Raw genomic sequence first — 71,611 nt, 5'->3', positions numbered from 1 at the left:
TATATATATATATATATATATTATATTATATATATGTAAAATTCTGTAAAATTAATATAGTACATTGTGCCTTATTTTTACAGATTTTTTTTTAGAGTGCAGAATTCCTCATCTGAATGCAAATCAGATCGTTTCAGTCTTGTTAAAAACTTTCACCCCATTATACATGCTTACCCATGGGTTAAGAGTCCAGAGTGGTTTCAGATATAACTGTAATTAGTTTCCAAAACAAATTTTAACTTTGCATCCACAAGGGATACAGACACTCCTAATTAAGAAATGCACAAAATTTCACTGCGATTCTGTCAAAAAGGGTTGGCCTCCTGCAAGTCACTTAGGGAGCCAATGGTGCCTTTATTAATTTGTCAAAACACTGTCAGCATGAAAGGAACTGGGTAGAGAGTGCTACAGTCCCTTGATGGGAACAGCGAGAGAGTTTTATATCAGGAGTTCTAGTAGTAAAAGAAAATTAAGGGCTTATTTGGGAATTCCTACTCTAGATTGAAATGGTTGATTGTATTTTTTCTTTGACAAGTGCATTACGAGAGAGATGCCAAATTACTTCTTCAAATTGAACTTTTCAACTTGGTTATGAAACTGACTTTGCATGTGCAAGCAATTTTATGCTCTAATAAAGTGAGATAAATAGTATAGTCAGTCAGAGTAGACACTGCTGCATGGCTTGAGAAACCAGAAAATGTGGCCTAAAGTGAACCAAGCAGACTGAAGTCTATTGCATATTTAATGTGAAGTTGCAACTTTTCCAAGATAAAACAGCCTGATTAACTAAATGGAATATTTTGCCAAAATTTGCAATGCTTTCTTGTCTAAAAGTCAAAAAAATCTTTAAAATGTTTGGAAAATGCACTACAGAGATGTTTCATATATATATATATATATAAAGCACACAGTGAACAGTATCTGTTTTTGACAGAAATAGTTCCAAGGATTTACATTCTTGGAGACAACTGAAGGGGCTTTTAGAAGAAAGGCAACCTGTTCATTTTAACATTGAAGGTTTTTTGGATAGATAAAAGAGATTGGACATATTAAGCACTGTTTTATTTCATTAGAAATGACTTGTGGTTAATGGACACTGATTTGAGGTGACAGCTTTGTGTTGTTTTGATTAATAAATCTTGAAGATTGACAGGTCTGATTGTGACGCAGCAGAGTGACAAGACAGAAGTTAATTATAGGTTATTTTGAAGAATTTGAATGCAACGGGGGGATGGGCAAAAAAAAAAAAAAGACATTATTTTTGGGGGGGTGGGCATGTTCATCTTCCTGTAAAATACAGCCCAAAAAAAAGGACACTAGGCATGAGATCTTAAAATGCCCTTAAACATCGTAAAATCATTGTAATGCACAGCCTTAAGTGGTTTACATTTATAAAACGATTGCAAATGCAATACTAAAACACAAAGAAGTTCAATTAAATACATTAATTATTGGAATAACCAATTCTTCCATTGAGTAATATAGTTCATTAGCCTAATTATAGCAACATATTAGATGCCTAGTCACAAAATGTAGGCCAAACCCTCACAAAGCAGCTGTTTAGTCCATCAATAAATATCTTTGTGGTGTAATATCTTTGTTCAACAGAAAGGTCCTTTCATGTAGTGCGGTAGCAGCAAGAGGCTCTTTAATTAATGCTTCAGTCTGAATACTAAAAACTCTGGCACGGCATCTTCAGTCCCTGGGCTCAAACCTATCGACTGAACAATTTGCCATAGAATTGCAGAGTACTCTCTGTGGTGCTCATATAAGGTAATTACCTCTGGGATGCTAAGGGAAAAATGCCTGTGAGAGTGCTGCTGGAAAAATGTAGTGCCATGGTATCATCAAACAGCAGGGGTTAGACGTCGCTGCATAGATTAAAGAAGAATGATGTGACAGCCGTGTCGTCTGCAGCAAAATCTTCTGCTGCTATATGTTAAACAATGCAGCACTTTAAAAGCCCGTTGTGAATGTGCGCAATTCAACTGAAGAAACTCGGGATGTGAAGTAACAGCTGTAAGGCTCGAGGGATAGTTAAGCTAAAGACACATTTGATCTGATAAAATACCAAGAAAAACTATATACAAATCATGCAACTGCTCTACACAACTTAGTTAAAATTGGGATCTTGAGGTCTTCTCCATGCTCTTTAAAACACCCATGTAGCCCAAGATGCTGATAAACAGCAACACTAAATGCAATAGCGAATCAGACGCACCAATATTAAAATCTGTATAAGTCAATCTCTTTTCATATTATGGCAAATAACCAATAAATGGGCATTGTTTAAAATGTGTATTACTAAAGGAAAAAAATAAATAAAACAAAAATCAATACTTTACAATATTACTAAATTTAGGCATCACAGAACACAGAGAATGAAACATTAGTTGTAAGAAATTATAATAAATTATAATATTAAATATATATAACTAGATGATAATCAAGATATTAAAGATTTACTAGTTTAAAAAGTACAAAATTAAAAAATACAGACTACATCTGACAAACTCAAATGCTGTGCAGTGTTTGGTGTAACGCATTACTAAGTAATTACTGTAATATAATTACTTGTCCCTTCAAACAGTAAAGTAAGGTATTACTCTTATTTTTTTCTGTAATTTAATTACAGTTGCTTCTGATGTAATCGCATTAAATACCGTATACACTAAAGAATTCTATATAAAACAATACTGCATTTAAAGGGTTAGTTCACCGAAAAATGAAAATTCTGTCATTAATTATTCACCATCATGTCGTTCCAAACCCATAAGACTTTCGTTCATCTTCGGAACACAAATTAAGATCTTTTTGATGAAATCTTAGAGCTCCCTGACTTCTCTATAGACAGCAATATAATCAACACTGTCAAGGTCCAGAAAGATATTAAAGACATGGTTAAAACACTCCACGTGACTACAGTGGTTCAACCTTAAAGGGTTAGTTCACCCAAAAATGAAAACAATATCTAGTGATGGGCGATTTCAAAACACTACTTCATGAAGCTTCGAAGCTTTATGAATCTTTTGTTTTGAATCAGTGGTTCAGAGCATGTATCAAACTGCCAAAATCACGTCAACCACTGAAATTTCGAAACACTCATGACGTAACGAAGCCTTGTTTACTGAAATCATGTGACTTTGGCAGTTTGAGATTGTTTGATACACGCTCTGAACCACTGATTCGAAACAAAAGGTTTGTAAAGCTTCATGAAGCAGTGTTTTGATATTGCCCTTCACTAGATATTGTTGAATGAAGTCATTATTTTTTGCCGCACAAAAAGTATTCTTGTCACTTCATAACATTAAGGTTTAACCACTGTAGTCACATGAACTGTTTTAAATATGTCTTTAGTAGCTTTCTGGGCATTTGAAAGTCTAAATTAACTTGCTGGCAATGGAGGCCGCATTGAGCCATCTTTTTTTAATTTTTTTTTTTAAATATCTTAATCGGTGTTCCGAAGATGAACGAAGATCTTACGGGTGTAGAACGACATGAGGGTGAGTACTTAATGACATAATTTTCATTTTTGGGTGAACTAACCCTTTATGTTATGAATGTTATGAAGTGACAAGAATACTTTTTGTGCAACAATCAACAATCTCTTCTCTTCCATGTCAGTTTCTTACGCAGTTGACGTAGTGAACGCAGTGCAGCGCTTCCGTGTTCTACGTCAGAACGCCAACTCATTATTTTGACACTGTCTTTAGTACCTTTTTTGGCCTTGACAGTGGTAATTAAATTGCTGTCTATGCAGGAGCTCACGGATTTCATCAGATCTCAATTTGTGTTCCGAAGATGAACGAATGTCTTACGGGTGTGGAACGACACGAGAGTGAGTAATTGATGACAGAATTTTCATTTTTGGGTGAACTAACCCTTCAACATCAAGATGTAACCTTCTGCCTTTAAACACTTTGGTCAGTTCAAGAATAATTTATGCAATTTTATATTATTTATTTGAAAGAATTAAAGGAGCGGTTTCATGTCTATACTGTATTGTTGAATTGGTCGAGGTTGATATGGATTGAGAAAGTAATTAGTAATAAGTAATGCAATAGGTTTTAGAAAAAGTAATTAGTAATTTAATTACACTGTTGAATAGGTAATTAGTAGCTAGAAAATAATTACTTTTTTTTAGAGTAATTTACCCAACACTGATGCTGTGTATGCTAATGCTCACTGATACTGCCACTAAAGCCACTTTTTCTAATGATTTTGTTTGCCACAATAATATAATGTCTTGTCATTTGTGGGATTCTCTCAACAAATACTGCAATATTAACTGAGCTAATTACACTGTATATGTAATTAATTAAAATGCACTTACAGCACTATATAAAATAAATGGAATCACATTACAAGCCAAGGGAGTACAAGATAATCTAACTGTTAATAGCATTCAGGTCGGATGAATGTGCTCTCGCCGACACGCGTTGTCATTCAAGGAAGGTGACAATGAGCCGGTGTCAGAATGTGCTGAGGAAAGCGGTTTTGTGTGCCAAATCGCAGCAGGCCATTTATGTACCTCGACACCTCGCCTGAGGTTACCCCGAGGACAAAAATGGAAACCGAGGGCATGAAAGGGATGAAATATCCCCATAAAATTGCATCTACAGTCAATAAGTCGGCATCTAAGCATAGCTTAAGGAAAAGGTGTTTGTGAATCTAGAATACGGCATCGCACCCCACAGAACACCGTATCACATCAGCTTCGAACTCACACACAGCAACATCTAAAGGGGAAAAAAAAAAAATCGAGAAGTGGGGGATAAAAAGAGCTCCTGGTGCACAAGCACTATTTCAGGCACACTAAAAACCCAATTCTCCCAAGACTCATCCGTCTCCTCTTCAAAAAATGCCCGACAGCTAAGAAATCCCAGCAGGCCATAGATCTGATGTATACTTTGAAGGCTTTTCCCTGTTCTTACCCTCTCAGAATCTCTGTTCTTCTCAAAGCCTCCAAGAACAATCACATTTCACTATGTTTTTCCTTCACTGCCTGTTTATAGTTGTCAGAAAACAACGGGAAAAACTCCTAGCTAGGTCAACAAACAAGAACCGTTTTGATGGTTGGCCTGATTCGCTCTATTCTTTCACACAGACGTGCACATTTCCGCACCACCCCACTACTGAATTTAATGTGCTTGTCTCATTTGTGAACTTGGGAAGGGTAAGCGTTTCTGCCACACACCGCTGGAAAACGTTTTCATGGTACGCAAAGGGCTGTTAAGAGTCCTCGGCAACAATCCACCCCCTCTTCTCAAGGAGCAAGAATGGCGCTCACCTTCAGCTAAAAGCGCACCAGTGTAGGTGGTAGTGCCTTCAGGACGAGCGCTCACGTTCACATCAGACTCAAGTGGTCGTAAGTTAGTTTTCTAACTTCACCAATGACCAAGTCTGGAGTAAACAGTGGGTTCTTCCCAACACTTAAATTGATGTTTCCTCGTTTCTTTGCTCCTCGTCCTCCAGCCGGAAACTGATAGCCATCTTGAAGGACATCTCAATTCTCTGATTGCACCTCGAGGAGGCGAGGAACAAGGAAGCTTCCAGACGAGCTATGAGCGAGGAAGCACATATGGTGCAAGTATAAATTCTCCTCCCTTTCACATTTGTCACAATAACTTTAATATATGCTTTACCTTTGCAGTTTAAATAAACAATACATCTCATATTTCAACAGGGCTTTGTGCTTTATTATGAATTTCTTAAATAACCAAACTTTAACAACATAACACCGCTGATGATGCTTTGAAGTGACCCTCAAGTGGTCAAGAACATTCCGATATACAAATAAGATTCCCTTTGATTTCTTTGTCCTCATTTTTTTCCTTGCATCCTAAGGGGGGTGGAGCTGAGACGAGAAGAAAGGAGACAAGGAAAAGAAAACAAGGATGCACATAAGAAATGAGCAGCACCTTTTAAAATACCTTTACCTATGACGTCAACACACAAAATTGCTTTCTTCTGGGAAAACTGGTTTCTTTCAATTAATGCTTGAAAGATTGAGGCCATTTTAAGAACAGTAAATAAATGGTGTGCAAAATATGCATTACTCCATGAAAATAAGTTTCAGAATGGAACAAATCCTATCATATTGCACATTTAATTCAACAAATGGTGTATAGTTATCTTTAAAATAATTATTTTAAAGAAAACTGAAAGATACAAGCATTATTTTAACTTTTTAAAAACAATTTTATGTAAAAGTGCAGCCAAAAACATTCAAATAGCCCATATTCTGGCTATTCATATCAAAATTATAAAAATTTTAAATTATAAAGTTACATAATTTCTCTCAATATATCTATATATAAAAAAAATTAAATATTTTTATGTCTATATATAAAAATTGCACATATTTCACAAACATATTACACACTCTGCATATGCATATATACAAAATGAACGTCTATATTTTACATATTCTTTATGGAATAATAAAAATGTTATAAAAAAAATAATTCATATAAATATACAAATGCATTGTGTGCGCACACATGAATATTTAAATTCACTCTTGGCATGGAGCATACATAATTGCATTTTATATATGCACAGGTGCATATATGCGTGTTAATTTTACATTTATTTTCTCTATGGAATAAGTTAAAATATTTTAAGTGGCAAAAAACATTTTAAGTGTATTTAAGTGTTTCCCATAGAGTAGGGAGAAGAAGAAAAAAAAAAAAAAGGTATGCAGTATTTAAAACCTACAACATACCTATTGCATATTTCATTAACCTTTACTTGGGGGGGGGGGGGGGGGGGGGCGACACCCTTATTAGAGTTGGTATATCAAGACTGTATCAAAGTAAGTGAGCATCTGCCACCCACTGGGCAAACTATGTATTACACTTTAAACCAAACAAGATGTTAGTACTACAAACACTTTTATTTGGAAACTTAACACTGAAAACACAAAAATATACAAAATTAACTGAACACAAGCAACAAATTGGGAAGCCATTAAATGAGTACATCAAAAAAAGACAAAGCCAGAGAACAAACAATGAACATTCTGCAACTGTTGCAATATTCTTGATTTGCATACTAGTATTAGTACACACTGCCATCATTAGGCCTCAGGAGGAACTACCTGAAACAAGAAACACAGGTGACTTGGAATATAGAGTTCAGAAAAATTAAAAACAGCAAAAAGGTGGTGAAGAGTGAGGAGAACTGTACCGTCTCCAAGTCTTTGATGATCACGACACCCTTCTCTATTTCCAAGTCACTCTCAGTGTCATTGTGTGACCGGTATTCCTCACTGTCCGTCTCAACTGCAGTGGGCTGCAGGAGAAGATTAGTATCCCAAAATTTGGCAGTGACAAGATATATACCAACAGGGAAAAAAAAAAAAAAAAAAAAAAAAGCAAACCTCATAATCTGGATCAGCTACATGGTCTTCCTCGGCCAGTTCCTGATTGAGCGCCTCTACCCAGGACTGCTGCTCTACCTCCTCTTCCTCATCCAGGTCATCCTGCTTTCTCTTGCTGCCTTTTCCACAAGGCTTGGTAGGGGAACAACGCACCTCTAAAACAGAAATAACCCCTGCTGCACTTCAAGTCTTATATCTGATAGTGTTTTTTATCTGAAGTAGTTTACCTGGGGACACAGCACAGCCAATGCTGGTGCAGACCGGATAACCCAGAGCGCTCTGGATGCGCCGGGGCAGGATGGCCAACAGTAGCCGTGTGGCCCTGTGAAGACGCTTCCGGACTGTTCTGCACTGTCTGTCTTTAGGGGAGCCACCTTTTTCATCAACGGCTGGAGAGATGGCCTTCACTGGCGTGGAGAACCCAAACAGCCACCACAAGCCACGGAAAGCCCGCATCTTAAGAAAAGGCATGCAGGATCAAAGCATCAATTTACAGTATTTTTTAAAAACAGATCAAAAGTTAAAAGCAAAAACCACACATGAAACCCTTAAAGATTGTTTACTACTACTACTACTAATTTATATAATGCATAAATTAAAAAGGAAATTACACCAATGAATCCAGCCTAAACTGGTTTGTTGTCTTGGCCAGTGTGGTGCTCAATGATTTAGCTAGTTTTCTAGCATGGCCACCTGAAAAGTGTCCACGGAGAACAGCAGACCAGCTTAGGCTAGTTTTAGGTGTTTTTTTTAGCAGCTGTATTGATAAATAATGCCAGTGTTTAAGGTTGTTTGTCTAATAGCCTGACATTTTAAATGAGTAAACAGACTACTAACCAAACCTAACAAGAACTCAGTGCCAGGATGCAGCTTGTAATAAATCATTACCACAGTCAAGGAAACAAACTTACCCAAATAAGTGAAAATAAAAGTAAATCCAGCTTAAACTGCTTTGGTCTCAGTTGGTTTATGGTGTTCTTGGGCAGCCAGGTGCTCAATGGTTTAGCTGGTGTCCCAGCCTAGACACCTGAAGTGTTCACTGATACTAGCAGATCAACTAGTTGTTTTTTTCAGCAATATATAAAAAGTGTTTGAGGCATTTTGTTTATAGCCTGACTTTTTAAATGACTAAACAGACCACTAAGCAAACAGGTACTCAGTACCAGAGTGCAGCTTGTAATCGCTTATTTACCACAGTTAGTTCACTTGCACTTAAGACTTACAGTCAAACTGACTGGCCAAAACTGTGAAATCCGACAGAGGATGGCTGAAACGACTCCACCTCTCTTCGCCACAGCTTTCTTCTGTTGAGAGCAACAGTTTTATTTTTACAAACGCTAATTTTTGTCTTGAACGTCTCGTGTAAACAATAAACACTGTCTAGTGATGAAAAAGAAATCGAATAAACTTGCCTCTTGGCCCTCAGTGTTTTCAGACTCAACGGTGTAGTTGCACTGGTTAGTCATCTCGATGCTCACTCTGAATTAATCCACCGACTGTCTAAAAGCGATTCCCCGCCAATTTACAAGCAACCATGCACGTGCTAATTAAAACAGGTGAGTTTTTCCAGCCCACCGCGGTTTGTGCGCGTGTCCGCATGCGTGGAGACCTTGGCTGTGTACCATTTGAAATACTAGCGTACTGTATGCTGCGCAGTATATTTTACTGTTTATTAAGTATGGGAAAATCTTGGTAAAAAATAAAAAATAAAAATAAAAAAGCCCGACAAAGATATGAACATGAAAATATGAACATTCAAATAATATAAATTAATAATATAATATAAATATACTATATGATTTATTATTTTTTTAACGAAATATTAAAAATATAAGTTACATTTCCAGTTTCGTTTAAATTAATTAATTCCAGTGTAGCCTACCTATAAATTGCCTCACAATGATTGTGGATCAAGAAATCATAAACAAAATATTATTATTAATATATATCCTTATACATTTATACAAATTTTAACCTAAAATCCTGTTGTTCTGTGCACACTATTCTATTGTATTCTATTGAAGTACCTTGAAGTACAAATACAATGCACATAAATATGATAATTATTGCTACCATAGTATTCATCAAAGTAAGTTACTATGCAATAATAATAATTGCAATGGCATTATTATATCTATTACAAATTATAGTATCTATCCATATATTAGACAAATGAAAAGTATCTCTTTTCAAAGAGTTTTTATAAACTTTCTGCCATGTTGTTTTTAATTGTGTTTCAAAAATCATTCTATTAACTGCAGTAACTATGGTTACCAAACTACATTTTCGTGAGGATTCGTTTCTGTCATTAACGTCACGGAGGAGACCCGTCAGGCGGGAGAGATCCTCATTTGGGCATGTTTCCGCACACGGCTCCCTCGTCACATTTACGCACGTCTGAAACAAACAGAGTGGGGCAGATTTGAAGGGTCTGGAGGACTATAAATCTCTGAGGATGCTCTTTCAGTCACAACTTTCCACAAACAGGTAATAAACAATATATTTGACTACTTTTATATATAGTAAGACAGAGCACAGCATGGCAGCAACGCACAAGAACATGACGGTGACGCGCACCATCAGTGTTGGAAACTGCACGGGGCCGAGTGCCGACAGCGAGTCAGAAAGCGCGGGTTTCCCGTTCGCGCGCAGGCACAGCTCTGCGGGAATACTCGCGCTCAAATGGGCCACCGCGAGAAGTTGTTCGTTCGGAAGTTCGCTGGGGTTAGAAAGCCGCGGGAGTAAAGACAGTATACGCAGTATCGTCGTGACCCCGGACAGTATCCCACAATTCACCATTCCAAAACTCGCCCTGGAGGATGGCTATAGATCCAGAGCGATTGAGAAAGAACGACAGGGTGAAGAAGAGATGGACTGGGGGAGCAATGAAGACATTAGCGGATCCTACCATGCCCAGCTTTCTCTTTCTTCATCAGTGTCGTCGTCATCATCATCCTCTGGGTTCAGCGTATCTCCCGTACCTGGAAGAAAAGCTGTCTCAGATCTCAAACATTGCTCTGACTCTGCTAGCCAAGCGGCTCTCTCCTTACCTCACCTTCCCAAGGTCACCACCCCATACGGCTTTGTAACTTTGAGCAAAAGCCCACAAATGGCCAACGAAGAGGCGCTCTTCTCCCAGGGACATAGGCGTTGGGGTCACGATGAAGAGGTCAACACATCTAGGCATCCTAAGCTGGAAACGAAAAGAAGCATCACTGTCAGGACATCCCCCATTCAGATACATGCCAGCACCCCTCCACATCAGTCTCCTGTCGCTCATCGTTTCTTCAGAAGCCACAGCGTTACAGGAATCGAGATCCAGAAGCAACTGGCTCAGAACTGTGAGTCAATAAGACAAGCACCGGTCAGCAAAAGCAAGCGAAGCCTTTGGGGAATTCTTCGCAAACAAGAAAGAAAGTCTTTCGACTTCAATTTAAACCATAAATGAACAAACCCGGAGCAGTGTTTCTCAATATCATGACAATCAAGCACCTTCTATTGTAAATGAATAAGTTTTTGATGCTGATGCGTGTTGTTGTGTGAGAATTTATTTATTTTAAGCATGAATTTCAGATTTCATGTTCAGATGTTCAGATAGATGTTATTCATGACCTTACGATGAAAATAAAAGTTTTTGAAAATACAAATGGTTTCAAAAGCATCAGTCTTCTGACATACAGTGACCCCAAAAATCCTATAAAACCAATTAAAATATAAAATATCAATCCAACTGACATTTGTTTTTTAAGAAATATAATACAAACACACATTTTTAGCAAAACACTTAATGGAAATATATTTTAATTATATTGTACAAAATTACGACAAACTTCAAACTTTTGAATTTAGCTGGTAAAATCATTGCAGCAAAAAACAAATCAAAACAAAGAAAAAGGCAAAAAAGCGCTTAAACATGAAGTTCTGAGAAAATAAATATATAGCATAATTTGATATTTTGTGTCTAATGCAATATAAATTTATAAGTTATACATACATGTGTGACCTGATAGTCCAAATACTTTTTCCAGCCACTGCATTTAGAACATAAAAATAATATAGCCTATAAATATACAATATATTATATATATACAGTTGAGCTCAAAGGTTTACATACCCCTTGCAGAATCTGCAAAAATGTTAATCATTTTAACAAAATAAGGATCATTAAAATTGCATGTTATTTTTTATTTAGTTCTGTCCTGAATAAGCTATTTCACATAACAGATGTTTACATAAAGTCCACAAGACAAAATAATAGCTGAATTTATAAAAATGACGCAGTTCAAAAGTTCACATACACTTGATTCTTGTCATTACCTGGATGATCCACGACTGTTTGTTTGTTTTGTGATGGTTGTTCCTGAGTTCCTTGTTTGTTCTGAGCAGTTCAACTGAGCTCTGTTCTTCAGAAAAATCCTCCATGTCCAGCACATTCTTAGGTTTTCCAGCATCTTCTGCATATTTAAACCCTTTCCAACAAAGACATTCATCTTTTCACACTGAGGACAACTGAGGGACTGACAACTATTACAAAAGCTGCAAACTTTCACTGATGCTCCAAAAGGAAACACGATGCATTAAGATGAAGAACAGAGCTCAGTTGAACTGCTCAGAACAAACAAGGGACTCATGAACAACCATCACAAAACAAAAAAACAGTCGTGAATCATCCAGGTAACCACACACAATATTAAGAATCAAGGGTATGTAAACTTTTGAACTGCGTCATTTTTATAAATTCAGCTATTTTTTTGTCTTGTGGACTTTATGTAAACATCTGTTATGTGAAATAGTTTATTCAGGACAGAACTAAATAAAATATAACATGCAATTTTTATCATCCTTATTTAGTGGGTGGGATATATTAGGCAGCAAGTGAACATTTTTTCCTCAAAGTTGTTGTGTTAGAAGCAGGAAAAATAAGCAAGCATAAGGATTTGAGCAAGTTTGACAAGGGCCAAATTGCTACTAGCTACTTAGCTAGTGTACAAAAGTGGTCCAAGGAAGGAACAGTGGTGAACCGGCGACAGGGTCATGGGCGGCCAAGGCTCATTGGTGCACGTGGGGAGCGAAGGCTGACCCGTGTGGTCCGATCCAACAGACGAGCTACTGTAGATCAAATTGCTCAAGAAGTTAATGCTGGTTCTGATAGAAAGGTGTCAGAATACACAGTGCATCGCAGTTTGTTGTTTCAGCAGGATAATGCACCACAAAGCAAAAAATGGTTCAGGAATGGTTTGAGGAGCACAACAACGAGTTTGAGGTGTTGACTTGGCCTCCAAATTCCCCAGATCTCGATCTAATCGAGCATCTGTGGGATGTGCTGAACAAACACGTCCAATCCATGGAGGCCCCATCTCGCAACTTACAGGATCTGCTGCTAACATCTTGGTGCCAGATACCACAGAAAACCTTCAGGGGTCTAGTGGAGTCCATGCCTCGACAGGTCAGGGCTGTTTTGGCAGCAAAAGGGGGACCAACACAATATTAGGAAGGTGGTCATAATGTTCTGCCTGATCTGTGTGTGTGTGTGTGTGTGTGTATATATATATATATATATATATTATTGGTTTATAAGTTGCTTGCATTTTGACTGACTTCATAAATTTAATGATTCAAGTAGTCAGGAATAGTATTTTAGCATTTAGTTAAATACGATTGTTACTTTTATTTCTTATGCATCTGTTGTGATTATTTTAATTCCTTTTCTATGTAAAGCACTTTGAATTACCATTGTGTATGAAATGTGACATATAAATAAACTTGCCTTGCCTTACATGACAAGGCTACTGACGTAAATCTTTGGCAAAATCTGTGCGTAAGGAAGCCCCAGCACTCACAGCATGTGAAGAGTCTCTTTACTGAGGGCAGCATATGAGCTTAATGATGATCCACTTCAGGGTCTCTTCAGTGCTTGTGTTGTTATTGTCCCCTCCTCACCCTTGCTTTCTTTCCTTCTTTTTTATTTTGATGAGAGCTTCTTCCCTGCACTCATGTCTTAAATTAGAACTGGGCAATTTATCCTTTGATCTGCACTTCATGGACATGATGGACTTGTAAGAAATGCTCGGTTTGCGCATCAAAACATGCAAATCCTACATCTGCATTCTATTAGATTTTATTACAGCAAGAGTAGAGTAGACTGATCTGCAACAGTTTGGTTTTAAAAATTGAATACATAAATTGCATTGAAGCAAAGTTTACATTGCACTATTGCATGATAAAGTTGATTGTATTATAATTTATATTTTCTTTATCATAGTTTTGAATCTTTTCTATTATTGAGGAAAAAAAGCCAGTTTTGTGCGAGCAAAAATGTAGTAAAAAAAATATGGGGGAGAAAAAACCCTTAAAAATGACACATTTTTATTTCGCAAATTGTTTTTGGCACCTTACATTTGACCCCTTTGTCAACTGTGCTTCTTGTGTCATCACAGCTAGTATTTCATAACTGTTTTCACCTTTTACGGAAATCTATGCAATCTGTTTAGTCATAGATCTTCTATGGGTGTTTTCAAGTACTCTGAGCCAGATTCAGCTATACATAATGAGGACAAAAGAGCGAGAAAATAAGCCGTCTCTGAGTCACTCTCACTCTCATCTGTATCTCCAGATTTTTAAATTCATCTGTATCTCCGGCTTTTTAAATTCAGTCTGACAACATTTTTCTTGTAGATATATTTGTTATTTTTGCTGAACGATCCAGCGCCACCTAAAGGTCTGTTTAATACATTGTTTTTACTTTGAAATTTAAACACATCACATATGAACATAAAAACTTTCATTCAGGCCATCTTATGCATGCAATTAGTGCACTTTGTAAAACGTATAGTTTAAATGAAATGCTTGCACATGTTTCAGATAAATTATTTGCCCATTTTATAATTTTAAGAGCATTCCCGCCAAAAAAATCTTAACTATTAAAACAACTACTATAAAAATGTAATGAAATATTACCGATATATATGTGGTTTGCTAAAAAGAAAATGTTTTCAGAATGCATGGCATCTAATTTTGAATGGCTTTGAATAGAGAAAGATAATTTATGAAGATAATTTATGTAGTTACTGCATCTACCAGCAGGGGTATAAAATATTCAAATACATATAACCACACTGTCATCATTATTCAACATTCAGAAGTGAACAAAATTTAAAAATAGACTCACTTGACAACTTTTTATCTGGCTCTACCTTCTGGGTTGGGTTTTGGTTCCTACTAAGTTTTTATTAGACTCTGGGAGGTTTTCGTTCCTGCTTTTGCCACTTGTAAAGCTGCTTTGTGATACTGTGCATTGTTAAAAGTGCTGTGTAAAAGGTGCAGTTCAACTGAACCGAGTCATCTGAAGCTCACTTTATCTGAACCGAATCCAATCTTTATCAGGCCCATTCCAAAATCAGGCACACAAGGGCTGCATCCGAAACCGCATACTCTCTCGAGTAGGTAGTTATTTTGAATAGGTAATTACTTCGTGACCGTTAAAAAAGAATGAATGTGAGTAGTATGAATGCAATCCAGACATACTACGTTCGCCATGTTGTCATTATCACGTGACCAGGGTTTGAAATTAACACCCGCCATTTGTTTGAATAAGAAATGAATATATGAAATCCAAATTTTATATATATATATATATATATATATATATATATATATATATATATACACACACAAGCTGTGATGTAGTTAATCTGGTTTATCTGGTTTATTTATTTTTTTATTTTTAGCTGGTAGAAGTTCTGAATGGCCAGTAAATTAAAAATTTAGTAGCCAAATTGGCCGGAGAGTGAAAAAGTTCATTTCAAACCCTGCACGTGACCTACCACATCAGTTGTTTCGCTTCAATGCCATTCACAAATCCTCTCCTGTGGCCTCATGGGATAGTAAAGTGTCCATTGTATGCAAACTTAAAATCTCGCCGGAAGTAGTAGGTCATCCGGGTACTTTTTGCCCACTCTTTTATGTGACTTGCTTCTTTTGTCACCTACTGCATAGTAAGGAAGTATGCGATTTCGGATGCAGCCTATGGCGCTGTCCCAAATGGCACATTTCATATGCACTTACAGTCTTGTGGACTTACAATGGTGATAGTGAAGTCCACAAGACCATAGGTTGTCCCATTTGTCATTTTAGGTTTCAGAAGGGTGCTCGCAAGCGCCTCCTTTTGCGGTCGATATGCGCCCTCGATGCACACTTTTGCTGAGACCGCACTGGTGCGAGTTCTGCAGCAAACTTCTTCACGACAGCCAAAGCGGCATTATGTCACAAAAGTGCGGACTTGTAGGAAGACCGTGAGTGTTTAGATTGCCATTTGGGCCTATGTCTCAAGTCATGTTTGAGGTTGCTTATTATGTATAAAGGAACAACAGCATCCTCTAGTGACTGAAAGATGACAGAGTATGATGACAGCTCTATCACTGGTATCTTGCAAAGTGTTTGTCTCCAAGTACTTTCCAACTTCATTGTTGCAAAAAGTTTGTAACTGGTGTGCTTTAAGTTGCTTAGTTTCATGTTCTGTAGAAAACACAAATAAAAAATATCAACCTTTTTAAAATATTTGTCCAATTTATAAAAATGCTCAGTATAATGAAAAAAAAAAAATGCTTAGATTCATGTTTGACACAAATTTAGCTCAGTGCATGAGCAAAGTGCAAATAAGCATATCATCCCATGCCATGACAGTAAGAGGTACTAGTCTAGAAAAAACTGGTTCCTTATTTTCAAATTTCCTTATTTGAAAGTACAGTGAACAGATGTGCACAAAATGCACTCAGCTTTTCCGCTGCCAACCTCAGATGGTAGATATGCTGTGGCAATGTCTGAGAGAGCGACAGAGAGAGTAAGTGAGATAACTGCGTGTGTGCTAATGCACTAGAAGAAAACTACAGGAACTAACATTTGTAGGAGGGTGAAGCACATTGACGGACGGTCACACTGTCACACGCTAATCTACAATGGATCAAGCAACAGTCTACACTCTCATGGGAGCATCAGGAGGGGCATCGCCACCTGCACTGCCCATCAAACAGCGCAGGTAAGAAATGCTAGTGCTATGACTTGACACATGCAAGCTGTGATACAGGAAACCTCATACCACGAAAGTTACTTGTTGCTCAGTATAATAAAATACAAATGAAGGAGGTCTAGCGCAGTAACTCTTTCTGTTGTTTCTGTATCTCTGTATGCTCACATGTGCACATGGTTAGGAGCACGTCTTCTTCGAGCTCCATCCATGATCTAGATCTGAAGGTGGAAGATCTACTTTTGTCAGGACCACAGACCCCTGTGTCTCCATTTGCTGAAGTGTTCACTCCTACCTACTGCAATGCAGCCCACTGTCCAATACATCGTCGCTACGGTGAGCACTTATAATGTCTGGCATTGTCTGGAAAAATGGGTGGGTTTGTAAAGTTTAAAACAAAAAGGTAAGTTTTGCAGCAAGTGATAAGGATCTTAGTAAAATGAGAACTGGATTCTGTAACGTTTCACATGCATAGCCTTCCTTTTTTCTGGTTGTTTTTTAACACTTTATATCTTGAGGGAAGTAACACCTGAAACCAATACAGTAAGCCACCAGACAGACAACTAAACCACGCAGAGTCTGTGTCTCACAGTACTGTGGGAACTGAGACAGTTTCCATAGAATTTCATTTCACTGTTCCATAACGCATGACACATCTACCACATCTGAGTATGCATGTGTATGTTAAGTTTGTGTACTCTATTGCTAGAAGTAATTTTTACCTTGTTGTGTTGCTCAGAAAATCACCAGACAAGATTCTTCTCAGATCAAAATCCTCCTCCAGTACCCAAAAAGAGTCTGAAGAGAACCCTATCCCTCCCAGTGGAGGCTCTGGACCCATCTTGCCCAGAACATACAGGAGCCTACAACTATGAAAATCCATTATACATGATAGCACCTTTCCAGAGCACACTTACACTACAAGAGGAAGAGGTACAAGATGAGCTACATCAAGGTCCATCCTTGCACAAGGTGAACTTTGATACACCAGATGAGCAACTTCAAAGAGTCTTCGCAAGCTTCCAGAGCCATGAGCAAGTTTCCATGGGTATTCAAGAGTGTTATCTTCAGTTTCTGAGTAGCACGTTGCAAAACATTGAATCGAGCATCTTCCCTAATGAACAGGAAATGGAGATGGCAAAGACATCTCAGCCTAATGACTTTATATTGTGTGAGCAGCAGTGGCCTGAGAGGGATGCTTTCTACTTGGTGCGCTGTTCAAAGGTTCCTGGGAGACTGTTTTCAGCAAAGGTAAGAGCATCAACACTGCAATTACAAAATGAGAACATCAGTCTAAAATAGGTGTAGAAGGAACCTAGTTAGTTACTGTAGCAATCCGCAATTGTTTGTGTATTTTGTTCACAAGGGTTTTCAATCCAAAGCTGTAAGTAGGCCATTAATGCTTCCCAGGCCGAGCCCCTGAACCACAAGCAGAATGCGCACCCTTATAAGGCAACTCTAGCTTGCAGTTCAAAACCCTCAAACCACACTTCCTTCATCATGCCAGGTGTTGAGCAACAGCATCAACAGTTTGACATGTGCTATGTAGATTTAAGTATTTATTCACAATGCAACAGTTTTTGGGTAAAGGACTAAGAGAACTTAAAGAATCCTACATGTTGCATGTAACTTAAATGAATAAAACAAAATGTAGTGAAGATGACTCCTAAATGTTTCATCAGGTTCACAGAGACGATCCGGTATCAGATATATCCATGCCACATCCTAACATTGAGCAAAGAGTGGTCCATTTCCCACAATGCACAGCTACGGATCAAACTTCCACCTCACAGCATGCTCAGACAACTTCAGAGCCTTCACATGGGGACACCACTGAAGTATGCCAACAGCAAACAGTAGCTGATCTTCTGGAGAAAGGTTTTAGTGTGACTGTGGTAAGAGACTTTCCATTGGGAACACTAGAGGACTTTGTTGAGGAAGGACACTCTTTGCACTCTACCCTTCCTGAGGTTTATGAGAGGAGGCTTTGTCTTCTTGCCCTCCAGTTGGTACAAGGACTACAGCAGCTGGGACATTTTAAAGTAAGGGAACTGAAACCACAGAGTGTGACTTTAGTGTGGCCGCCTATCACGAGTAAGGTGGCTGACACTAGGGAATACCCTAGTGAAATGAAAAAGGTAAGGGATGTGGACACTTCTGAAGGTACACCCGGGATCACAGTGTCCAAAGAGCAAATACACAACAAGGGGACGAAAAGTGAGATTTGTCAAACCTTATGGGAAAAATGGGGCACCCCTCGTGTGGTCTTGAAAAGCCATTTTGAGGACGAAGTTTTTCAAGAAGCAGCATCCCAAGAGTTCCAGTTGGGGACTTTGCTGATGTACTGCCTACATCTCACTGAAGATTGCTCATCTGTGTGGAAGTTGCCACAAGACACTCCATATACTCCAGGTTTGCTGTGGCTGGTCACCCAACTTACATCTGAGAAACCTGGACTACTATTGGCCGATGTGGCAGGTGTCCTCAAGGCCTTGCTTTGGGGTCCACGACAGGGACTTTTTCAGCAGAACCAGCTGGAGAGCTCTGTGTTTTCTAATTGGCTGCTACTTAAGCGATCTCTTTTAGTCCTCAAGCTTGCAGAGAAAGGACTCTTTCAGGATCAATATGGCTTGGACTGGGAAGACTATCTCTGCCTGCAATACCTATCCCTTACTGACCCCAAGACTATGCGTAGCATAACTGAACGCATGGGCCTTCATGACTTTATTAGACCAGCTTAACATAAAAATACAAATGTTAACATTTGTTAGTTGGTGAGCCTTAGATATAGCTGTAGATTAATGTAGCTATATACCCTAAATTAAGTTTTTAAATCCTAAAAACAGATCACCTTGTAGCATATTTGTAATTCATATTCATGTACTGCTGTATACTTCCTATCATAAAACCTCAAAGAAAAACAAAACATGTAGAAAAAAAATAGCTATCTTGGCCATGAATTGTTCTCATCTTTTAAATTGGGGCCACATTTGATTATTTAGTTTCCTTCTTTTAGGTAAATCTATGAGACACATTAACTAAAATGAGGGAACAAATTCTTAATTTGTAGCCACAATATTTTTTCCCCCTCACATGTCATATCACTTTGTAGATATGCGTTACTTTTTTCCTGTTTCTTTTTGCTATAAAGTTAAAATGCAAAACACTTGATACATATTAAACTATTTTATCATATTCACAGGTGTCAGATTATTCCAATGTACAGTAAAGGCTTCAATATATATGATGTATTATTACAAAATCAGCTTATTGTTGGAAGTTGACCTTGTGGAGTTTACTTATTAACAACACCTGGAAAAATGAGCATTACGAAACAGCAGGGGTTAAAAGGACAATAAAGTGTTCTGAAAAACCCAGTAAGACATGGTCTAATAATTTACATTATGCACATGGAAACGAAAAGAGGTAGCAAAACCAAGTGAGTGGTGTAGGGTGAGCATTTTTTATTTTGCACACTGTAGCAAACATGCATACAGATCCTATTGAGGCCATAACTAAAAACTCAAATTCATGCACACATCAAGAAAGAAAACACAACAACTTGAAGCCAACGGTAAAAAGAAAATCAACATATCAGCAAAGAAAACCATGAATCTACATACATTGTTGCATGAGAGATCTTATCCATAAATATTATGCTCTAAAAATGATCATGTGTGGGAATGGGTAAAGGGGAATCAGCAAAGAATCCAATTACACTGGAAGTGAAGCCCAGTGGTAATGGCTTAAAAACTAATGGTCACTGTAGAAATTTGGTTTACACTAGTGCAAATACGACTGAAAATACAGCACAACCCTTACAGGAACTACAACGTAGTAATTAACAGGTGGAGGAGAGAGAGAAAAAAAAAAAAAAACAATTTGACACATTCATACTATGTTTATTTTAATGGTGACCATGTTGGGTGAGATACAGCATAGTTATTAGAAGCAAAATGTGATTGATAAGCATTATTCGTCACTATCGGTGTCTCTTTCGATGCTGTAAGCCATGAAGAAAGCGTCGGGGCGGGTTGGGACGAGGGGATGACCCGGTCTCACAATCTCAAAGCCCATGAAACTGAATGTCCGCAGCAGCGATGCTGGAGATGGTAGCAGAAAGGAGGTTAAAAATAGGCTGAACTAACTCTGAACAAAAGGCATGAAGGAAGAGAAAAACCATAAGCCTTACCTCTGTCATCTCGACTCTTATGGAAGCAGATGAAAACGTGGTCAACCTGTAACTTCTCCTCTGCAAACTCCAGCAAGAGTGAAAAACTGTTGCAAAAGAATTAAACAACCAGTTTGAGCAAAAAAATAACCAACTTTCACTAGGGAGAACAGAAAAACCACAAGATAACGTTAATTAGACTAACCTATCTTTGCTCCCTTCCGGGAGAACACCAGTGGGGATTTCGATGTAAAGGTTTGCCCCCTTCAGTGCCCCCCTCCAAACTACGTGCTTGCTCACAGAGCAGCGGCGCTCAAAAAGCAAAAAACGTACACGGCTGTTCAACGTAGGGGCTTCCTCAAGAACCAGTAACTGAGCATCCTACAAAGAGGACACAAATACAGTTATATGCACGTATGCACTCATGGACAATGACTGCTGTACAGTCATTTAACAAGTTGTAGCAATGGATGACATTCAAATCATTAACATGACAAATCAGGTGAGGTGGAATGTCCAACCTCACTTCCCACAGGTGATGAGAATAACACGTAGATAAGATATGATGACCCTTGCACAGTGAGATAACTAATAGCATACATCATGCACACACTATCTTTAAGCAGAATACATTCTAAAAACTTAAGGCCCATTCACACCAAGAATGACAACTATGAAGATAACTATTTGTATTCACACCAGCAGACAAAATCCAAACACACGCTGCAGTTGTCATTCGCTAATTTAATTACAAAGCAGAATGGATTCTGATTGGTTGTCATTGTTTCTTTTACTGCTCATCAGCTGGGAAAAAAAAAAAAAAAAAATGGTTCCGAAAGTGATTCCAACGATATCATTTCTCTGTGCCATTAACATTATAAGTGGGGTGTGCTATTCTTTTATATTGAGAACTATATCTTCGTTATTATAGCTGTCATTTGGTGTGAATGGGCCTTTAGAATGTATAGAATTAGAAGATTTAATGAGAATACTCAACAGAAGGGAAAAAAAAAAAAAAAAAAAAAAGGTTGAAAAATTAAAACAAACAAAAAAGGTTATTTGATTTATTCACTTAATTCCTGTATTCGTAATATTTATTCATTTTAAAATTTTATTTTATTCACAAAAATTCACTTTCATGTGATGTGACTCACCGAATAGAATAGCTTAGCTGAAAGACTGTGATCCCGCTGATCATTCCCTCGCCCACCTGGGATCTTCAGGGGTGGGAGAGGGACATCAGGAACACCACAGAGGCCCCGGACACGGGTTACTGCAGCGATGGGAACTGGAACCAGTAAACAACAACATACTTGTTAATACTCAGACAGCATGCCATCAGCATACAACATTGCCCATTTTGCCTGTGGGTATAAATTATAATGAACGACAGACTCTGTAATTTCCAGTAGCTCAACTGGTAGAGTATGACACCAACGCTAAAGGTTCCATACCCTGGGAATGGTAACGCATTGATAAAAGTGTTTTTGTTTTTTGTCTTTGGTGTTGACTATATAATTGCAGAGAGACAATAGCTGTCCAGTTGAGGAAGAGAAGCATGCTGCCTTTAATCCTTTTACTTCCGTTAAAATGTCACAAAATAAAACCTGCTTAACAACTTTCTGCGAAGACAAGCGCTTTTTTCTCCAATCACAAATAGCATTATACATTTCATTGAATATATTACGGTTGTATTCTTTTTAGTCTTAAGGCACATTCACACCAAGACACTAACTATAAATATAACTATATTAGCATACACATCAGACGATTTATAATAAAAAAAAAAAAAAAAAAGGTTCTGAAAGTGATTCCAACAATATTGTTCCTCTTCAATAGAGTCAACAGAAATCAATAGAGTTCTCTTTTATATACTATTTTTAGAACTATATCTTTATCATTATTGTCCTTATAGTCAAATATTTTATTCTATCTATCTATATATATATCTCTATCTATATCTATCTATATCTAAAAAAAAATGTTTTAAAAGGTTTAACATTACTCTAATAGTGCATAGAAATAAAACACTAACATCTTAATCTAAAAAAAATAAATAAAAATAAATAAAACACCACGTATATTTTGGGGTCCTTGGCATCAAAAAGTTTGAAAAACCCTGGTCTAAGCATCATCATGGCTGAGGGTTTGAAATATAAGTGAACTAAATTATAACTTTATAAAATAATACAGCTCAGGCCAAAATGTGTGAATGCAAATCTTTAACGGCCTGACCAAAAATGGATGGATGCATTTGTGCAAATCAAAGCAATCTTATTTCACTTCAGTGCCACATGTGGCAAAGCAATGTGAGGGCAGCAAGAACTTTAGTGTGTCCCAATGAAGACGGCCTAATCCCTGAAGCCAGACTACCTTACAGGACCGGGCTCTCCATTCACATGGAACGTAGAGAGCCTGTTAGAGATGCTAGGTCATGTGGGAAGGGATAAGCGGTGGTTACACAACAGCTTGTAGCAGGTGAATGAACACCAACATTTAGACTGAGTAAAAGGGGTTACTGAAAGACCAGGAAACCTTTGAAGAAAGCTTTCGTGGGGATAGACAAAAATACAGGAAGCCAAAACATCCGCCCATATTTTTAAGCCTGGATTTGTGATGCGTCACTGCATTAAAGACAAATGGATAATATGGTGGGCAAATTCTCACCATAAAGGATAAAGGAAGTAGTAACTTGTTACAAAAACCCTATATGCTCCTATGCAAGTTCAGACATGCCTAGATCTCAAAAATCACAAAGCAGATTTTCAGAAACACTAAGCCACATTTCCCCAGTGATAGCTGCTATTATTTGAGGATAATGTAATAGGATCATATAAAACTAAACAAGAAAAGATTTATCTCATATTAAACTTAGTGAACGTTAGGATTCATTGGACACTTTTAAAATCAAATTATCTTTCAATAATACATTAAAAGTAAACTTAATTGTGTAATTAATCTTCTGAACTATTTAATGCTTTAAAAAAAAACATGGTACTCCATACAGTCCAACAACGACGCATGATAGAGGAACAAACAAGGGGAGATGGGCGAGGCGACGTTTAGCGCCTAGCACACTACAATTCGCTTCAAAACGGGTTAAAAGGACATTTTGTGTAATGTTTCTCGTTTAAATGAAAACTAAAACTCTTACTCAATATATTATTCATATAACAACCTTTTAGCAGTGACACAAGTGCTGACTGTTTTCGCTTTGCCAGTTAGCATTTTAACGTTAGCCACCTCGTGAACACCTACCCGTCAATCACTTGTTGAGCTGTGCGACAGCTTAATAAACGCGATAAACTGGTGTAAGTCTATAAAATGAAATCATATAATAAATAACAACATGTTATGAAGTTATATATTGAGGTTTAATTGACCCATGATTGACTCAAAAACCAAACTGAGACAACATTTACATCTAAAGCCATTTAAACAAACGTTGGCAATAATGACAGTTTAAATGGATGATTTGGAAGTTTCTCGAATGGCCAACGAAGACGACAAAAACCTGTTACCTGGCAACGGGCCTGTCAATCATTCTAGTCCGTGACTGACAACACGATCCCATCTGAATTGAGAGGCTCTCACGTGATTTTTAACATACAATTCTTTCAGAAATAACTTTATTAAAAGAGTTTTGACAGGTGGATAGAATTAAGTCTCATTCTACAAGCAAAAACAAGAAGGGGTACATACATTACATTGTCTTTCGTCATACAATTTAAAGCTCGCTAGGCTCTACTGCTAAAACAAGGCCGCGAGTGAGCGATCTACATAAAAGTTCCACATTACCTTTCATTCTCGGGTTTATTACGAGTCATTTCGATCACTGGCATCTTGGATATATTACTCTCTTTTTCTCTGACAAAACAGTGGCTATTCAGGATCGTCTGGAGGTTGGATTTAACCATCCGGCCAACGTCAAGGCCCAATTCTTCTTTGCCCGTGCTCCGACTGAATGTGATAATGGTTGTAGGCCCGGAGTAATTATACTCGGAACACGAAAGGCGTGGCTTCCGCGTTACGTCATGCGTTTTAACAAACAAATATGCTCTGACTGGAAATAAACAAATTAAAATAGCATGTAGTTAAGAATTGGCGATAACTGTCTGATTTACAAATACACGTTTGTGCAGTATGCAAAAACTAGACCAGGATAGTTATAGAATATAGGCTTTCTTACGGAGTTACATAATCTGTCAATAATTAAGCACAGTTCTCATTGTTACAACATGATTGGCATTGCTAAAGATGTAGGCTACTATATCTAATATTTATTATAATTAATATAATTGAATGAATTATTAACTAAAAATATGAATAATGTTATTGGGAAAATGTCAATACAATTATTTCTTGAGGTCGTTTGTATGTATAAGAGCATAAATAATAACAACATTCGATTCAAGACTGCAAATAGGCCATGCAAAATCACATGCTTGTATTTTTAATAATGAAGTCTCAGCTGTGCCTGTCCATCTGGGCTCGGAAGAACTTGAGACACATCAGTTTTTGCAGGCACTCATGCTTTGCCTGCCTGGTAAGAACTGAGGCTTTTAACTACGAACTATCACTAATGTAGTTGTTTTGTTTGAATTATTTGCATTTAAAACTTTGATTTAATCTTCAAGTCTACGGAAACTTCCAGAAAGGATCTTCAGAGCAAGTATGTATCCCTGATAATTGCATGTGCACATTTACAGTGGGGTCTTTGTTGTGATTTTTAAAAAAGTCTCCAAGATTTGATTTTAAATGCCAGATTTTCGTTGTCATATTCACTGTATTAAGAGTACACACTCCATTTCTGTGCTACTTAACCATCTCCATTCGACAGTGAAATATAAGCGCATATTTCCTGTGGAATCCTTGAGTAAGGTGGAAAATCCATGGAAAGGCTTCACTCTGAACCGCTGTATACTAGTGGCCATGGTCATCGTGGTGGTCAGCTCAGGGGTTGAGATAGTACAAGGTGAGTTCTCGAATGCAGTTGTTTGTGTGCATGTAAATGTCCAACGAGTGAATTATTATCGCAAATAAACCCTCAGCGCCTGAGGTGTCTTGTATCATCCTGAAAAGGTTTATTTTTGTCATAATAAACGATTGATTGTATATCATCCTGCTTATTTCACGGTTACTATCGTTTAAAGGTTTGGGGGTCAATTAATATAGCCTACTTTTATACAGCAAGAACGCATTACATTGATCAAAAATGACAGAAAAGACATTTATAATGTTACAAAAGATTTCTATTTCAAATAAATTTTGTTCTTTTGAACTTTCTATTCATCACAGAATCCTGAAAAAAAACGTGCCATGGTTTCCACACAAAAAGTGTGTTCAACATTGATAATAATAAGAAATGTTTCTTGAGCAACAAATCAGCATATTAGAATGATTTCTGAAGGATCATGTGCTAAAATGTTGAAAATACAGCTTTGGAATAAATGCAATTTTACAATATATTAAAATAGAAAGCAGTTCTATTTCACAATATTACTGTTTTACTATTTTTGGTCAAATATATGCTGACTTGATAAGCATAAGAGACATCTTTCAAAAACATTAAGGACTTACCGACCCTAAACTGTCACAACTGACCAATCAGAACAAGCATTTATGGTGTTTTAAAGGGTTAGTTCACCCAAAAATGAAAATAATGTCATTTATTATTCACCCTCATGTCGTTCTACACCCGTAAGACCTTCGTTCATCTTCGGAACACAAATTAAGATATTTTTGATTAAATCCGATGGCTCAGCGAGGCCTGCATAGACAGCAATGGTACTTCATTTCTCAAGATCCATAAAGGTACTAAAAACATATTTAAATCAGTTCATGTGAGTACAGTGGTTCTACCTTAATATTATAAAGCGACAAGAATATTTTTTGTGTGCCAAAAAAAACAAAATAACGACTTTTTAACAATATCTAGTGATGGCCGATTTCAAAACACTGCTTCATGAAGCTTCAGAGTTTTACGAATCAAATCAGTGATTCGGAGCGCCAAAGTCACGTGATTTCAGCAGTTTGATACGCGATCCGAATCACTGATTCAACTCAAAAGATTCATAATGCTCCGAAGCAGTGTTTTGAAATCGCCCTTCACTAGATATTGTTAAAAAGTCGTTATTTTGTTTTTTTTGGTGCACAAAAAATATTCTTGTTGCTTTATAATATTACGGTAGAACCACTGAACACTGAGCCATCGGATTTAATCAAAAATATCTTAATTTGTGTCCCGAAAATGAACAAAGGTCTTACGGGTGTAAAACGACATGAGGGTGAGTAATAAATTACATTATTTTCATTTTTGGGTGAACTAACCCTTTAATGTGTAACAGAGACAATAGAGCCATACTTTGAAGTGACAGAAGATGAACCTGGATCTGAGCTTCAGGCCGATGATCTGACAGCAGAGGTAAGGCTCATGTGAATCAGCTTGAACAGTTTTCACCTAGTTCATAGTTTTTGAACATTTGCCTGTTTTTGCTGTAGCCTGAATCTTGGTGGGACACCTTTGCATTTTGGAACTGGAGATCTGAGGATGAAATCGAAGAGTTCAGAAAGAAAAGAGCAGCGAGACCGAGACAGGATGGAGATAAGGTCGGACCACGGAAGATCCGTAACAAAGAAATGGCTAAAGGATTACTCAAGGAGAGGGAATAGTCTGTAATATACCTAAAACTGTGTTATGGATGAAATATATATAGTAAATAAATATATATATAACTCTCACCTGAATTATGGTTTATATAAACCTAAAACCACTTGTAACATTTTGAGAGCAATTTCCAGGAGTCATAGTGAATACATTAACATTCATTATACATATAACTGACACAGAGAAAAGCTTTATGAATATTTACTTCATTCAAACAGCCACATTTTTCATGAGCTCAGCACTGATGCAAATCTATGTTAACAGGGCATCTAATTATTTCATAGAGCTAAAAGTGGTCCACAAGTTTCTTCTTTATATCATTGAATATGTAAATTTTCTCTCCTAATTTACACTTCAAATTACAGCTTATGTTGCACGTTTGCATATGTACCAGGTCTATTTGCATACATTTTGTAAAAACTGAGAGCTTTGTGTATTTTCAGGCAAAAAATAAATGCAGATGTATGAGATTTTATTCATATATTGCAATACACGCATACATAAATGCATTTCAAAGAGCAAAGGAGGCCGTCAGCGACATTCGCACTTGGTCGCTACCACGTTGGTCTTGAAGGAGATGTTAGTGCCCTCGCTCTCCAGCTCGATCACACACAGGTCGCCATAGTCCACCGGTACGCAGCAGAGAGAGCGATTGACATGTTGGCCGCTCTGGATAAGGCTGTTCAGGAGGATGGCGTGGTTGTTGGCGTGGTTCAGTGGGAAACCGCACACTCCTTCGCAATTGTTGATGTTGGCCACAGAGGGCTCAAGAAAGAACTTCCTCAAGGACACGGTCAAGCTCTGAAGCCGACACTGAGTGGGTGTTGATGGACTGTCCTCATCTGCTCTGGCTGCCCTCTGGGCTCTTTCCGCCTCCCAGGTACTGAGTACCGTCTGCAGGGCCTTCAGCAGCAAAACAGACAGGTACTGGGCCTCTTTGTGGTCCTTAGTGACTGAATAAATCAAAGTTTGAATGAATCATATGCATAGATGCAATTCAATGGTAACATATAGGGCTGGGTAATATTTTTAATACTTATTAGCTATTCAATATGACTTTTGCTATCAAGTTTCCGTTAATAGATTAGTTTCAAGATCTATCATTATCTGCGTCTCATTTCGAAGGCCGCGTCCTCCGGAGGTCGCATTTGAAGGCTGCATACACCATCGAGGTCTCATTTAAGAAAAGTAACCATTCGATTGCAAAGTAAGAAAGAAATTACAGTATTTTACACCTCACGAGGAGTAAGTCAATTTTATTATGGTTACTTTTCTTAAATAAGACATCCTTGATGACGTATGCAGCCTTCAAATGCGACCTCCTGAGGAAGCAGCCTCTGAAATGCGATGGAGCTATTGTATCAAAACTCGTGATTATGAGAGCGTTAAATCTGAGATGTTTTCACAACATCTCTTATTTAAAGTTGGCAAGACTTATTCATTATGAATCAGTTCAAACTGTTTGCTTTAGTAAATTAACTCAAAACCGTTACAAAATGATTTATTTGCATCTCACAAAAATGTTCACAAATACTTTTTCATGTATTAAAAAATATAAATAAATGTGGGTAAATATGATTGTTTAATATTATGTATTGTTGGCTCGGTGCATTTAAGTGAAAACAATTACATTTTCTGTGCATTATTTTGAGAATTTTACTGTATTTTACTTATTTTTCATTAAATCAAAACCAAATCTAATTGGCACTGATGGCTGTTTGGTTAAAGTTATGGTTTGTCTGAAAAATTTCAACAAAAATATAATCAAAAGAATACTGTCCATATCACCCAGCCTCTGTAACATATACATACACATATTTATATATATATATATATATATATATATATACACACACACACACACACACACATTATATAAACTTTTTTTTTAATTCTATTTTTGACTATATTTTAAAATGTAATTTATTTCTGTGATGCAAAGCTGAATTTTCAGCATCATTACTCTAGTCGTGTCACATGATCCTTCAGAAGTCATTCTAATATGCTGACTTGATGCTCAAGAAACATTTCTTTCACTTCTTTAATTCTGAAAACTGTTGTGTTGCTTAATAATTTTGTGCAAATCATAATATTCAACCATTATAATTAAAAAAAAAAACTTAAAGGATTAGTTCACCCAAAAATAAAAATTCTGTCATTAATTACTCACCCTCATGTCGTTCCACACCCGTAAGACCTTCGTTCATCTTAAGAACACAAATTAAGATATTTTTGATAAAATCCGATGGCTCAGTGAGGCCTCCATTGACAGCAAGTTAATTTAGACTTTCAAACGCCCAGAAAGCTACTAAAAACATATTTAAAACAGTTCATGTGACTACAGTGGTTCAACCTTAATGTTATAAAGCAACGAGAATACTTTTTGTGCACCAAAAAAACAAAATAACGACTTTATTCAAGAACATCTAGTGATGGGCGATCTCAAAACACTGCTTCATGAAGCTTTGAAGCTTTACAAATCTTTTGTTTTGAATCAGTGGTTCAGAGCGCATGTCAAACTGGCAAAGTCACATGAACCATTGAAAATTCGAGACACTTATGATGTAACAAAGCCTTGTTTACTGAAATCACGTGACTTTGGCAGTTTGAGATCGTTTGATGCGTGCACCGAACCACTGATTTGAAACAAATGATTCGTTAAGCTTCGAAGCTTCATGAAGCAGTGTTTTGAAATCGCCCATCACTATCTTTAGCACCTTTCTGGGCATTTGAAAGTGTAAATTAACTTGCTGTCAATGCAGGCATCAGATTTTATCAAAAATACCTTAATTTGTGTTCTGAAGATGAACAAAGGTCTTACGGGTGTAGAATGACATGAGGGTGAATAATTAATGACAGAATTTTCATTTGTGGGTGAACTATCCCTTTAATTATTAATAAACCTTAATAATTAAAAATGATTCTTAATTCTAAATTTTGACCATTGGTGTACATGAAAAAAAATATTTAATGCTCACCTGCTTCATCGTCCTCTTCATCTGGAGAAAAGGCACTTAGTTCACTCAGTTTCTGGAGCCTGTCAATCACCTTTTGCCCCGCCTCCTGCTGTTTGACCTGAGCAATGGCTTCATCCAGTCTCATTCTGAGCACAGACAGCAGAGGAGAATCTAGGGTCACCTGCACTCGGTGAGTCTGCAGGCCTTGCTGCATCTTGGGGAAGACAAATACAGTCGGCGTGGAGGAATTCACCAGTCCTGATAGGAGGGACTCTGTGGACGACACTCCAAGGCTGAGAGGTGGAAGGGAATGCAGTGCATCCAAAAAGACTGCATTTGCATCATCCTGAGGTGCTGGTCCATCTTTCTGATGAAGGACCTCACTCAAAAACTTCTGCAGCTCGCAAAGGAAAAGAAAAGTTCTGGATGGGGGTCTCTCATCCAGTGGAATTCTGGGGAAAAAAGAAATATTGGCAATGTTGTAGTATGCTATTCCATTTTAATTTTCACTTTAAGAAGGCACACAATTAAATGGGTCATCGCTTAACAGCTTGGTTATCTAATCACATAATGCAGGATTAAATTGAGCGGTAAAAAACATTAGCAAGTAAATAATTTACCCCTGATATCTTAAATAAGGTGTCCTTTGCTCATCACGATCAGAAAGGAGAAGTAAGATCGGCCTCATCGTTGTACTGCTACCATCCACCTTCCTCATCAACATTTCCTGAAGCTCAGACACACTGGGTTTCGGTCCTAAAAAGTAAGGAAAAGAGTTAAAATGCGCCATGTGAAAGGATTCATGAGAGTAATGTCTCACCGTTTTCATCCTTCCATGTCTTGACTGTTACACTCAGCTTAAAGTGAACATGGGCATGACTCTGTCCTCCTGTAAGGATCAGGAAACGTGTGGCCTCAGAAATGCAAACCGTCTGAAAGCCAAATAACCAGAGAAAACACATCATGGCAACTTAAAATATGCATAACTCATTGGAGTTATGTAGTGGTTAATAGACATTCTCTGATGGAGGTTGGTAGGAATGCTGTGGTTACACATTATACATTTTACTATCATAACTTTTAATTAGTAAATGTAACATTCACCCAATTAATATGTTGAAAGAATATGAATTAGGTGGTTGATACGCCCCTACTTTGACATTTCCCAGTCCTGTTGCCCCTTTTCACCCCATCATTTTCTGTTCCTTCTCTACCATCACTGTCAAAAAAAGTATCAGAAATATAAACATCATGACCATCAGGTTAACCTGTGTATTTGGATGGATGGAATGACTGTTGAATTTCACTCTCAAACCGTCTCCTTTAATAGAATCGACGTTGAACAGGAGTGTCACGGAGGCCGGGTTGGTCGGTTGGGCATGCCTTGGGAATTTGAGGGTTAAAGTCATCTCTCCCTCTTTCTCAGCATCCCAAATTACTAAAAAATTAACCACAACTCGGCTAATGGTGTCAACTGGACAAACATCCAAATATAACCAGAGTTTAGCTGGAAATCAAATCAAGAAAAATGTATGTACCTTTTGTTGCATGTATACCCTTGAGGCCATTTCGGTTTTGTTGCACACTCTGAACTAGGCGTGAAACCTGCAAACCTGGTGTTCCGGGAGAACATATTCCGAATCGCTGGAACTCCATCCTCCTCAGTTCACTCTCTCTGATCAGGGATGACAGGAAGTCATCTATGGCTTGTTGCTCTTGATCACTTGGTACGTCTTCGGTGGATTGTGTTGACTGGGCAGGTGGGCCAATTAGCTGTTCACTGGCATGTGCCTTATCTCCGACTTCTCGCTCATCTCCATTCAATCCTGTTGGCCAATTCGACAACCGTTCATGGGCAGAAAAAGTGTCACTTTCCCCGTTTGAATAGTGAAGCAACACCCATGCGTTAATGCAGGGGGTGTCTAATTTTGCTCCTGGATGGCCACCTTCCAGCAGCTAATCAAAGTCTTTAGGATCACTAGAAACTTCCAGGCAAGTGTTTTGGATCTAAACTATGCAAGAATGTGGCCCTCTGTGAGCAAGATTAGACACCTATGCCTTAATGTGTTCCTCAAATTTGTCAAATGGTTCCTACATCCCTGCAACCAGTTCAGAGAAATACAATCAAGAAAACATCAAACTACTATCATAATCACATCGAAAGGTACAAGCTATTGCTTTAGCAGATTCAGAGATGTAAAAATGCAAAACAATTCCATTAATGCGTCAACATACCCTGAGACACAGGTGCGGGACAAATGGAAGGGACTGACCTGATAGCAGAGTGACTTTCGGGCTGTTGTCCTGTTCTTTGTGTCCCACTGCGGCACCATATGACCCAGTCAGCAACAGCATCAGCCAAAATCTTGCCTGGAAAAGCATCTTCTTTGATTCAATCACAGAGAAATCCAGCACTTGTTTTGGGATGGGTCAGCAGCAGAGATGTGTTTTATACACACCACCTCCTTCTCTCCTGAGATCAGCCAGCCTGCCAAGAAAGCGTGTCCTTGGAGTAATGCAGTTATTCAAAGCATGCGAGTCAATGTGTCAATTTCAAGGGATAGTGAATGGACATCACATACCTTTGGTCTTTGATAAGATGAGAAGGAACTCATCCAGACAATGGAATACTGTATAGACCCCAGACACAGCTATAATAGCGGAGAACAGTTTGATCCTCCTGGTTGGCAAATTGCAACGGAGTTCATTCTTAAATTTGTACACCCCTTTCCTGTGTCCCTTGGTTTCATTACCAAGGGACACAGACTTCCCAGAGTGTCCTCTTTGCGCACATTTTTGTTACCCCCATTGTAAGTTGTCTCGGATCTGGAGGAACTATATTTTAATTCACACTTGACTTAAAAGATAAAATTGCTTGCTCTTATTGCTAACATTGTCCTTCTGAAGAAATCAGAGTGCCTCGCTGGGCACTATATTCATGGATTGTTTCACAAGCATATGCACTACCACTACTTGTACCATTTCCCAGTGCTCCTATATTTCCCTATATAGGCCATCCTACAGAATTGGTGCAAACTGCTGTCCTTAGATGTTTAGATGTTTACAAAGATTGTTCATTATCTATCCCACAATAATATTTAAAATATCAGTAAGCTTAATATATAAAATCATAATTTATTGGGTACTTTCAATTGGGAGGTGGCTGTCCCAAACCCTAACCCCTAAATTTTTTTTGTAAGTTTTAGTCTGAAGCTGAGACTGATTTTAACCACACCCCTACATTTTTGATCAGGAAATATTCCTGTGTCCTTCCCTCTCATAGCCTCTCTTTCATAGTAGATAGGTACCATCATTGTGAGATAAATGTGTTCAAAAGTCTGAAAATCTGCATGTAACTTTAAGGAACGTCACTACCAAACACCTTTTTCTGCAATTAAGCAAACTTTTTTGGGTGTTACTCCATAAAATTTAGTTTTTATGTGTAGGGGAGCACGGGGCACAAACTAACGTGGGGTTAGTTGTAACACACATGGTTTAAATACTTCCACACACGCTAGCATGAAGAAACTTAGCTTATTTACTAGTTGCCATATCGACAATATATAGAAAAAAATTGCACCAAAATTCAGAAATCTTTGGAAGATTCTCTGATCACTGAAGATCACTGAACATTTATTTAACAATAGCAAAAGTAAATTTCTTACTTAAGCTAATTTTTCATTTATATTTTTTGTGTTTATTTAAAATGAGACAAATCTGATATTATTTTAATCTCCTATCTGTTGTTTAGCAGTTTGGGTAGTTCTTTAATGCTTCACTAACTATCAGAAGACACTAACCAGGTTTAAATTCCAGTTGCGCAGATAGGGTTCGCTGTAACACTGCGTTACAATGTGTCCCGCTATTAGAACTATGTTATTATATAGTTACGATACAACTGGCATAATAAATTATGAATTTCTGGTGAGAAACCATGGGAAAAAAAGATGAATAAAGACTGAGAGGAAGAACCTGAACATTCAGAAAATATTATGTCGAGAAATGTTCAGCATTTGTACTGGCTCGTCTATTTATCTTGTGTTCTGTGAGAGCCTTGAGTGGAGGATGGGGAGTGTTTTGTTCAGCTCTGTGTTTTTCTGAATATGTTTCTTCATCTGTTTGCATGTATTGTTTTGACTTATGCTGTATAGCTGTGGTTTACAGAGTGTTCAATGTCAAACTACAAAATTATTTAAATTTCTAAAAAAAAAAAAAAAAAAAAAAAAATGCTATTATTTTATATGAAATAAATAATAGTCTTTTATTGACAAAATATTTTTGTTTGTCATGTATATTTTTTTTAATTAAATCAGATAACATTTTTAGCTGTCATATGGTCATGTTACAATGTGCCCCACCTATGGGGCATGTTGTCACATTTCACTTCCCTTCTTTCGGGGTAAATAAAGAAAAAATTATACACTGTATTAATTAAACAAAGCCACTGAACCCTAACTGAACCCTAAGTACATTTACACAAACTGAGAAAGTCAAAAAGCGTTAGGTTGTGCCCCGCTCTCCCCTACAACTGTGCTAGGTAACCATGTGCTGATTAGCATCTCTGAGCTAGGCTCAAACGGATCTAAAATTGTCAGTACCAAAGCAGTCTCGACCGAAACATGTGGTGAAGTTTCGGTTGTGACATCATTGTTTTTTGATTGTTTAGATAATTGTTTTTTCTGTGCACAACTGTTCAGAACTGTGCTAGCTCACCATGTGCCGATTAGCATCTTTGAGCTAGGCTCAAAAGTATCTAAAGTTGTCACTACCGAAACAGTCATGACCAAAACATGTCATCATTGTTTTAGTAGTGACAAAAGGGAACACAATCATTTATTTGGGGGAAATAACCAAAATTTTAGTACAGTTATGCAAATGACTAGTATTTTAATATGTTTTAGTAGTGTTTTAGTATGCCAGTTAAAATTCTGTAATGTGATGTGGTGGCTACCAACACAGTCATGACCGAAACATGGGATGTTTTGTCAAAAAAAGTATATTAAATTATCAGCTAAGATATTATTATAGTGTTTGGTTCAATGTACATTCAGACTAATGAATCTTTAACTTTGAAATCAGTATGATAAACTTTATGCCTTTTACAAGAAAGATAGGATTTAAAATATAACAAATCTCATAAATTACATTTAAAATATTGTTAAAATAGTAATTATTGATTTACCTGTAAAACCTTTTTTTTTTTTTTTTTTTTTAAATTAGCAAAAAATATATTTACAAGGTAGATGTAAACAATCTTAATAGGTAAATGTAACCCTTCTTATTAAATTATTTATCATTGTGTTTGGTAGTGACAAATTTGGGGAAAGGAAAAGTATTCCAAAACTTTCTGAAAATACAATATGCGAATTAACTGCACAATTACTAGAAATGTGTACCTTGGATATTTTACAATTTGCATAGATACAAAATTTGTGGAAAAAGACCTTCTTTTTTTTCCCCAAGAAGTTTCCAACTCTGACTTTGAATCAGTTCTGTAATGGCCCATCTATGTTTTCTGACATTAAAGGCAAAAGGCCCTTAAAACATGCTAAATACTGATTTGGACGAATTACGGACTGTCAAAGGAACAGCTACAATAGTCCTCTTGTTGTTACCCCTAGCTCTGATCTCTGGAAGACACACAGCTGCACATGTTTCCCAGACTTTCAAGGTCCCTTTAGCAGTGGGGTGAAAGATGTTTGACCAGTCCCAAGAGATAAGGCAGGTATCTTTTAGCCGAAAGAATGGCTGAGAACAGGAACAAATCACAGAGGTCTAAATGCTACATAGTTTACCATATCTGGAATTGTTTTTGATGAAAATACAACGCTTTTACGTGTAAAACCTTACTCTGGGTTTTTTTTTTGTTTTTTTTAACAGAACAATTTTGTATCTTAAAGGTTGTAATTGATATTGAATATATACTGGTATCCCAGCAATCAGTATTTCTCGAGACGAGTCTATTTGAGGTGTTTGCAAGCACACAAAAAAGCACAAGGTACATTTCTTTTTTTTACTTTTTTATTTGATGTTGCAAGGGAGTAATCAGTAATCTTCATTGTATATCAATACCATTGCATTATTTTCAAATTATATTCAACAAGTATCATCTTTACTTTATCAGCAGGCCCACATGGAATATGCAGCCACAGAAACCAGTTAAAAGGACATTAATAAATGATCACGTGTAGTGACCTTCACAAATGTCACCTGCATCGTCTTGGATTTTATTATTTTCAAATTGGCTTGTGATTGTTTTATTGCTAAATGGTTGAGCTATTATCTTTCCCAGCTGGACATTAATCTTTGTACATTATGCAAGTAAGGCAATGAAAAAAATAAATGGATCAAACTGAGCTTTTATTAGAAACACTTTAACTTTGTTAACAAAAAGCTGAGATTTAAAACCTTATCAACTGAATTCTCTTTGATTAAAAGCACCAAATGGTGACAAATCTGACAACTCTTAAAGAGTTTACTGTTGTCGCACAATTATCCTGTGATATTTCTGCTGAACAATGAATAAACATAAGAATGTGATTCACTGAAAATAGGTATGCATCTATTTCAGATTAATTCTAATAACTTAAAAAGGACAAATTATGACCTTTGAGATGGTGTATTAATTGACAGTTCAGTGGAAATTTCTATCACAGGTAAATAATGCACAGTAAAGCAAATTTATTTTCTTTTATATCTGTCAGCTAGAAAGACAACATTCCCTTTCAATATGCAAAACTATTAACAAAGCCAGAACTGATGTTCCTGAGACACTAGACAAACCTATATGAATTTACATATTTAGACATCTAAATTTACATATTCAAAACATATTTGTTAATCTATTTATAACATGCAAAAGGACTTGAGTTGCCTTTTGCAATGCACAACCTCAAACATGTACCTGAGAAAAAGCAACATCAAGATTTACGATCTGTTAACCTTTTACATAGCTTAACATCAATTTCAAGAAGAGCTTAATTTCCACGCCAACAGGAGAAAGCATCTAGACGATGGACAAAAGAGTTCAAATGAGACGTCACAAAGTAAAACAAGCAAAGCTTGCACTGACGTTTATTAAATGTTTACCCCTCGCAATGCGAGAGGTGCATAAATTTCATAGCTGCATTTTCCTTGTTTAAAGTGTAGGAGAGCACCATACTGTTCTAAAGAGTATCCAAATGCTCAGGATTATGAAATCATAAAACCATCATTGATAAACAGTCGCAAAGATATCAAAACACAAATTGGCCAATAAAACAGGTAACATTAACATTGACTATTAATTACAACAACAAAAAAATACCCTCAGTGCTGGTAACAATTAATTCATTTACTGGTCAATATCCTATTTTCATCAAAATGTTCTCACGTTAATCGGACAGAGAGACCATTTACACAATTTTTTTAATGTTATTATACACCCATATTAAACAGCATTCTGACTAAAGCTTAGGTGAGGTTGATTTTTCCTTGAGCACATACTTGAGCAACAAAACACGATAAAAGGAAATAAGGACGCAAAACAATAAGTCCACTCCTGCTTTGTCTTCAAGTTGGCGATGTTGCACGCCAATGACTATTTTGAAAATGCTTAAATTGCTAGTGATAGACCGATATATCGGGCAGGCGGAAATCTCCAAAATTTCGTCCATACAATCAAAGTCAATGGGCTCCAAATTTAGGACCCCATTGACTTTCACAGTATGGACAAAAACGATTTTCCGCATTTTTCAAAATATCTTTTGTGTTACGCAGAAGCAAGCAAGCCATAGAGATTTGGAACAACATGAGGATTAATAAATAACAGAATGTTCATTTTTGACTATCCATTTAATTCTCCAAATATTTCATATACGTCATAAAATCCACTACTGGCCAGTCTATTCTCTAGGTATGCTATTATTTTGCCATTGGAAAACCCATATCGGTCAACCACTAGTACTAGCCCACTGACAAAAAACTAGCCATCTAGTTCACATCAGAACAACTTCACATCACCACGATATGTAATAGGCTCAAACTCTAGGTTACACGACACTTTAGGACAGGCTTTGATAGTGGATTGTAGGATTTGGTATGGGCAAAATTGGTCTAGTTGACATCTGTGTGAACAGCAGCGCCAATATGTGTAAGATTTGTTTTTGAGTTACACTGTGAAGCGACAATTTTAAGAAACAGCACCGAGCCGTACGGCCCCAAGATGGTAGGCAAATAGGCTTAGCACACTTTCTCCTCACAAGAAACAAAAATCTTAAGGAACTAAATGCCATATAGCACCAGTTTGCCAAACGTATATTCCAAAATATTCACTACCTGTCACACAGGTCGATTTCCGAGCACCATTGAAGTAAAAAAAAAAAAAAATTATCCTATAAAGTTCTGCAATTTACTTTCATACTTCTTTAGATTAAGACCAAAAGGTGTTTCTTCTATATAAAAACGGCACTGATCCAAACAAACAAGGGCTGCTTCGTGCTGGGCGCCAAATAATATGATTACATTATAAATATAGGAAAAATAAATGCCGCAAGGCATGAAAACATCCCTGTGTTAAAAGAAGCACCAAAATCTTTATTAATTTCTTTTTTTTTTGTTGTTGTTGATGATCTTAATATAAATAAGCAGTCTAAAGTTGTACAGATTGTAGCACCATGTGTTTTTTTTTAGACTGCGAATCAAGTACATACATTTTGCACAAGTTGTGCTCTGCTCTGATACAAAAGAGCAATCACACACCAAAAAAATAAAAAAGACAGAAAATTAAAATGATAAATAACCCAAATTATATACATAGTTATACAGTCTGAGAGAGACTACCATTCACAGTACAAGAAAAAAAAAAATACACAAAAGAATAGAGAAACAAAAAGATGAGTTGAAGTTACCCAGTAGTTTTGTTGTCGTTTTGTGATTTTGTATTTTCCCAGTGTGTGTACAACTTTTAATCAGTGTGTATGTGTGTTTGTTTGTAGAAGCATGTGCTGGTTTTCCAGATTGCGGAGAGCACCACGACAACATCGGATTTTGTAATCCGAAAGAAAACACCTAGGAAAGCTGCTAGGAAAATGGTTCAGCACCAGATTCACCTGAATAAGCCTGTACCGTGTAAGACACCGCGCCCCGATTGAACAAAATATATGTGCATTGTATTAAAGGTTCAGCAGTAACTGTTAGGAACGTGGAAGCTTTATTACAACAGGGTCCTAAACCAAACGGTTAACGTAGTGATTCAATAAGATGCGGTAGTTAAAGTAACTAACCTGATTAAACAGCTCCTTACAGGCATTTGCTCATTCTGTGGCTCTAACTGCTTCACTCCCTGCAGATTGTGTTTTAATTGTGTTTTCCTTGGAAGGTGCAATTGTGATTGTTTACATTTTTTTTTAAAGCATGTTATGTTTTATTTCACATGTGCACAAAATGAATGTTTTTTCCCTTTGATTAATAAAAGCTTGCAATTTTTTAATTTTAAAAATTAATACGTTTGTCATTAATAGCTCCACAGGTAAATTATCCAGTGCAAAAAAAAAATTAAAATTAAATTACTTAATTATCGGTGCATCTCATGAAGCCCGTCAAGAACATACCCTGGTCATATTTTACCCCAAAAACTACAAAAATACTAATAAGAAGAATATTTGAAATTGAAGCCTATTTTAAGACATTTTTGTAGTAACTTTATTTTCATGACAATCTACCTCAACTGTGATGCAAACAAATGTTATAGATGCAATGCAAAATATATTTTGCTTTATATTACATTATATTATTATTTGTATATTTATTTCAGCTTTTAATATTACTCAAATATTACTTGAATTACTAAGAATTTAAATCACTGTTGTATTTGTTGTACTGGATTTTATTTGTGCAAATAAAAAATGAGAACACAAATAATCAATTAGGATGAGTTACCAGAAAATATATTACATTAAAAAAAAATAATGAAAAAACATTCAGATGACTTACAGTAAATAACTGATTTTTTTTTTTTTTTTTTTTTGCGTTGGAAATGTGCTTAACAGACATGGGGGGGGGGAAAAAACAAAACAAACAAAAAAAAAACTTTATGGTTCTAATACTTCTGAAATATATAATTTTAAATTTTCTTCCTTTTGGGGTAAAATATCACTTGGAGATTCACACTTACACAGTCAGAGCATGTGGATTCCTACTTATTTTACCTTGCATGGAAAACATCTCATATGAAGAGATATTAAAATACCCAATACAAGGCTATTATGCTACAAAACAGATTACTGGTCAAAAATGTGACTCAGATTTCTAAAATAGTGACTATAGCACAAGCTCAGACTGTAAGGGTGAAATCCCAGCATGGGAATTGTATCTGGCTCTGGAAGCTTCATGAAGTCCACCTGAATGGGACTTGTCAATCATAAAAGCCACATTTCATTAACATCAGCAGCAAGGTTATAGAAATTCACAAGTCTTTTTTTGTGTGTGTACGGCCCATTGAGAGCAGACTGACTGAAATGAAATTCCTGACATTTAAAACACTTCCTGTGTTGTCGAGTATGAATCCATCAAGAGATGGCTGCGAATTTAGTTAACCACCCATCAAGCAAGGCTACGTTAAACTCACAATTATTGATAAATGACTGCTAGCATCAGCCCAACATGGTGCAACACGCCGAAAAACAAGCTGTATACTGTGTGAATGAACACGATTCAGGGGGCGTTTGTGTGTGTGTGTTTGTGTGTGTTTTAAGCTGCACCTGTGATAAGTTCTGATACCCATGCCAGTTTTACAGTGGCGGCTTTAGCAAATGTTTGAGCACCGGTGAGCGAGTCGAGCCCATTGGTCCACACCTGTCCATTGCATAGGTTATGTTGGGTTGAGGTAGATTTCTTCAGTTACCTGTAACCAGTCAGGGGTAAAATCCAGAAATTACACATGGTGTGGACAGATATTTCATGAACATCAGGGCTCAACAATTTACATGCCTGGCAAACTTATGCATTTGGACTGCAATGTTTTAAATTTGTTTTTTTTTTCATGGAAAAGCAACAAGCATTTACAATGGGCTGAAAATTATATGTATATATTAGAATTATATATATGAGTACATTATAATAATATTAAATTACATATAAAAATAATTGAGTTACAAAAATTTTTTAAAAAGCATTTTTGCTAGATGATAATGGCTTACTGTGCATAAATATGATTAATTTTATACATGCACAAAGGTTTTTATTAATTGATTCATATATATATTTTACACATACAGTGGGTACGGAAAGTATTCAGACCCCCTTAAATTTTTCACTCTTTGTTATATTGCAGCCATTTGCTAAAATCATTTAAGTTCATTTTTTTTCCTCATTAATGTACACACAGCACCCCATATTGACAGAAAAACACAGAATTGTTGACATTTTTGCAGATTTATTAAAAAAGAAAAACTGAAATATCACATGGTCCTAAGTATTCAGACCCTTTGCTGTGACACTCATATATTTAACTCAGGTGCTGTCCATTTCTTCTGATCATCCTTGAGATGGTTCTACACCTTCATTTGAGTCCAGCTGTGTTTGATTATACTGATTGGACTTGATTAGGAAAGCCACACACCTGTCTATATAAGATCTTACAGCTCACAGTGCATGTCAGAGCAAATGAGAATCATGAGGTCAAAGGAACTGTCTGAAGAGCTCAGAGACAGAATTGTGGCAAGGCACAGATCTGGCCAAGGTTACAAAAAAATTTCTGCTGCACTTAAGGTTCCTAAGAGCACAGTGGCCTCCATAATCCTTAAATGGAAGACGTTTGGGACGACCAGAACCCTTCCTAGAGCTGGCCATCCGGCCAAACTGAGCTATCGGGGGAGAAGAGCCTTGGTGAGAGAGGTAAAGAAGAACCCAAAGATCACTGTGGCCGAGCTCCAGAGATGCAGTCGGGAGATGGGAGAAAGATGTAGAAAGTCAACCATCACTGCAGCCCTCCACCAGTCGGGGCTTTATGGCAGAGTGGCCCGACGGAAGCCTCTCCTCAGTGCAAGACACATGAAAGCCCGCATGGAGTTTGCTAAGATGGTGAGAAGTAAGATTCTCTGGTCTGATGAGACCAAGATAGAACATTTTGGCCTTAATTCTAAGCGGTATGTGTGGAGAAAACCAGGCACTGCTCATCACCTGTCCAATACAGTCCCAACAGTGAAGCATGGTGGTGGCAGCATCATGCTGTGGGGGTGTTTTTCAGCTGCAGGGACAGGACAACTGGTTGCCATCGAGGGAAAGATGAATGCGGCCAAGTACAGGGATATCCTGGACGAAAACCTTCTCCAGAGTGCTCAGGACCTCAGACTGGGCCGAAGGTTTACCTTCCAACAAGACAATGACCCTAAGCACACAGCTAAAATAACGAAGGAGTGGCTTCACAACAACTCCGTGACTGTTCTTGAATGGCCCAGCCAGAGCCCTGACTTAAACCCAATTGAGCATCTCTGGAGAGACCTAAAAATGGCTGTTCACCAGCGTTTACCATCCAACCTGACAGAACTGGAGAAGATCTGCAAGGAGGAATGGCAGAGGATCCCCAAATCCAGGTGTGAAAAACTTGTTGCATCTTTCCCAAAAAGACTCATGGCTGTATTAGATCAAAAGGGTGCTTCTACTAAATACTGAGCAAAGGGTCTGAATACTTAGGACCATGTGATATTTCAGTTTTTATTTTTTAATAAATCTGCAAAAATGTCAACAATTCTGTGTTTTTCTGTCAATATGGGGTGCTGTGTGTACATTAATGAGGAAAAAAAATGAACTTAAATGATTTTAGCAAATGGCTGCAATATAAAAAAGAGTGAAAAATGTAAGGGGGTCTGAATACTTTCCGTACCCACTGTACATACATATATATATATATATATATATATATATATATATATATATATATATATTTGAATTTATAACAATCAAATAGTGTATTTTATTTTAATATATATATATATGAGTTATATATATATATATATATATATATAATAAAAAAAAAAAAAAACACAAATAATTTTATTCGAAACATTTCGATATTCATTGTATTATATTATAATACAATGAATATAACTATTCATTGTTTATAATAGAATATTTATTTATTTATTTATTTCCCACACAATAAGCCATTATAATTTGGCAAAATTTTTTTATAAAATGTAGTCACAACTTGCATTATATCTACAACATTGCCAGCTATTATTTATTATTTATAATTAGAATTGAATAGTAAAATATGTAAATTAGTCATTTTAAACTTCCTTTTATGAGGAAAACATTTAATGAAAAAAAATATAAATATTTTTCAAACACTTACAAAAATATGATACTAATACGCTTTGTGCATTGCTACTACGTAAAATAAAACATTTTTGTGGGGCTAGTAGAAATCACTCCGAATAACTCATTGTTGAGCCCTGAACATGTAAAGATATTTTCAAAAAACATTAACAAAATGGGCAATTCTAACATAAATATTGTAACTTTGTGAAACCAAAAGAACTCAGAATGCGCAGGAAATGCAGCTACCCAAAAAAAAAAAAAAAAAAAAGCAGCAAAGCGTGTTGCCCATTTCCATGCTAACACCACATACCTTGTTCAGACTCATAATAATTATAGCTGGCAGAACGCAGTAGCTTCCCTGTATCCGTCTAGTAAGAGTCTCTTTCAATTTCAACCCCCCCCCCCCTACCCCCGGATGTGTCCTATCTGGGGCGATTGCCGGGGATCTGCGAGGCCGTGTAGGACGCCTGCAGACCCAGAGTCCTCCAGGAGACCCCGGCCCCACCTGAACCTGCGCTGCCGGGAGGGTGCGGAGGTGGCAGATGCGGGGGATAGTGCACAGTGAAGGGCCGGGAGGAAGCGGAGGAGGTGACTGAAGTGGATGTGGTGGCCAGAGATGGAGAGGAGGTGGAGGCAGAGGCAGGGAGGGACGACTGCGGCCTTGAGGAGCGCGGTGAGGCAGGCTGGGAAGGGACAGCGGAGGAGGCGTTCAGGAGGGGAGGGGGCGGAGGAAGGGCGAGGGTGGGCGTGTGTAGGACTGTCTGTGTGCGGCTATGCTGCGAGGGGCCAGAGGCCAAGAACGAGGCCCCTGGTTTGGGGTTCGTGTCCAGATGCCTCTGCTGGGAACTGAGGGCCCCGGGGCCCGGCAGATTGGCCCCAGACTGCTGTGAGGAGACTGAAGGCACCATATGGTGAAAAATCCCTGCAGACATACATCACAGAGAGGGGAGCAAAAGACAGAGAGACAGAAAATGGGGGCTCAGCCAGATTGTGCACAGCAGCAAGCCAGTCCAACAAACAAGCACATATAAAGCAACGAGGCACTGCACTGATGTACCGTGATCACCTCAAACCAATTCACTCATCAACATTTTGCAATTAATGAAATGTGTGCATGAATTTATAAAGGTCATGAAGTAATAGTATAGTAACAGTTTAAATTCCACACATATTTGTAGTAAATAAGTATATGTATGTATGTATGTATGTATGTATGTATATATATATAATATATATATATATATATATATATAAACACATATATACACACACATACACATTAATGTTTCATATATACGAACATATATAAAATATATTATATATACTGTATATAATTTTTTTTTTTGGTAAGGGTAGGTAAACAAATCTCAATTCAAAGCTCCTGTCTCACTGATCATGTGACTAATTTCATCTTCATGGACTGTGAGGTGCTGGTACAGAGTGAAATGCCTCAACACCCAAAACCAACAACTGCAATTAAGACAAACACCGAGAGAAAACATGAAGGCTGAACTGCAGCCGTAGGAGTCAAGGAGTTTCTCGCCAATCTCATAAACTACACAGAGCTTGACATCTCTGAATATTTTCACAGGCCTTTAAATCACCCGTTTACACCATCAAGGCCAGTGAAAATGATTTAAAAGGTTTTAGCTTTGTAAGGTTTTGTAAATGTTTTATTAGGTGAATCCCACAAATCTTGTCAAGAACATGTTTCACAGGAAAAATCATGAGGAAAAAAAAACGAATATCATCGTTTATTTTTAAATTATAATACACTACTGTTCAAAAGTTTGGGGTCTGTAAGATTTGTTAATGTTTTTGAAAGAAGTCACTTATGCTCAACAGATTGAATTTATTTGATCAAAACAACTATAAATATCATTACAACTTTTATAACAAATTTTCTATTTGAATATATTTTAAAATGTAATTTATTCCTGTGATCAAATTTTCAGCAACATTACTCCAGTCTTCAGTGTCACATGATCCTTCAGAAATCTAATATGCTGATTTGATGCTCAGGTAACATTTCTTCTTATTATCAATGCTATCAGTTGTGCTGCTTAATATTTTTGTGAAAACTGACACTTTTTTCCCCCAGGATTCTGCGATGAATAGAAAGTTCAAAAGAACAGCATTTATTTGAAATATAAATCTTCTGTAACATTATAAATGTTTTTACTGTCAATATTGATCAATAATTAATTCTCTCAGTGTAAAGTTGGGAAAAAAAAAAAGTGTAAAGGGAAATGAGTATTATTGTAAAGTAACTATAAATCAATTTCACAATGCAGCCTTAGATAGATAAATAAATAAAATAAAATGGATAATTAAGGGCAAATAACTTCAATTGCTTAATTTATGCTGATTTGAAATGAAAATAACTATGCTCAGATTGGATAATATTCATTACTGTTACAGATTAAATGAACATCAGTAAGGATAATGAAAAATATTTTTTTCTCTTTTGACTGGGGTGAAACATATCCTTGACATCACCTTATTACAACCTGTTGTCATTTCCTCTAGGTGTGTAGCTTTAGCCTTTGCACAGTCAGCACAGCAAGCAGTGTGGGAGAGCCAGGCAAGGTGGCAGCGCTGGGCTTTTACTTACCTTTTCTCTACACCCGAGGGACTGTTCTGACCATTAACTCAATTTCACCAAAAAGCATAAAGAGAGACAGATGTCATCCCACTCACCTCCTGCAGCGCCCCCTGCCAGCCCGGCGCTGGAGAAACCGCCGAGCGCTGAATGTCCGTTGACCAACCGGGGGGCTCCGCTGGTGGCTGGTCCGGGCGTCTGAGCTCCAAATAAGGACTGCAGAACTGAAGCCCCACCCAGGGGGAAGTACTGTCCCACTGAGGCGGCAGAGGAAACAGTGGCAGCCCCACCCACTTTCCCACTCAGGATGCCTCCACTGGCCGCGGCGGATATAAAGAGGTTCTGGCTGGCCAATCCACTTACAGATTTCAGGTCCCACTCCCGCGTTTTCTGTTTCTGCAGCGGCCGCTCAGACGTGTTGACGACCGAGCGACCACCACCATCCTGACTGAGGAAGAGGTTCGAGTTTCCGTAAGGCTCACGCTCACGCTCCCCCCTCCTCTGTGGTTTCTGGTCTGAGTCGGAGTCCGTGCCCCCTCGGGATGCCCCAACGCCGAATGGCGAACCACCTTGGCGGAGGTCCGGAGGAGTTGGCTTGGGGTCAGAGATTGGGGAGAAGGTGGATTTCCACTTGCTGGCTCCGGAGGAAGAGGATACCTCGCTGCTCACGCTGCTGGCACCTGATTTACGTCCCTGCGAGCCTGTAAAACGCCACGTTCCATGACGAACAGACAGAACTTGAAATTTCCATAAGCCAAAACACATGCCACTTACCCCTATCCACATCTCTGATGGGTCCGTCTCGGTCTAAGGAAATTGTGGCGATTTTCCGTTCAATTCTGAAAAAGAAAACAATCGAGTTACTAATTGAAACATCCAACTATTTCTATGATCCACAGAGTTTAAAGACCAATGAACTGGATTCTAAATTAAAGGGATATTACCGGCTTGAACTAGAGGTGTCCGGGGCGTAATTGGTGCCCTCTTCGTCTGAGCTAGGGGTGGAGGAATAGCGACCTGTGTTGTTGAGCTCCAGGGGACGCTCTCTTTTAAGCACGGGAGGCTGATCTAGATCTGGCCCGCATGGGCTTCGGCCTGACTGCTCTGGGGAAGAGATGGCGGAGATCTCCAAAGGCTGGTTTATGTTGTTCACCTGGTAAAAGAAAGAACAATTTGGGTCTGATTTGAAGCTTGTTAAGTTTGAGCAATACTAACAATTGCCATTTTTTTAATCCGCTCACCATAGAATTGATATTAAGAGGCGATCCAGAGGAATGGCTTGGGCAGCCCAGTCCAGGAAACGCCCTTCTTTTAGGGGATCCGCTCATGGGCATGGCCCCGGAAGAGCTGCGCTTCCGCCGGCCACGCTTACGCCCCTCTTGGCTGTGGGAACTTGGAGAGTGATGATGATGGTGGTGGTGATGATGGTGCTTACTGTGATGATGGTGACCCTGCTTTACCGATCCGTGGTGTAGCCTTGAGCCTCCAGTGGAAGATGAAGACGAGGAGGAAGAAGAGGACGAGGAGAAAAAGATCCGGCGACGAGCCTCGCTGTCTAAGGGCTCTGTGTCGGATTCGGGGCCTTGGCGGTCATGGCCGTCCTCGGGGGGAAGCCTCGGTGGGCCGTCTGCGTACTGCAGCACACCTCCGGTGCCCAGTGGAGGACTGAGGCCAGAACCGCGGGGCTGAAGCCCCATGACAGGAGTGCTATGAGGGGGAGGGGAAGCGACATCACAGTCTTGGTCCTCGGTCAACATGGCGGAGTGACAGCCGTTCACCAATCCTGAGCTGGAGGAGTACCCTAAGGAGGAAACAGATTTTGATTTAGAAGATAACTAATGTAAATCGTGATATATATGAATATATGAAGACCCCCCTCTTAATTTTCATGTATGGTTCCTGTAAATTTAATTTCAGAAATCCAAAAGTTTAGGAGCTGAAGTTTTAAAAGCTGAATGTTCTTCTCTTTTTAACCAATGAATTTACATGATCTTTCCAGTCATTCATGATTTAGTGGATAAGGATTTTTAAAAAATAAAAATTAAATTTTTTAAATATGCTTGCTCACTATTTCTAACCAATAAAATATTTTTATAATATTTATTAAGTTTGGAATAACTAGAAATATGTATATTCATTATACGAATGCACATGGTGTTTTAAGATTGAATTAGTTACATGATTTTTCAGGTCTAGAGATCACATTTTAAAAAGAGTTTCGGATGAGGTAAATTGAAATAAATATCTTGATTTTTAGTTGTTTTAGCTTATTTTAATACTTGTTTTGTTTAGACTGAATAGACTATTTCTGAACATCTGGTTTATGGGGTCCCAAAATGGAGGTCGTCAAAAAAGCAGACCTTTGGCCATTTTCCCAATTTAGCTGATGAAAAAGATGGGGAAAATGGGAACAGGGAAGGTCACAATCGGAATTGAACACACATTGCATGCACAATGACCACAGCCCACAATCAAAAATTGAAACTTTCAACAAACTTATATGAAAACGCATTTAGGATTTTTTTAAAAGGCTTAATTTGAGGACACTTTCACACACTATTTTTTATTTGTTTATTTAATAAAAAGTAATAATTTAATATTAATTTAAGATTTAATTAAGCCATTTCAAAATAAATATCTAAATAAATACTTAATTTAACACTGAATTAAATTAATTGTACTACTACATAACATCAATACAAACTTATTTTAAAATTTATGGCGCTAATCTAAAAAAAAAAATGACTGCATTATACATTTTTTGTATCAACTATAAACTTAAAGTTGCAATATAAAATGGAAGCTGCGACAGATATTTTCTTGTGTATTGTGACGTACATCTGAGTGAAATGAATGATCCAAAAATAAAAAAATGTAGGGGGGAATTTGCTTCTATTCTTTTCGGTTGTTGAATGTCACCAGAGAGACATCTGCCGTTTCACTGAAAGATCAAGTTGTGAAATTTTGATTGAAAATTACATGGTAAAAAAACAAAAAAAAAAAAAACATGCATGTTGAATCGTTCACAATAAGAACAATATCATGAATTTAGAAAATTGCATGTGTGATAGCCAATAGACCTCAGCTACAAAAAACAAAGCAGGCAAGCAGGACTGTACCTGAGGTAGGCGTGAGAGGTGCCTTGCCATTGCTCTGTCCAGCTGGATTCGAAACTGGACTAGGAGTGCTCCTCTGCCAAAAGAAAACATAGCTTGAATTAATGCTGAAATATGGGCAAGGAACATCCACAAGATTGTGTATCATCATTGCCACCCACATAGATTCGTACCAGTCTTTCTGCACGATTCGGCAGCACCACACTGGCCAGCGGGATGCTGACAGGAAGTTTACTGGGATGCACAGTGCTGAGGGGGATGCTTATTGGTAGACTGGTTATAGTGTCGCCGGGAGCAGCCGGGCTCTTTTCCTTATCGGCCTGCAATTGAGAAAGAGATGCTCAACATTTGCCACATTTTTATAAAGGGGTTTGCATAAACACAAATACACATTAGTTACCCTATCTGTGCTCTTGGGTGTGGTGGTCGTTTGAATATCAGATGAACTGGGTGAAGAGCAAGCCTGTTTTAATCCCAGAGTTGGAGATGAAACAGCACCAATGTCGCCCCTGAAAACACCCGTGAGTGATCAGTGACTAATCGACAAGTGCTTAGTCAACTAAACGTGTTATTTTTACTCACCGGTGGATGTTGCCAAGGGCTCGAAATTGATTTGCAGCTGAATCTTGATTGAGATGCCTACGGAGGGCGATCTTGGCTGGAGAAAAGCGGGTGTAGTCGGGCAGGGGTTGCCCTAGGTGCCTGGTTCTTGAGTCTGGGGTAGGCGGCACAATTTCGTGGTCAGGGGAAATGGGCAGGTAGCGGGTGAGGAGCTCATTTTTGCCCATTCCAATTCCGCCGCCTCTCTCATAACCCGGCGAGGCCGTGCCGTTGATGGATAGTTCGGGACTGAGGCCATTGAGTCCCACAGAGGCTTGTGGGGTAAGTCTTGGGGTGTCGGAATCCAGTGTGAGCCGGGTCTCTGGGCCAGGGAGGGCCTTTCGGTAGGGGGACACCTCACATGGGCTGTAGGATGACTTAAGCTGCAGGAGTTCTTGCTGCCTCTGGCTCTTCTCTAGTTCAACAATGCTGATCTGAAAAGAAACACCAGGGGGAGCCGTTGATACAAATGCAGGCATAGCCAACCTGTACTGCTCATGGTAAAAATATCCCTGTAGGAGCTAGTTCAGTCTTCTGTAAACAAGCTTTTGTCAGAACATTTACTCTCTTTCTCTCTCTCTGTACACATTTTTTCGTAATTGACCCAAATAACATTTATTGTTTAACATTTATTAACATCTATTGATTTCTGGTGTGTCTTTCACGTTCAATATGGGGCCAATTTCAAATGTGCTTTGTGGAAAATCCTAAGTCTGATTTAAGTCTCTAAGGCTAGAGAGGGAAAATGGGATTGTGGCATGTTGCAGGCCCGATTCAAACCTGTGCTATCTTTATGTGCATCAAGGATCAACATGCCACAGCTCTGACATGTATCGGCAGGGTTTACCTGACTTTATGAGACAAAAATAGTGGAGAAACAGGAAATTATTAGAGGCCAAAATGGGATTTTGGCATGTTTCAAAGCCAGAATCAAATCCCAGAATGAAGCACCAAGTATCAGCGTGCCACTAAAAGTTAAATATGCAATGGCCTGTTTGCTCTGAGCTGACTGAGTAAAGCGTGCATGTGAAGTACCTGGAGCTCCAGACAGTGGCGCTGTTTCTCTGAGATTTGTCTTCGTAAAGCAGCTTTCTCTTTCAACAGGGTCTCCAAACACAGAGACCCCCAGTCTAGCTTGAGCTCCTCACATCGAGCCTTCAGCTGACAAACACAAACATACGCGCAATGGGCGTTTAGTTCCACTTCTGCCAAACAAGCCTCTCATTTCTGAATCATAAGCATCCTTCTGCTCTGTTGAGGCAGGGCATGATGGTTTATTTCAGATCACTCACCAGCACCAGGCTCTGATCGCGGAGCTCCGCCATGTCCCTCTCCAGCTGTTTGGTCTGTTCCCTCAGCTGCATGTTGTGGGCTGTGATCTCCTTCTGAGCTTGCACCAGGTCCTCCACGGTCACCGCCTTCACACCCAGCTGTGAGAGAGGCGGCAGGGTTTGAATTCAGCTCTGATGCCTACATATCACTGACCTAGAAGTGTTGTCAGGATGGGCAGATCACTAGGTTGAGAAACAAATCTTACCTCCTCCAGTTTAGACTGGAAAAGGTCTCTGATCCTCTCCTTATGAGCATGACAAGCATTGAGCAGCTGTTGGGCTTGACCGGATAGTTCTGTGTGTCTCAACTGTGACATAAGAACAAGAGGAGAGAAAAGAAATAATGTTATGACAAAAACCATATGAAGCCCATATATTCTCTGAGCTCACAAATTCTCTATCTATCTTATAATTTAGATAAAACTTATACTAAATATTTAGTTTAATCATTTTATTATTACTACTATTAATAATTATATACTACATACATACTACATAATTTAAATTAAATATATATGTGTAAAACAAACATCTATCATAATATTAATATATTAACAACATTAATAATAAAAACTAATATAAAAACTATTATATAAATTACAATAAATAAAACACACATATATATATATATATATATATATATATATATATATATATATATATATATATATATATATTTTTTTTTTTTTTTAGGGCTGGGAAGCGATTAAATTTTTTTATTTAATTAATTACATGATGTGACGATTAATCAATCTAATTAAATTGCAAATTTATCGTACATGAAATTTGGCTGAGAAATTAACCCCAAGAGATAATTTGAAGTCATTATTGTGTAAAGTATCAAATAGACAATACAAAAAGTAGATTCTGTAAGAAATATTTTATTTGATTCAACATAGATTTTATTACACAAACTTTTGGACCATGAGGTTGAGTAAATGATGACTGAATTTAAATTTTTGGGTGAACTATATCTTGATTTTTTTTTTAAATTAATATGGAAATATGAAATTGAAAGTAACCATATGGTCAACTGATGTCTTTTGAATCATTTTCTTAGAGAAGTTAATTTACTGAAGGCTACCAAGAAAGCTATGTTACTAAGTTTATTAAATTAATTCACAATGTGCACATTTATTATTATTATTTTATTAATTAATCTAATTAACAAATTAATATTCATATATATATTCATATTCTAAGAGACAGATGTACCTTTTCCTGCTCAAGAGCTTGCTGCAGGTTGGTGCGGTACTGTGGTGTCTTCATGTAGGCCATGAACTGCAGATACTGGACTTTCACGTTATCTAGAGCATGAGTGAGACAGTTTACGTTAACTGGGTGACTACGTAACTAGAGCAGAAATGCATGTCTGTGGAAGTGAAATGGATCTCCTCATGTTAAATATGGAAGGGGAAGTGAGGCCAAGTGAACTTACCAAGAAGAGCCTGCAGGCCTGGTGGAGTGGGGCTCATGAGAAGCTGGCTAGATGTATAATGCTGCACTTTGGGAGGTAGCTGATAGAACGGACTCTGAGGTGACCTGTATGGATCTGTGGATTGATCCAAAGCACAAAAGTCAATGTCTGGTAATAATGAAATTACCTTCAAAAGCACAATGATTTTAGATCAGTCTCTCACCCTGAGGGGGGGCCGCTGAGAGGGTCTTGGCGTGCAGCAGATCAAGGGCGCTCTGGCTCTTCTTGTTCTTGCGCTCGGCGGCGGTGGCAGTGGCAGCCTTCTTAGGCCGCCCACGCTTCCTGTTGCCGAGCTTGCGGCCCCTGGCCAGCAGTTTGGCCCGGCGGGGTTTGGGCGACGGCTTCACGGGCGCAATCGAGTTTGAGCGCTCCTCCTCACCACCCGAGTCATGCTGCGTCTGAGGCACACGGTAAAGAGAATTTAATTCATAAAAATAAATAAATAAAATAATTCATTTAAAATAAATGTATAGATAAATACAAATGAAATAAATAAATAGCATAACTATCCGATTCCTGTAGGTCTACCTTGTGCTCCTTGGGCTTGGTCGGGGTGGTGGTGTTGCTCTTATTCTCCTTACTGTCCTTCTGCTGACGCCTTCTGGCTGCCTCCTGCTCCTCCTGGAAGCAAAAGAACACCGTATGTGTTGTGGCAAGATTTAGCTGGATATTTTGTCCAAAAACCCATAAACAACATGAGAATCAAACACGACAATCTTACCCTGAGTTTAGGATTTTTGAGACTAGAAAAATAGTTTTCAAGCTGCAAAAGAAAAAATGTTTGATAAGATATCAGTAAATATACATACATGTGAAATTTAAAGCACAAAGAATTTTTTGGGTGCTCTGTGTGCTTAATGTCATTTATTTAGCAATAGAGGCTAATGCAAATAATACTCCCATTGTACACCAGGAGGAATAACAAAACCCACGTGACACGAATGAAAGGGAACTTACTATGGTGCGGTCTATTGTATGCAGATAGTATGACACTGGCTTCCCCGTCCACGACACAGATCCCCTCAGAGGGGACAGTTCAACTACTCTCATTATTGTGCCAATATCTTAAAAAAAAAAAAAAAAAAGCCAGAAAAGATCATTACACATCAAATGTAAAGGTGCGGTCATATTTACGGTTTCACAAGCAGCCTTTCAATGGGAATCCGTGTGTTCAGGAATTTCATGTAAGGGCGAAAGGGTTCACCATGCAGATTTTGCACTGGGTTTGTCACACAAATTCGCAGCGTTGAGTACCATAATTATGGTCAATGATAGCGGTGAATTCGCTGATGAGTTTTCCGATTCACTGTTGTAGTTTTTAGATTTGCGGTTGTATTTTTATTAGACTTTGAATATTGAAATTATACTCAAGGCCCATTTATACCAATTATGGTAGTGAATTCACTGTTGCGTTTTGCACTTTGTGTTTGTTTTACGATTCATTGCAGTTTTATTGGACTTCAATCTTAAACTGCTACTCGAGTGAGGCTGAAAGACTTCCCCACGCAGATTTCGCATTGTGTTGAAATTTTTCAAGCGAATTTGTCGTGTTCACCAACAGAAAGCTGTTTGGATTGAAAGTGACTTCTGTGACTGAAGCGGTGCTTTGCTACACTAATGACAATGCTGTTTTTTGGGCCTTCATAACAGGCCCCCGTTCACTACCAATATAAAGCTTGGTAAAGACAGGATATTTTCAAATATATGAATCGTGTTCATCTGAAAGAAGAAAGTCATATACACCTAGGATGGCTTGAGGGTGAGTAAATCATGGGATAATTTTCATTTTTGGGTGAATTATCTCTTTAACACTTACAAAAAAGAACCAAGTATCATATTTTTAAAGTTAAGAACACTATCATGATAGTATTTTTATTTTTAACAATGGTACCATCTTTTTGTAGAGGAATCCTGTTGTGCAAAGTTTTATACTTACCACTCAAGTTTCGGCTGTTTATTCTGAAGTTAAGAGGTGCAAAAGGTTTTGAGGATACAATTTTTCCACCTACAAGAGACAAGACTGAAATTGAGCCAGGTAAAACAGAGGTGAAAATCTAAGCACATATTCATCTCTGTAGGTCAATGCGAACCAAAAAACATGTCTGACTGGGGTCAAAGGTCAAGAATGACATGTTGACACAGGTGCCTTTGAGTTACACTGACACAGAGCCCTTTCTTTTTTAAATGTAAGCAGCTGTTGGGACTGCACAAAATGCGATTATTTCTACAAATACATTAAACATTTTATTTCACAAAAATAAAATTACATGGAAACAGCAGCTCTCGTGCTAAACAGCGAATTTGATTAGCTGTGCAGCCCTACTCATTATTTAGTCTTTTTCTTTTAACAATACCAAAACGATGACACCACAAACCTTCCTTCATGTTGGCGAATCGTTCCTTCAGCTGGTGGTCCACCTCAGGACCAAAGGCAAAGTTATTCACAAAAATAACACTGTAAAAGAGCACATCACACTACAGACTTACACAAGACATTATGTACAACATGCAAACACTTCTGAATTATGAAAAATTTATGATGAAAATGTAACAATTACGTCAAAAAAAATGAACATTACTTGCAAAAACATCACGTCTGAAAGATGCTCTGGTTATAAGCAGGTTACAGACTTTTTATAAGCATCTTTAAGTAGCCTGTATGTGATCATACCTTGTGCTGGCTATTCGTTCCTTCCATTCTTCTGAGAGGAAGTCTCCCCTTTCCAACTGCCACACAAGACCAAATGACATCAAGAATGCACGAATTTCACTTTAGTCACAATAAGTTTTCATAAGTAATAACATCTGTTTTAATAAACGAGGGATTTTCATTTTGGTAAATGGAAGCTTTCATTCATCACTAGAACACACACTTACCGTGTACTCGCCATGTTTTTTGCCATACCACTTCATCCACCTCTTAAACTCTCTGTCCATTGACTGTAAACGCATGCAGATATAAAGATTAGCGCAAAACATCCATTTTGAGGCAGACTCAAGATATCAGTGTGTATATAAGGAATGTTTAATGTTGGCTTCTTGTTGGTACCTCTGCATAGGTTGCTGGAATGTCTGCTTTCTCCACGCCGTAGTAGTGTTTACAGTTGGTGGCTGCAGCGACCTGCAAGACTACTTGACCAACCCCTGCAATTCAAGCAAAGACAACACTATATGTCATGTATAATGGACCAATTTATTGAACTTTTAATCTTAAACTGCTACTCAAGGCCCATTTATACCAATCATGGTAGTGAATTTGCTGTTGCGTTTTTTCACTCTTCGGCTACGTCCACACGAAGCCGGAGCTTACCCAATCCGATCTTCTTTTTTTTTTTCCTCGTCTCAAGAAATATCTGCGTCCACACGAAGCCACTGAAACGACTCAAAACGATGTAGTATACATGCCAGACCAGTATGTGGTGCTGTAATTCTGCCACAGAGATACACTTAAAACAGTGACTTGGACTTGGAGCATGCGCATAAACCTTGCGCGCTGTATATAAACTACGTAAAGCTTAGAAATAACACTTTATTTTGGCTCAGTAGCTTCTGCAGCACGAACACAAGCATCTAGAGTCTGCTATTGTTGTTGTTGTTGCTGTTTTGTGCTGTTAGCAGCGTCTGACTAGGGTCGACACATGGGGTGATGACATCATCGTTTCACAAAATATAAGGATAGGCTGTCCACACGAAAACGGAAAGACAGCGTTTTCAGATTTATCCACTCAGGGACCCGGTTTAAAAAAAATAGCGGTTTCACCTTCAGAAAACGCCAGATCCGTGTGGACGAAACGCCTATCCGATACATAATTTGTGCGTATTCACAAAAACGCGTAAAAGGGCCTTAAAGGGTTAGTTCACCCAAAAATGAAAATTCTGTCATTAATTACTCACCTTCGTGCCGTTTTACATCTGTAAGACCTTCGTTGATCTTCGGAACACAAATTAAGATATTTTTGTTTAAATCCGATGGCTCCATGAGAGACACACTGATTCATAATGCTCCGAAGCTTCCTGAAGCATCACTAAATGATTCGCGATTCGATTAAATTTAGTTTTTGATTCGGTTCAATTAATTGGGGTATCAGGTACAGTACAGAGCAAATTTTCTCTCAAAAATCTCTCAACTAATGCCATAAACTATACAGGGAACCCCAGTTGGTGCATCACTATAATATTAAAGGTTAAAATTAACTGATTTGTATAGGCTACTTACATTTCAATTACACGCATGTATAATAAAGGTTTTTTAATAATATTTTAATAATAACTTTTTAAAGACAATTAGGTTTCTACTTGTTTTTTGAAATATAAACATTTAAATGGTCATAAAAACATGACGGATTTATTCAAACATACTTTAGATATTGAAGAACAGGTTAAGTAGAAATAGAATGAATATGTAATATGGTGCATAATATATTTAGCAAAAGGCTCCTCTCTAGAGTTCATTTTTCTTGCTGACTAATGAGTTTATGGTCACTGAATGTAGCGTGACACGCCACATTAAAGAGAGCCTAAATGGTATTTATTGCTTGCATTTCATAATACATTGACAAGAATTTGAAAGCTGAGACTTTGTTTCATATCAAAAGCATCAAAGCACAAAGTTACGCCACAATGCTCTGTTCAATCATCAAATGAAAACAACAGACTAAAAGATAGATTCTTGGGATTTAAAGGGTTAGTTCACCCAAAAATGAAAATAATGTAATTTATTACTCACCCATGTCGTTCCACACCCCTAAGACTTCCGTAAGATCTTCGGAACACAAATTAAGATATTTTTGATTAAATCCGATGGCTCAGTGAGGCCTGCATTCACAGCAATGAAATATCCTCTCTCAAGATCCATAAAGGTACTAAAAACATATTTAAAACAGTTCATGTGAGTTCAGTGGTTCTACCTTAATATTATAAAGCAAAGAGAATACTTTTTGTGCGCCAAAAAAACAAAATAACGACTTTAACAATATAGTGATGGGCCGATTTCAAAACACTGCTTCGGAGCTTTGCGAATCGAATCAGTGACTCCGAGCGCCAAAGTCACGTGATTTCAGCAGTTTAGCCATTTGATAGGAGATCCGAGTCACTGATTCGGTTTTTTTGGCGCACAAAAAGTATTCTCGACGCTTTATATTATAAAAGGTAGAACCACTGAACTCGCACGAACTGTTTTAAATATGTTTTTAGTACCTTTATGGATCTTGACAGAGGAAATGTCATTGCTTTGAATGAAGGCCTCACTGAGCCATCGGATTTAATCAAAAATATCTTAATTTGTGTCCCAAAGATGAATGAAGGCCTTACGGGTGTAGAACGACATGAGGGTGAGTAATAAATGACATTATTTTCATTTTTGGGTGAACTAACCCTTTAAGAATCAATATTGGTTCATAAAAATGAGAATCGATTAAAATCGAGAAATCTATATTTTTAACCCAGCCCTACTCAAGGCCCGTTTATACTAATTATGAGTTTTAGGGTTGTATTTTTCAATTTGTGCTTGTAGTTTCCAATTCACTGTTGCCTTTTTATTGGACTTTCAATCTTAAGCTGCTACTAAGGCCTACTTATACTATTTATTGTAGTGAATTTGCGGTTGCGTTTCCACAATTTTTTTTTTTAGGGCCCCCATAGAATAGACCCTCAATAACAGATTACTGACCACTGCCCAAATCTACAAAGGTGTCTTCTTCCATCATTTCCATCTCATCAATGATCTGGGCCACCAGGTCGAAGGAGGTCTCTCCGTACACCTCAGGAGAGAATGGCTCGTAGTTGTTGAGTTTCTCCGGGTCGGTGACAGAGTGGTTGTAGACCTGCTGCAGGATGTGACGCAGTAGGCCGTTGGAAGGCCGCTTGTTCAGTTTCATGGGTTGGGTGGTCCCTTTCCACTGCAACACACAAACACAGTTTTACACTTTGTTTGAGGCAAAACTTATCTGTTGTCAACAAGAAAGACTTGACGTACCAGTTGGTGAATGCTGTCAATGGCTCTGTTGTACTTATCACACAGTCTCTGCATACTCTCAAAACTGCAAGAAAAAAACGTAATATGAAATGAGAATATCTACTTTCACAAAACTAGTATTGCATTACAATATTTTATTAGCTTGTACAAATGGCACTTTTAATAATAAAATAATAATAACTGTAATATAATAATTATAATTTCTAGGCCTCGTTTCACAATGATAGCTAATGGGCCACTACTTATGAGACCATTGTGTGAAAAGTTCCTCACCTCTTGGTGTCGTAGTCGATAAGAACGTAGTTCTCCATGGCCAGCTTAAGATCTGGGATCTCTTCACAGACCCAACTAGACAAAGAGAAGAGACATGTCAAGTTTTACTATATATGTATAAATTATATATATTTATTAATTTTTTATTGTTTTATTGACAATACAGCTCTTACATACATAAAACTAACAGAGCAGTCAAATATAACTGCAAAATTAAACCAAAATACCCATCACAGACTTACCGTATGGTTTCGATGATTTCATGTGCAGCATCATGATGTTTATCCTGGGGCAAAAGGAAAGAAATGCTGAGTTATAAGCAAGGTCCAAAATTACTGTTTACTTACTCACTAGTTACTAGACTACCTATTTGGAACATGACATGTAGTTTTCCATCTACAAGAAACAAGTTTCTACAACTACAACAGAAACCAGTTTGAGAAGGGTCACTGATCACAACTGTAGCACATTCCTGCACACACAGCAGCCAGTGTGCCTATGTGTCTATGAATGCCAAGCAAGATCTATATCTCTGCACAAAAGTTGAGAAAAAAAAAAAAAAGGGTCTTATTCACACACAAAAAAAGCAGAAAGCATGTTGTCATGTTACAACGTTAAGTATTATATACTATTCTTAGTATTTACTAATATTTTGAATTTAAGCTTTTTTTATATTTCCAGTTTCATTTGAATTTCAAATCCAATTTTATGTGCTTATGCAATTTTATATATATATATATATATATATATATATATATATATATATATATATATATATATATATATATATATATATATATATATATAGCGCTATAGCTTTTTGTTTCAGTTTTAGTAATTTTAGTACTTCAACTTAAACGCATTCATTTCAGTTAGATGCATAGCTTGATTTATGGTTTATAATGGTGTATTATGTACACTTTAAAACATTTAAAACGCGCTCTGATGACGGAAGTGATGTCTTGCGTGTATATGTCAATGAGTGCGAGTGATCACTTCCGGCATCAGAGCGCGTTTTCAGACCTCACCAACCGGATGTAAAAAATGATATAAATACTGTTCGGTTTCTCACACAAACCGATTGTTTCATGTCTTAGGACATCAATGTGTCATCACGAGCCGCAGGGTTTAATTTGGATTTGTCTGTGCATGTTTTTTTGACTCTTATAGATGGAATTCCCATTGACATGCATTATATGACTGAAAGACCGCAACGGTTGGGGTTAAAAATCATCATTTGTGTTCTACTGAAGAAACAAAATCACCTACATCTTGGATGCCCTGGGGGTAAGCAGATAAACATTAAATTTTCATTTTTGGGTGAACTATCCCTTTAAATGTGATTTTATTATTTTAAAAAATATTTCAGATTGAGTACCATTTCAGTTAGTTGCAACATTTCTGAAGCTTTTCCATCTCATATTTATATTTTACTTCAGCTTTATTTCAATTGGTATGTTAGACATAAATAAGGCCCAGAGGCCATCACACATGACTGTGGCGTGTATCCCCAGCCTTTTAAGAGCTCCGAGGTCATAATGAATAATTTTTGAGGCTAATTTAACCCAGGATTAAGTCTAACATGTGGATATGTCCCTTCCGAACTCGCTCAGTCCTGCCACTGGAGCTCTGCTGCTGCCTGACCCAGTGACCCACTTTCCGTCAACAGAGTCCTGAGAAGCCCTTTGCCTGCCTGAGTGTGCCGCTGCTGGGCTCCTCTGCCTCACTAGGCTCCTCCTCATCCAGAATGGAGCAGTTTTCCCGCTCGGCTGCAAGTATGGCGGGTCTCGTGCTCTTCCACCCACCCCTGCAGCTCCGAGGCGGCATGACAACACTGGGAAATAATGCAGCAATAGTCGGAGGCAAACAAGAACATTTATTTAAAGTGGGATACGACTGACTTGCATTATTTCAATGTTGCGTTAAATGCAAACGCCAAGACAGATGGTGGAGTGTGTACGTGCACAATCAGACACTTCAGCTGATCGTGCTGCACGGGAGGAGGGGGGATGGCGTGTGTACGGGGTGTTCCGGCGCACAGAAACACCAGTGCCGCAGCTAAAAATATCCAGAGGAAAGGAGGATGACAGAGAGCAAAAAATAAAAGCACAACAGCCCTCTGTCACGAGCAGGCTTGACTCACGAGCACAAAAACTGACTCTTCGCTCACCTCACCTCACACTTGCCGTGACTCAAGCCAAGAAATCACGCCTCGTGAACACTTTTCGTTTCATCGTGATTACCTCACAGCACAACTGTTCTTTTTTGGCTGGGACGGCAAAACTCCACACCTTGGTGTGGACGCCCACATTAACGTGTTATACCGGATTGTAATGTTCAAACTGCGAGGAGTGTCCAATTTTTAATTTTCTTATACTCTAAAAGAATATTTTCCTTGCCAAGTTCAAGGAAATGATGCCAAAATCACATTCATATGGAAGCACTTACAGCTGATTTGAGTTTTCAGATGTGGGATGTAAATGTGGCCATGTACGTAGGTTACAGGAGCACAAGAAAAGAAAGAAAACAGTGAAGCTCAGTGTTCGATAAAATACGCTCTCCTTCCTCCCACCCCAGGTGAGTGGGATGCTTTTGTTCGGAGCACAATGTGAAGCCATGAGGCAAAATGGCACGCTAGTGGACGAGGAGCCGACAACAGCCAATGTGACAGCGGGAGAGGAAAAAAAAAAAAAAAACTCAGCTGAGCCCCTGAAAAACAAGATTCGCATGAATGGAGTGCATTTCGGCTTTTGTAAAACACACCGTCACCTCGAATAAGAGCAAGAAATATTTATTGAAAACATCACGAGAAAACACTTTCTCACATATCCCCTCTTTTTCCATGGCTGAGATGTTTAAATGATTCATTCACCCAAGAAGCGAGCATTTCGTCGACATTTACTCACATGCATGATGTTTCAAACCCATATGACTTTGTTCTGAGGAAGACAAAAGGAGAAGTTTCGTAGAATGTGCATGGCTGCTCTTTTCCGTACAATGAACACGAATGGAGATTAGGGCAAGTTATTAACTCTTGATTCAATTTGATTCATTTTGGTACATATAACACAAAATAGATTCTCTCTCTTCAAATGCTGTAAATTATACAAAGGAGGATTCAAACTGATAACTCTTTTTTTTTAACTTTATAATATAACCTTGCCTTTGTTTTTGATTCATTAATAAGAATTGGCTCATAAGAGCCATCACTGCTGAAAAGCGGTGCAGGAAACTCTGATATAAGGAAGCTTCTGACTTGGTACTTTACAACAAAATATTAATTTTAATCATGAACAACAGGGCCCAAATTATGCATTTAGGTAAGTTCAGCAAAATAAAGCAGCATCTGGGCATCTGACCAGTCGACGGGAATTAGGCTTGCTGCAGTAGTCATTGTTACCGGTGTTACATAGTGTTCGGCCGTACACTGATTACACTACTTGCCCACAGTGGCACCGCCCCCACTGTCATTTAGCTTTTTTTATAGAAATAAAAGTTCAGTTGGACAATAGACGCTACAATTATAAACTGAAATCATCTGCTCTGCTTCCATATACAGCATGAGCTGCAGAGTCGCAGCATGGTGCAGCAGAAGTCGGATTTCACTTATCACATGACGAGATTAAGGAGAGATGACTGACAAGACGATCTCGGAGGATTTGGTACGCAATACATCCTTAGCGCCATTGACATATTTTATCTTGTAAAATGTGTGATTAGTACCGCCTTCTGAAGTGAATTGATGCATTTTTGTAAGAAAAATATCTATAATTATAACTTTATAAACTGTAATCACTAGCTTGCCGTATGACATAGGAGTAGTGTAAGCTTGGGTGAGAGTAGACTCCTCTCACGGTTCAAACAAATAGGGCTGGGCAACAAACTCAAGCTCCCCCAACATTTCTCTTTCAAAAAAAAAAAAAAAAATCTTGTTTTAGACTTTCAATTCTTGACCGGTGTTTTGTTTTGCTCTACCCTCTGCGCTTCCGCATTCGTCAATACATCATGCTTCGGGTTAGAGGTCGCTCTTCAACCGGAACTAGACTTGCGTACGGCCGTTGCCAGAAGCCAGTTAGTATTAGTTTATAAACTTATAAATATGGATATTTTTCTTAAAAAAATGCATCACTATACTTCAGAAGGCCTTTATTAACCCTCTGGAGCCGTATGGATTACTTTTATGATAGATGGATGCATTTTTTTGGAGCTTCAAAACAAGCCCCCCATTCACTACCATTATAAAGCTTGGAAGAGCCAGGACATTTTTTTTTAATATAACTCTGATTGTGTTCAGCTGAAAGAAGAAAGTCAAATACACCTAGGATGGCTTGAGGGTGAGAAAATTATGGAATAATTTTCATTTTTGGGTGAACTATCCCTTTAAGATGCATTTTGGTCGATCAGATCACAAGTTGATGAGGGAGACGTACCCGTTTACACCTGGTGTTTTAATTCTCTCTCTTTTATCCACTTTCAACTACTTCTGTCCTGATTTCTTCGAGGGGAGGGTCTAAGGTGGGTAAATGTATGGGTTTTTTCAGATGTTTCAATCTAATTGATTAAACAAGTTCCAGCTATTTACATATGAACGCGACTGGAGATGACGGAAAAACATACAAAGAGCTTCTGCTCTGACAGACGCAAGACCATGCTGAACGCTGCGAGTGCGTATTAGAAATCAAGAATGGTGAGAGAACATTGTGCTTGATACGTTTTTCATCTTCAAACCCAACTTGGGTCTTCAGCTGACAAAATTTAAATCCCGTCTGGCTAGCACGCTTCCCATTATGTTTACGCATTAGGTCAGTAAGCAGTAGGCGGAGAGTTGGTCTTCTCTGGCTGTTCGAATGCATTCGACCATACAGGGCTCGACAATAAGGACTGCCCGATGGCCCGGGGCCAGTGTAAATGACGCTCAGGACAGTTGACGGAACTGTCACTTGCCCGATCAGGCCAGTGCTATAGGGTGTGCGTTATATATCGTCTATAATATCGTAATTGTTGATTTAACGATCTGACATTATCGAGTATGTCCCTCGCCTTACAAAAAACAAACAAAAACACATCCATTGAGTGCATGTATACACTACGTGACATAGTTTAGTAGTGCGCGTGCATATTTAGAGTGCACGATTTCACTGTGTGATTTAGTCTATTAAAATGCATTTTTAGAATGCCCCAGAATTCAAGATAAGGGGCAAAAATGCCCCTGTATCTCTTTTATATTTATACAATTTAACATAGTTAACCAATATTACACGAAGAGCGCCATTTTTATCCAAATACAAGCATGATTACAAATGTGATATTTAATTTTAATAAACAAGCAGTTTATATTAAGTGACTTACATTTTAGACACCAAATCGCTCGTTTCACTTGTTTTCGCCAACGAAAATGGTTCCAAAGTCCACAGCATTGTTTTGCATCTCTAAGCAACGCTTCCTGAATGAATCAGCCTTTTGAATTAATCGGTTGAATCTCAATGACTCGCTCATTAACAGGGACTTGCTGCCACCTCCTGGCGGGTTTAATTTCACATTTAAAGTATCTTTTCATTTTATAAATAATTTCAAATAACAGTATTTATGCATCTGTAACTGCTCTTGACTGATTAACTTTAATAAAGTTTAATCAAGTTATAGTTATATATTAGATTACAATTTCTGTACCTGAAAATCTCCTGTCTAAGCCCACATAAAAACCTGAAAAGCACTGTTTATTTCATGTATGTTTATTCTGTTGTATTTATTTGTGCTATTACTTGTAATTTGATTATTTTTTCCTATTTTATTACTTACTGTTTACTTGTCTAACAATATTTAAAATTTAAGTGAGTTAATCTAGTAGCTTTTGGTGTCATAACCTTATTTATTAATGTATCAAAACAACAAAAACAATAACTAGGCTTATTTTATAGGCCCATTTTCTTTTCTTTTACTTTATTTTTTTTTTTTGTGAAAAAATCCTTAGTGTTGAGCCCTGTATATGAGCATTTACACTTCGAAAGCAATACGGTCGAATGCGTTTTCGACTACCTCTGAAAGAGGTCGAAAGTGGACAAGATCAAAACATTTTAGACCCCGTTTTACACCTGTATTTAGCGTCGTACACTTGTATTTAGATCGATCAAAATGCATCTTCTTACCAGGTGTAAACAGGGCCTTATATACAATATCCTCCTTACCCGGTGTTATCGGTAATATCGGTGTGGTTGCAAAATTTCCTCACCATGACATCCCTAACGGGAAGCACTTTTCTTGGAGCTTCCCTCTGCATTCACTTTCACTGTGAAAAAAGCAGCGTGAACATTCTGCCAAACATCTCCTTTTGTGTTCCTCATAAGAAAGTTATATGAGTTTGGAACTACACAAAGGTGAATAAATCATGACAACTTACATTTTTGGGTGAACTTTTCCTTTAGGGGAAGTCTAAATCAACAGTGCATGTGGATAACCACCACCCAGACTCCCTAATTAAGAGAATCCACCCCTTCCTAAACAAAAATTTGCAAGGCACGTCTGCAGCTTGCCAATCGCTGGCACTCTGCAATTCTGTTTACCCAACAGCAGGGCAGAAATATGGCTCTCAGTAGGTGGGGCATCCATCCCTTATCAGCCAAAGTCAAAGACGGAAGTCATCTGAGGCCAAGCAAGACAGTAAGAGTCACAGCTACTGAGGTCACACTACTAGAAAGGGCACGCTGAATGACAAATGAAAGAGACTGGAGTTTTCAGTGATGCAGCAGCTCTGAAAATAACCCACACTTCTGAGAAACCCACATTCTCGGTTTGTGTAAAAAGAGCATGAGCCGTAGTATATTAACTGGCGGCAGGGACAAATGAGACAGACGTTTCTGTGGAAACCACAGCCTTTTGATCTGCCCCCCCCCATTTCCGTCTATGACCGAAGCAGCGTTGACAACCCCAATGGTGTGAGAAAAGCAAAAAATTTCGGATGACACGAGGACTTTACGAACATACATGTGTAACGTGCATACATGCGTTTTATGGGGGAGTCTCTGCCCACAGTCAACCGGTTTAGTAGCTCAGCATCACTGGAGTTAATCATGGTGTGGAATCTACGTGTTATGATTACTGTACATGTGCAATGACTGTACAAAGCTTTCAGAAACAACAAAGACAGAAGAACGATGTCTGACTCAGAATGGATGATATGAACAAGCCTTTTATGATGTAATTTATGGAACAACAGTCATAGAAACTAGAATACATTTTCAAAATAAAAAAAACTTGCCACCACGATGCTAGGGTGTTCTGGGTGGTTGCCAGGGCGTTGCTATGTGGATGCGCTCTAAGCATTTAAAGAGTCTCTATGATATTCGCAACTCTAAATATTTTGCACCGCTGCTTCAATGCCAATATACAGTTTGTTTTATTTCAGCTTTATCTTCAAAGTGGTGAAAACCACATATCTTATTATAAATGCCCAAAGCGTACTTCAGTTTCTACACGTACCCTAAATGTGATGTAAATTTTGTCATTAGCATAGTGCGAAGGCTGCTTTTTCTGTGAATCAGGCTACGCTGCAGCCTGCATATATATTTTTGATTCACTAAGAAGAAACAGATCATAAGAGTCATTTCAGGAATCAGGCTACAACTGGTCAAGCTGTAAATATTTTTGATTTTCTAAAAAGAATCGCTCACAAGAGTCATTCGTTCTGGGAATCAACTGGTTGCACAGTGATTCAGTAAAAAATCTCTAGTTAAAAAAAAAAAACAAAGTACAAAGACTTTTTATCAGTCATAACTTCTGAAGAGAAATAGCGAAACACTGGACAATGTTGAAACTTTCTTGTGCACGTAACAAAATTAAGTAACACTTTGTGTTTTAGAAAAAGATCAAAAGGTATCATTCTTGTTTTTAGTACAACAGTACAGGATGATTTGTGCACCAAATACTTATTACTTAGGAGTATGTTACCTATATAGCCTACCCAATCCTGTGTATGAGCAATAATAATATTAATAGTTAGGAGCAAGGTTCAATAATAATGTAAATATGCTGCTGGAAATCTTCAATATCTGGAAAACTTCAATCTTCAAGTCCAGCAGGTTTTACAACCCACTAGTAACAACTAAAAAGTCAGTTATTGCCAAACTTCCTAAGGAATCTTGCATACTAGCTTGTTTTTCAAGAAATGTCAGCTATATGGGTTTCGTTATGACTTTTTGCACCTTTCATGGTGTATGCAGATGGTAACCAAAATAAAGCACTATCCCAGTGCAAGTGCTGCCAAATGAGCAAGCACATTTTAAGCCGACAGTGACAAATTTGACACTTCCAGAGTAGTATTCAATACTTCAAAAGACCACATGTTATATGCGGACCATACTAGAATCATAGAACCGCCAAATATAGCGAAGGAAACATCTAAATTGTGAAAAAAGGTAAAATACGTTACAGGACACAAATAAGAGCTATTTGTCAATAAAATGCACTAACAATATGGAGATGCTGTCCTCTAGCCCGAGTGCACTACTCGCCTTTTGTTTAACACCCTTCGTGCAATATTTAGCCGGCACGATGCATATTACACCCTAATGTATCCACTACAGTTATCTACACACACTCTTCTGACACATATTAACACTGTTTAAGTTATCTAGTTATCGACTGTTGGTGTTGGGTAAAAAGCGATAAAGTTAGCTAGCACTGCTATCTGACTGTTAGCATGACGGCTAGCGTGAATTCCATTATCTGTAAACATTCGTTGAATACAGTCATGAAAACCGTCGTTTTAGGCTATGTGTGCATTAATGTACGTTAAAACAATTTGTTCGTGAATAACTGTGTTTCTGGTGAAATGAGTAAGTGTTATACACTATCCGCTATGGCAGGTTTTGGTTAGCGGCTCTGTCTCAAACTCTAATGAGCTGCCTACTTAGTTCACTGAAGCCCGTGACTGCTTTCCTTCCTTCAAAGACTGACAACAGCACGAACCGATAGTGTTCGAGTGAGGAATGTGAGGCAGCATTTCATTGGTTTGACCTACTAAAGAAATACGCCCTGTTCTAAGTGTCATTTTGATTTTAATAAACAATTTGTTTCTGCATTGTTTAACAATCGCTTGAGTCAATGATTTAGTGACAAGCGAGTTTATGGATGTTATGAGCAAGTCAACTAACTAGAAAGCGTCCCTGACATAATTTGAAAAAAATGTGGCAAATTCAAACGATTCGAAACACAACATAGACCCCTATTTATTATAACTTACGCATTTTAATCGCATTCGAACTGCCATTTAAGGATAAACATGCTGCCTAGGTAGACAGCTCGTTAGAATTATAGACACAACCACTGTATGAGATGGCCAACTGGGTCAGCAGGCTACACACAGTCCGTGTGTTTCCTACTATTCAAATATAATATTATTCGAGGTTATAATAGATTTCGTATTTTTACAACAAAACCAGCTATGTCATTTCAGGTCTAACTAGTATTTAGTGATCTTCTGAGCACATTTATGAACATATACACATGCTTAAGGGTATCCAACACTTCAGAATGTATTGACACTCATGTGTCCCAGTTGTAAGCGGTTGTTAAAACACTAATATTAAAACAAGCACGCTAAAAAGCCAAAACAACAATAATGAGAAAATTCACACACAATGTAGTCGTTTTGATACACGTTGCTCTCTGCCTTACATGACCCACTTCGCCTGATCACAAGGGAATCCCGGTGTTGATTTCGGTTTATATTAAAACAATAAGACGGATAGTACTTACATATACAGGTAAGGGCCACGGATAGCCTGCAGCTTCGGCTCCGACCGGCGACTTCAGTTTTAACTCCAGCTTTTCTCCCATTCTCCCCAATACAGCTAATGGACGAGACACAAACTAGAGTAAGAGCATTTTCCGCGGAAAAAACAGCCGGTTTAACGCGATAGGATCTCACGTTGGATATCGCAGGTTGGGGGTGATTTCACAAAGTTGTGCCGCAAGATTTGGTCGATTTGGATCCGATCTGCCCCGGTGATTTACAGAAAATGATCGATTAAGCCGAGCGGCTGCTCCGTCTCGGCAGTACCGCCGCCATCTTGACCGGCTCACGAATGAAAAAAATGCGCCCGAGTGTGTATGTGTGGAAGTCCGATTCATTGTCGTGAATCGGTTCTATCGAAAGGTTCTTTTCAAGGAATCGGCTCAAACGAGTCTTTTACGTCATCAAATGGGCACTGATGCCCCATATGCATTTAGCCTACATATCATGAGTGATAAAGTTTTTGCACGTTCCCTGAACGTCAAATCCGTTGACAAATCGCTCACTCCGGTTTTGGGAAACGGGAAACTGATTCGTTAAAAAGATCCGACTCACATGAACGATTCGCGCGAACGTGTGTAGTCCGCAGGCCGTACCAACAAAACCGAAACGAAAGGGAGAGTGGAAATCGGTATGTATAAAACTAGAGGGGCGAGGCGTCTGTTCTCTGACACACAAACGGCGGGGATTTCTCCTCGACAACTCTCTCACATTGGCTGGGTAACGATGACACGGATCAACAATTAACCGGGCAGTTTGAATCAGGATGCCGGTGCCAATAACCGTTGACTGGGCGGGATGTACCATTTTCCCCCCCCAGCACATGTGCAGAATGTGAAGAACTCATGTTTACTATCAGGATCAGTTGCTGGGCCGTTACTTTCAAATGCAGTGTGAAAAGGTGAAGTGAAGCTGAATATTTTGGCTTTCTTTTAAGTTATCATTTTTATTATTTTTTGTCAAGATTTGAGAACAGACACAACGTTATTATAAAGTAGTGTAATTCAACATGACACCCCCCCCCTTTTTTTTTTTTTTGCGTTTTTATAACCGTTTTATATGTGTGGTATTACGGCCTGAAAAAATGCTCAGAAAATATCTTTAGATAATTTGGGATCAAATGTTGGTTCTAATAATGTTGCATCTTAGGTGTTAAAATGTTTTATTATTATTAATTTAATTTTGTAATAGCGGGGAAATCATGCAGTAATAAGCAAGCAGAGCCGTTTGAACTTGTCATGGCGTTCTCTTCAACCCTGCAATTTATAACCATAGTAATCAGGGCCTGGCATTAACTTTTTTGCTCACCAGCCACTGTGGCTAGTGGTTTTCCAAAGTTACTAGCCACTCAGCATTTTCACTGGCCACAATTTTGCTGTTGGGAAATTACATTTTATATGATTAAAGTTGACTTTGACATGCTAGAATTACTTGATTTTGAGTCATTTTACTTGTTTAGCTAGATTTAAAACCCTTTCAAACTTTCAAATGCAGATTGACCACCCAAATCAAGACATGGTATATCAGCTGGTATGTACGGGTGGGCAAGGGGTGGGTAATATGGCCATAATATGATACATTTTATAATTGTATAAGTAATTTTTGTTAGGATATATAAAAAGAACAAAGAAACAAATTAGCAAATTACAAATACAATAGTAAATAGCCTAAACTCTTTTTTCATATACACTAGGTTTATTTAACATTTATTTAACATCTTCTGTTGTTTGATTAACATTAATAACAGACAGGTATTTAATTGGGCTGCTGAATGCATGGATGTAATATACTGACACATATCCAGTTATTACCCACCTGTTTACATCCACTTAAGCCATAAATGCCACAGCTGAAATCTACCCACATTTGGCGGGCTGGCGGGTGTTAATGTCAAGCCCTGATAGTAATCATGGTTAGTTACTGTAAAAACAATTCTTATACACAATTCTTGTAATTATACCAAGAACAAATCTAAAGTAAATCTGTGTGCTGTACAGGTGTGGCATGTGTTTTAGGTCAAGATATGGCTGTGTATAATTGACGTTGCTTGATCTATTTTATACCAATTTATTTTCCCAATTCTACTGTCAGATCACCAATGAAAAAAAAAAAAAAAAAAAATCAAAATTTGGCACAGACATATTTAATTAGAATCAACTTAAACTTAAAAAACTAAAATGACAAATGTTGACTTTAAAAGTTTAATTACTACAATTACTAAAATAAAAGCAAAATATTAATATTAAAAAAGGACAAAAGCACATAACATTACTAAAACTTAAAATTAATATATATCAAAATAAAATTGAAAATATATCAAAATATTAATAAAAGCTATAATATATAAATAATACTAAAATAACACTTACTTCTCCTGGAAACATCAAATTAATCTAATTTTTTGGAATTGAACTGAATTAACTATTAAAATCAACCAGACTTCCCAATATTTACAGGACAGTGAAAACATTCCAAGAGTTGCCATATAATGTGACCTGTTGTTGTTGTTATTATTATTGTATTAATTGTACATTTCTGATTCAGATTGTGGCTTTCTCAACATGAATCAAGGCGTTTTTAAGTATTTTAAAGTGCATTCCGGACTTCTTACACTCCCTGTGATGATGTTGAGATAGGCTACTGAATTAAAGCAATGAACACCATAACACTCCACAGAAAGCTGTTGTTCTAGATTCAACCAGCGACAAACAGCTTGTATATGAATAGCAAACCCGTACTAAACACGGACTCGAAGCTATATTAAAAGTCGGCTACATTCCCAAAATCTTGAGGGAAATGTAAATGTGGACATTAGAGTGCAATTTGCGGGCCTAAGCAAACAGGAAGGAAAGTCTTAAATCTTGAGGGCGTCTTCCAACTGTCAGGGGGTTCGGTGTGTTGTAACGGGATGAACGAGGACAGGGGCAGGGAGAGACCCAAATGAGCCA

General features: G+C 37.9%; 5 protein-coding genes and 1 long non-coding RNA gene across 10 annotated transcripts; 2 read left to right on the top strand and 4 right to left on the bottom strand.

Moving 5' to 3' along the window:
- Positions 1-6,879: 6,879 nt before the first annotated feature.
- org (oogenesis-related gene) lies at positions 6,880-8,962 on the bottom strand. Its single transcript, XM_051911196.1, has 6 exons — positions 8,797-8,962; positions 8,608-8,688; positions 7,612-7,840; positions 7,385-7,539; positions 7,192-7,296; positions 6,880-7,102 (listed from the first exon to the last, which is right to left on the bottom strand). The coding sequence occupies exons 1-6, from the start codon at positions 8,848-8,850 to the stop codon at positions 7,082-7,084; spliced, it is 645 nt and encodes a 214-aa protein (XP_051767156.1). The 5' UTR covers positions 8,851-8,962; the 3' UTR covers positions 6,880-7,081.
- A 6,159-nt stretch (positions 8,963-15,121) lies between these two features.
- Positions 15,122-20,287, top strand: peak3 (PEAK family member 3). Its single transcript, XM_051907191.1, has 4 exons — positions 15,122-16,418; positions 16,591-16,742; positions 17,146-17,657; positions 18,089-20,287. Exons 1-4 carry the CDS (start codon positions 16,339-16,341, stop codon positions 19,145-19,147), a joined length of 1,803 nt encoding a protein of 600 aa, XP_051763151.1. The 5' UTR covers positions 15,122-16,338; the 3' UTR covers positions 19,148-20,287.
- oaz1a (ornithine decarboxylase antizyme 1a) lies at positions 19,851-24,564 on the bottom strand. Its single transcript, XM_051907194.1, is given in 6 exon segments — positions 19,851-20,509; positions 20,599-20,684; positions 20,783-20,958; positions 21,732-21,818; positions 21,820-21,865; positions 24,376-24,564. Coding segments are annotated over 6 exon segments (645 nt in total). The 5' UTR covers positions 24,495-24,564; the 3' UTR covers positions 19,851-20,378.
- Positions 24,565-24,923: 359 nt separating this feature from the next.
- Positions 24,924-27,318, top strand: LOC127519722 (uncharacterized). Its single transcript, XR_007931866.1, has 4 exons — positions 24,924-25,249; positions 25,418-25,552; positions 26,925-27,001; positions 27,079-27,318. It is a non-coding gene; the product is annotated as an uncharacterized LOC127519722 (long non-coding RNA).
- Positions 27,319-27,429: 111 nt separating this feature from the next.
- On the bottom strand, positions 27,430-34,813 carry amh (anti-Mullerian hormone). Of its 2 annotated transcripts, XM_051907192.1 has the most exons (7): positions 32,475-34,813; positions 31,740-32,027; positions 31,470-31,639; positions 31,022-31,133; positions 30,822-30,957; positions 30,223-30,653; positions 27,430-28,197 (listed from the first exon to the last, which is right to left on the bottom strand). In XM_051907192.1, exons 1-7 carry the CDS (start codon positions 32,581-32,583, stop codon positions 27,776-27,778), a joined length of 1,668 nt encoding a protein of 555 aa, XP_051763152.1. In that variant the 5' UTR covers positions 32,584-34,813; the 3' UTR covers positions 27,430-27,775. The 2 variants fall into 2 exon arrangements, with proteins under 2 accessions (XP_051763152.1, XP_051763153.1); XM_051907193.1 differs by lacking the exons at positions 31,740-32,027; positions 32,475-34,813 and having other exon boundaries at positions 31,470-31,735.
- Positions 34,814-37,243: 2,430 nt separating this feature from the next.
- dot1l (DOT1-like histone H3K79 methyltransferase) lies at positions 37,244-69,037 on the bottom strand. 4 transcript variants are annotated; one of them, XM_051907187.1, is made up of 30 exons: positions 68,799-69,037; positions 68,627-68,721; positions 59,116-59,159; positions 58,874-58,948; positions 58,601-58,664; positions 58,295-58,523; positions 55,676-55,770; positions 55,504-55,566; positions 55,298-55,353; positions 55,002-55,081; positions 54,563-54,631; positions 53,584-53,690; positions 53,348-53,389; positions 53,155-53,247; positions 52,790-53,024; positions 52,588-52,701; positions 52,365-52,456; positions 51,356-51,457; positions 51,111-51,248; positions 50,854-50,979; positions 49,801-50,252; positions 49,619-49,727; positions 49,392-49,538; positions 49,222-49,294; positions 47,344-47,903; positions 47,047-47,255; positions 46,877-46,941; positions 46,201-46,803; positions 43,811-44,422; positions 37,244-41,083 (listed from the first exon to the last, which is right to left on the bottom strand). In XM_051907187.1, the coding sequence occupies exons 2-29, from the start codon at positions 68,705-68,707 to the stop codon at positions 43,923-43,925; spliced, it is 4,623 nt and encodes a 1,540-aa protein (XP_051763147.1). In that variant the 5' UTR covers positions 68,708-68,721; positions 68,799-69,037; the 3' UTR covers positions 37,244-41,083; positions 43,811-43,922. The 4 variants fall into 4 exon arrangements, with proteins under 4 accessions (XP_051763147.1, XP_051763148.1, XP_051763149.1 ...); XM_051907188.1 differs by lacking the exon at positions 43,811-44,422 and having other exon boundaries at positions 68,627-68,979; XM_051907189.1 differs by lacking the exons at positions 58,295-58,523; positions 58,601-58,664; positions 58,874-58,948; ... (1 more) ...; positions 68,627-68,721; positions 68,799-69,037 and having other exon boundaries at positions 55,002-55,044; positions 55,676-55,776.
- Between the last annotated feature and the right edge of the window lie 2,574 nt (positions 69,038-71,611).

Source organism: Ctenopharyngodon idella, chromosome 10 (genome assembly GCF_019924925.1).
Source record: "Ctenopharyngodon idella isolate HZGC_01 chromosome 10, HZGC01, whole genome shotgun sequence".
NCBI classification, from domain to species: domain Eukaryota; kingdom Metazoa; phylum Chordata; class Actinopteri; order Cypriniformes; family Xenocyprididae; genus Ctenopharyngodon; species Ctenopharyngodon idella.
The sequence above is the reverse complement of the archived record's forward strand: the minus strand, read 5'-3'. Positions and strand labels throughout refer to the sequence as shown.

Bases quoted from the DNA above. Each gene is read 5' to 3' on its own strand.
- org (XM_051911196.1), bottom strand. From the start codon at position 8,850: ATGACTAACCAGTGCAACTACACCGTTGAGTCTGAAAACACTGAGGGC. The intron at 8,689-8,796 runs GCAAGTTTATTC...TGCTCTCAACAG, and splicing joins AAAACACTGAGGGCCAAGAG to AAGAAAGCTGTGGCGAAGAG. The intron at 7,297-7,384 runs GTTTGCTTTTTT...CTTCTCCTGCAG, and splicing joins TAGCTGATCCAGATTATGAG to CCCACTGCAGTTGAGACGGA.
- peak3 (XM_051907191.1), top strand. From the start codon at position 16,339: ATGGATCAAGCAACAGTCTACACTCTCATGGGAGCATCAGGAGGGGCA. The intron at 16,743-17,145 runs GTGAGCACTTAT...TGTGTTGCTCAG, and splicing joins TCCAATACATCGTCGCTACG to AAAATCACCAGACAAGATTC. The intron at 17,658-18,088 runs GTAAGAGCATCA...ATGTTTCATCAG, and splicing joins GGAGACTGTTTTCAGCAAAG to GTTCACAGAGACGATCCGGT.
- amh (XM_051907192.1), bottom strand. From the start codon at position 32,583: ATGCTTTTCCAGGCAAGATTTTGGCTGATGCTGTTGCTGACTGGGTCA. The intron at 31,640-31,739 runs GTACATACATTT...TTAATTTTTTAG, and splicing joins GGGTATACATGCAACAAAAG to TAATTTGGGATGCTGAGAAA. The intron at 28,198-30,222 runs GTGAGCATTAAA...TGATTTATTCAG, and splicing joins TGAAGAGGACGATGAAGCAG to TCACTAAGGACCACAAAGAG.
- dot1l (XM_051907187.1), bottom strand. From the start codon at position 68,707: ATGGGAGAAAAGCTGGAGTTAAAACTGAAGTCGCCGGTCGGAGCCGAA. The intron at 58,524-58,600 runs GTACGTCAAGTC...TGTGTGTTGCAG, and splicing joins TTGACAGCATTCACCAACTG to TGGAAAGGGACCACCCAACC. The intron at 55,354-55,503 runs GTAAGTGTGTGT...CTTGTGTGGCAG, and splicing joins AAAAACATGGCGAGTACACG to TTGGAAAGGGGAGACTTCCT.